The sequence below is a fragment of the Prunus persica genome, chromosome G2 (genome assembly GCF_000346465.2).
Source record: "Prunus persica cultivar Lovell chromosome G2, Prunus_persica_NCBIv2, whole genome shotgun sequence".
Lineage (NCBI taxonomy): Eukaryota > Viridiplantae > Streptophyta > Magnoliopsida > Rosales > Rosaceae > Prunus > Prunus persica.
This window is the reverse complement of record NC_034010.1, coordinates 3,261,933-3,334,021: the sequence shown is the minus strand read 5'-3', so window position 1 is coordinate 3,334,021 and position 72,089 is coordinate 3,261,933. Positions and strand designations below refer to the sequence as shown.

The 72,089-nt window shown below is 37.1% G+C and overlaps 4 protein-coding genes across 4 annotated transcripts; 3 read left to right on the top strand and 1 right to left on the bottom strand.

Annotated features, from left to right (window-relative positions):
• LOC109947072 (repetitive proline-rich cell wall protein-like) lies at positions 15,237-16,274 on the top strand. The gene is made up of 2 exons (XM_020556471.1): positions 15,237-15,453; positions 15,554-16,274. Exons 1-2 carry the CDS (start codon positions 15,399-15,401, stop codon positions 15,910-15,912), a joined length of 414 nt encoding a protein of 137 aa, XP_020412060.1. The 5' UTR covers positions 15,237-15,398; the 3' UTR covers positions 15,913-16,274.
• Positions 20,321-29,458, bottom strand: LOC18786421 (CSC1-like protein At3g54510). Its single transcript, XM_007220307.2, has 10 exons — positions 29,102-29,458; positions 28,564-28,704; positions 26,451-26,514; positions 26,074-26,286; positions 24,174-24,368; positions 23,019-23,317; positions 22,292-22,571; positions 21,713-21,991; positions 20,858-21,091; positions 20,321-20,609 (listed from the first exon to the last, which is right to left on the bottom strand). The coding sequence occupies exons 1-10, from the start codon at positions 29,416-29,418 to the stop codon at positions 20,448-20,450; spliced, it is 2,184 nt and encodes a 727-aa protein (XP_007220369.1). The 5' UTR covers positions 29,419-29,458; the 3' UTR covers positions 20,321-20,447.
• LOC18785318 (U-box domain-containing protein 44) lies at positions 44,118-47,987 on the top strand. Its single transcript, XM_007220195.2, has 4 exons — positions 44,118-44,517; positions 44,650-45,398; positions 45,491-45,791; positions 46,309-47,987. The coding sequence occupies exons 2-4, from the start codon at positions 44,667-44,669 to the stop codon at positions 47,760-47,762; spliced, it is 2,487 nt and encodes an 828-aa protein (XP_007220257.1). The 5' UTR covers positions 44,118-44,517; positions 44,650-44,666; the 3' UTR covers positions 47,763-47,987.
• LOC18785804 (U3 small nucleolar ribonucleoprotein protein IMP4) lies at positions 48,952-54,054 on the top strand. Its single transcript, XM_007218695.2, has 9 exons — positions 48,952-49,205; positions 49,307-49,390; positions 49,589-49,695; positions 49,836-49,886; positions 50,645-50,788; positions 51,394-51,483; positions 51,847-51,953; positions 53,291-53,375; positions 53,598-54,054. Exons 1-9 carry the CDS (start codon positions 49,091-49,093, stop codon positions 53,694-53,696), a joined length of 882 nt encoding a protein of 293 aa, XP_007218757.1. The 5' UTR covers positions 48,952-49,090; the 3' UTR covers positions 53,697-54,054.

The window sequence follows — 72,089 nt, the reverse complement described above, 5'->3', positions numbered from 1 at the left end:
AATTTTAAATCATCAATCAAAGGCTCCAAGTAGACGTCTATATCATTTCCGGGTTGTTTAGGACCGGAAATCAATAAGGTTAACATCATGAACTTTCGTTTCATGCACAGCCATGGAGGGAGATTATATGTAACTAAGATAACCGGCCAACAACTATATCTGCTACTTAGAGAACTGTGGGGATTGAATCCATCAGATGAAAGAGCCAATCTCAAGTTTCTCGGCTCATTACCAAACTCAGGCCATTTATCATCAAGAAGTTTCCAAGACGGGGAATCCGCCGGATGAGACATCTGACCGTCAATTGATTTTCTAGCAACATGCCACCAAGTCAAACTCTTAGCTGTCTCATGTGATTGAAACATCCTTTTAAACCTTGGAATTGGGGGAAAATACCACACCACCTTCGCTGGCACACCCTCTTTCAAGATTGAATCTTTGCCTTCCTTCCACCTTGAGATACCACAAGTAGGACAATTAGTTGAATCCTCATACTCCTTCCTATACAAGATGCAATCATTGAGGCATGCGTGCATTTTCTCATAACTCAGCCCCAATGCACACAAAGTCTTTTTAGCCTCATACATGGAGGTTGGTATTGTATTTCCTTCTGTAAGCAAATCGCCTTGAAGTATCAATAATTCTGTAAAACAGACATCACTCATCCCATGTTTTGCCTTCAAATTATACAACTTCACTAATGCCGATAACTTCGTGTACTTTCTACAACCAGGGTACACTGGTTGATCTCCATCCCCAATCACATTGGCAAACTCATACGGATCCGAACCAAAATCACCAAAATCATTATCATCCATATCAATTTCTTCAGACACAAAACTGTACCTACTATGGCCATCATCTTCTTCAACATTTCTACTAGCATTAGTAGTTGCTTCCCAAGGTTCTCCGTGAAATGTCCAATTCTTATAGCTTTGGTCAATTCCATTAAAGTATAAGTGATCCCTTATAATTCCAACCCCAAACAACTTCAAATTAACACATTTAACACATGGACAACGGATATGTGTTGTAGTTAGAAGATTTTCTACAGCAAAGTTCAAAAATGCTTCCACCCCAAATTCATATGCCTTCGATCTTCTATCCGAGTGCATCCATGACTTATCCATCTCCGACACTATAACCTATTATCTATAATAAAGTGAAAATACAGGCAATGACCATCACTATAGCAGATTATACAATGATCTAATCGCAAGTAATACACAACAGAGACGACGGGTTTTAAACAAAAATAGACGTATTTGGCATATATAGACGACGGATTTTCAACAGACGTCGTCTATTATAAGTAATACAAACGACGGTTTATGAAAAAACCGTCGTGTATAAGTAATACAACGACGGTAGTTTAAAAAAACCGTCGTGTAATCGTCGTCGTATGCCTTAAAATTCGTCGTGTCTCAGTTTATTTTCAAGAACACAAAACCCATTAAGAACACAACATATATATGAAACCAAGCAAGTAAGCACTTTCCCAAAATACTAGCATGAAACATTAATCCATCTCCAGCAAAAGTACACTTTATTTGATCTTGTCATGGACAACGGATATGTGTTGTAGTTAGAAGATTTTCTACAGCAAAGTTCAAAAATGCTTCCACCCCAAACTCATATGCCTTCGATCTTCTATCCGAGTGCATCCATGACTTATCCATCTCCGACACTATAACCTATTATCTATAATAAAGTGAAAATACAGGCAATGACCATCACTATAGCAGATTATACAAAGATAGGGTTTGTACTTACAGGTTGGACGAGCTCACATATTCGACGGAGCCTGGAGAGTGCAACTTTTAATTAGAGCAGAAGTGAGAGAGCGAATGTTATGTTGCGCGAAATCTGAAAATTTTAGGGTTCAGGGTTAGAAGTATAAGAATAAGAGCCAAATATAAAAAAATTTAGGGCGCGCGAAAATTTTTAGAGCGCGCGCTCTTTAAAACGTCGAAAGAAAAATCATGGCGAAAGTTCTACAAGAACCGACGTAAATGTAATATTCCACGACGGAAACACTGAACGTAACGCCGTTTATTTTGACGCTTCATTTTTCGGATTAATTTTAAATTTATTTTGAATATTTTGATATAAAGACGACTGAAAAACCACGTCGAAGTTAAGAAATTGAAAACGTTGTAAATTATAATAGACGACTTACATATTAAAATGACGTCGTTTAAAGCATAAACCATGTCGGATATTTTACTGCACGACGTAACATATGTATTCCACGACTCAACCACCGTCGTTAACAATTAATACCCTAAACCCTTAAAACTAAATTATATAATTTTAAAAATTAAGTTTATAAAAGGGTTTATGGTTTTACAGCCTAATATATACCCTATACTACCCAAAAATTATACTTTAAAAATAAACCCCAATAAATAACAACCCTAATCTCTAAACCCTAGACTCTAAACCCTAAACCATAAAACTAGAAGTGATTTTATGACTCATCAAAACAATTTTGTTTTGGATGGTCATTTTAAATTTTTGTTATTCAAAATGAATTTTTTCAAGGTTTAGGGGGAAGAAAATATATCAATGACTTCATAGGAGTTGACTTTGCATTTTTCTGATTTATTTTAAATTTATTTTGAATATTTTGATATAAAAATAATAAAATATTCTTATCACAACAACAAACCACGTCGGTGTTAATAAATTTTAGACGTTGTAAATTGTAATAGACGACTAAGTTGTTAAAATGACGTCGTTTAAATGAGAAACCATGGCGGATATTTAACTATCCGACGTAAAATATATATTCCACGACTTAACCGCTGTCGTTACAAAGTACCACCCTGAACCCTTAAGAAATTGAAGACGTTGTAAACCATAAACGACTCAATTGTTCAAAGAACGTCGTCTGAATATCCTTTTACGTCGGATTTGGTTAAAACGAAACAACAAAAAACGACGGCTTTTGACTTTATTACGTCGTTGGAAAAGTATTACACGTCGGTTACGCAATTTGTATGTTTGTTTTTTTTTTTTTTAATTTAAGAAAACCTCAACAAATTTTTACATTATATATTATAGACAAAATTTGTACATTATACATAAATATCAAGTGTTCAATAATTCCCCTATTCCAGGTTAAGGCAAACAAACTCTGCCCATTCATTCCGGACTTCATCAATTGCTTCTTGGGGGTATGGCTCTTCCTGTTTTCCCTTGGCATACTGCATAAACAATGACTATTAGGGTTTATAAATAAAAAGAAATTCAATCACAGACGACGATATTTTTCATAACCGACGTACTATATCTATTCAACGACTGTAATTTTACATGACCGTCGTTGATAATACAAAAAACGACGTAAAATGTATGAAGGTAATTTCTTCTTACCTTTCTTCTCAAACCCCAAGGAAGTATCCATGATGATGTCCCTCATGAAGCGCATCACATAATACCCGCATTCGACATTGCTGGGTTGCTTTGGTGTGCCTGACAGAGTTTTCCAAATGACTGCCTTACGGCCTGGTCTGGCTATGTGAGAATAATAAATTTTTATAGCACTGTTCACAATGTTTTTGGCCTCTTCATCGACCACACGATTTCCTGACAGAGGATCCAGAAAATAGACGATTTCTCTCTTTGCTCTTACAATCAGCAAGATCCAATGACTGCTGCACAAAATTAATATAAAAACGACGGTTATTTACAATAACGACGTATTATAATATTTCACACGACGAAATAAAGTAGCAATCAACGACATTTTACATTTATCACGACGATAAATAACTACCGACGTGGTTAGAAGTTTCAAACGACTCAATAAAATAAAACACCGACGTGGTTAGTTTATACGCTGTAATTTATTGAAAATCATAAAATCAAAATCCTGTTAAGGAGACTAACCCTGGATTGTAAGGCATCAGGAAAATCTGTTCACCGTCAGTCTTCTGAAGTCGAGCTGCTAGTAGGCGTGATCTCTCAGCTATTGTGCCAGAGCTGGCACTAACTGTAGCAGGGTCGATAAAGCCAACCATATTGCACATATTTGCTCGCTTCAAAACATTGTGCCAGTGCCTAAATATATAAAATAATATAAACAAGTCAGCACAAAAAAACACACGACGGTTATGTATAACAAAACGACGTATTATAAAATTTCACACGACGTATTGAAATAGACAACGACGTTATAATATATTTATCACGACGGTAAATACTAACGACGTGGTTAGTTAGTTAAGACGACGCAATAAATAAACCAACGACGTATTATTTTAGAATGACAAACCTCATATATACAAAAAAACACGACGGTTATGTATAACAAAACGACGTATTATAAAATTTCACACGACGTACTGAAATAGACAACGACGTTATGATATACTAACGACGTGGTTAGTTGGTTAAGACGACGCAATAAATACACCAACGACGTATTATTTTAGAATGACAAACCTCATATATACAGCAATGACAGTGGCTCCTATTTCTTCCATGCCTGCAAATTGTGTAATATCTTCAGGCAGGAGGAAGGTATCGCGCTCTAGACCAAACACCTCCTTATCAATTGTAAAGTGCAGGGTCTTATCCTGAGGCACGAGTGTCGTTTCCACATAACGACAAAGGGAGTTTAAAGAAGATGGCGCCTCCATATTTGAATAATCAACAACTTTAATAACCTGTTTAAAGAAATAAAAAAAATGACGTGGTAATTCAATAAAAACGACGGTTTAAGGAATAATACGTCGTCTGAAAAGAATTTAAACGTCGTCTGAAGAAACCGTTGTGGTGAATAATTTATTACGTCTTAAAAAAAATTCCGCCGTCTAAGTTGTAAACAAACGACGGTTTAAAGAAAAATATCGACGTCTGGAATTTTGAAAAACAAATAAAAAAGGCAAAGTTATGTGAACATACCTGGTCGTCATCTTCTTTCTCCTTTTCATCATGTTTTTCTTCTGTCTTCCCTTCATCTATTACGTCGAGAATGACTAACTCCGTCGTCTAAAAACCACAAAGTTTTAAAATAACGACGTTTAATGGCGTGTAAAACAAGTAAACTAAATACGACGTGGTATTGAAATACAAACGACGGTTTATGTTTAAAATCGTCGTGGTATGTATTTCAAACGACGGTTTTATTAATAATAACGACGTCTAATGGTTTTTAAAAAAACAGAGAATTCAAAGTTCAGATATGTTACCTTTTCTTCCTGATGTTTCCCATTTTTGGCAGTATCATCCTCAAAATGCTGGGATCTCACATCACCTCCAGAGCAGCTTGCTTTGTCAGACATTGGATTTTTGGGACTTTGGCTAATTCTGGGTTTAAGCATGCTTGGATCAAAATTGGGAATTAATTGGGAAAGCTGACTCAGGAAATGCTCCCTCTCAGCCTCTACCAATTGTTTCGTTCTAGCCTCCATCCTTAAAGCCTCTTCCCTTGCCTTAGCTTCCATCTTTTTAGTCTCTTCTTGAAGGAGAACTCTTAAACTGTCCTTCAAACGGTCGTCAAAGCTCACTCTCTGTGGTTTGGGTAAATTGAAATATTGCCTTGGTGAGATCCCAGCACCTACTCCTCTCACTCTGCCTGGATGCTCGGGGCCCAAAGCCATGGTCAGCACATCATTGCTGCCAGAAACAGTGACTTTGCCTTCCGAGACTTGTTTTTGCAATTCATCCTAAAACAAAGATATATAAAAAAGTAAGAACAAAAACACACGACGGTTATTTATATACAAACGACGTATTATATAATTTCACACGACGCAATAACATATAAATCGACGTGGTTAGTTTTTAAAACGACGAAATGAATAAACCACCGACGTCTTATGCTTTATTTACAGATAACAGAGGGATGATTCAATATTCACACCTTTAACGACCTTGTTTAAAACATTTCGACGTAGTAATTCAATACAAACAACGCGAAAATGAACCACCGACATCTTATGCTATAATTACAGAAAACAGAGTAGTGATTCCTGATTTAGACCTTTAACGACGTGGTAATATCATTCACACGACACAAAATATAACATAAGACGTAATAAGAATTATTCACAGTTTAATAAAAATTTAAAACAGAGTGAGTAGGCTTACAATTAATTTTGCTTTCTCTGCCACCTTTGGATCCGGGATGTTACCATGTTTGTCCTGTCTAGCTCTCTTCCATAAGGTAGATCGATCAATTTCTACCCCAGGCATGGTTTCCTCCAATTGATCCTCCAAACCAGCATATCCTTTTCGAGACAATCGATGATTGTACTCAAGTTTCTCCCTAATCTGTGCATGTTGAGAATGCACAGACTCAAAATCTTTGGATAACCTTGAAGCTACAAAGGCATCCCATTGTGCTTTCTCTATGAATTTATATGTTTCAGGGGGTTGGCTTAATCTCTCCCTGTCATTGGTGTATGGAAGGATATATTGCCTCGTTAGTGTAGACTTGAAATCCTTCCATTTCTTGGCAGCAGAAGCTAACACAGAGCTCTTGCCCCCTTGACCTACCACAAAAGCAATGTCAACTGCTTCCCAAATCTGCTCCTTTATATCCTTGGGGATTTGAGCCCATTTCATGTCCACAAGTGGAACTCTGGAGCGTGCCAACACACCAATGTAGGACTGCATCTCACTATGTGCTTGGCCAATTCCTTTCCCCCTTTTATTGTACTCAACAATTGGCTTCAGTTTCTGAAGTTTTCTCTTCACAACATGAGGCATTGTGCTCATACCTCGACCAGACTTTGAATCATCAGAGATTGTTGTCGTGCTGGTTCGTTTTGTCTCAGCAGATGATGAAGCAAACTTCATCTTCTTCGAAGGCTTCACTTGAGGAGGTAACATTCCAAGGTCCTTACCTCCATTTTTCTTGGAGCCAGAATCCTTACTTTGGTCTTGGTGAGAAACCATTTTTACAGACAAAACTTCAAGTGAAAATATTTCAGGAAAAGATTAAGAACACAAACGACAGTTATTAATAAAATACGACGTATGATATGATTTTAAACGACGCAATGAAATAATCTCAGACGTAATAAATGTTTAAAACCAAGGTAATTAAACAACGACGAAATAATTAACTATAAACGACGTGATAATTAACTATAAACGACGAAATATTTATATAACGTCGTGGTATTGATGTTCACACGACGTCAGTCGTAATATACCGTCGTCTATATAAGGATCCAAAACCCTTCTTTCTTTCTCTGTGAATGTTTGATTGCAGATTTGATTTTTCTGAACCATGGTTTTTGTTTTCTAATTTGATAAAATATAAGGCCAAGAAAGAAAGTTTTGGAATCTTATATAGACGACGGTATTTTAATATGACGTCGTGGTATTAACATTCACACGACGTAAAACAATAAGATACTGTCGTCTATATTAGATACCAACCCTACTTTCTTTTTCTTTATATTTTATCAAATTAGGGAAAAACAAAAACCATTGTTCAGAGAAATCAAACCTGCAATTAAACAAGCAAATAAAAAAAAGACTATAATTTTAAAAACAACTTTGTCAATTTTCAGACGACGCTAGAACGACTGACGAACCGTCGTGGTCTACATATTTAACCACGTACATAAGAAGCTACCGTCGTCTTATTTAGTTGAGGTAGTTGTCTTCAAAGTTGGAAACTTTCCCTCTTTGTCTGTATATTTTATCGAACTTGAAAAGAAGTAAAATGATTTTGGCCAGAAAAAAGGTAAAAAGATTTTTCAAACAAAAAACGTATGAGCATGCAAAACAGCAAACAAAATAGTGAAAATGAAAGCTTACCTTTTGCGTGCAATGAAAGCAAGAGGAAGATTATGTTTATGTTCAGAGACGATGAAGAAGAAGAGAGGAAGACGATGAGATACTCTGACAGTGCTCTGACAAGAAAAAAAAGTCTACAAGTTTTCTCTGGGAGATTGAACTTTTTAATCGGGTTTGGAAACAGCGCATGTGTATGTCAGGTAGACGAAAAGTTGCTTACATATAAAACCATTTCAAAAAAATAATACGGCGGTTACATATAACTACGACGTATAAATTACAAACTACGACGGTACATTTAACTTCGAACGTGGTAAATAAATACGACAGTAGTGTTGTAGGTACCGTCGTAGTAAACTCAAAAATTAAAGTACATAAGTAATAACTCGCGTCATGGTAGATTATTTAACACGTCGTTTTTATTAATTTACCGACATGGATTTCTGTAATATACGTCGATAATACCAACGTTGATTTTACAATTTAAACGGCGGTTTTTTTGTAAGGACCGCCGTTGGTTTTAAAAATTTATTCTATAAATTTGTCGCTTTCATTCATTTTCGGTTTACATTTAAGGTTCCAAGTTCTTCCTCTCTCAGTCTCTCACGTCTCAAAGACAATAATTTGGATGTCTTTCTCAAAGAGAAATTGAGCTTACTCGCATCAAATATATGTCCACAAGAAGAAGCTTGTCAACTAGCCTTCTCACTTCCTTGATCAAGCCTGATAGGACACTTAGTGCTTCTGAATACTCCTTGCTTTCCATCAAAAGAGATGCAAGCCTGGCCTCCACTCGCTGTCGAAGGAAAGATCACTTCTCAGGGAAATCTGAAGATCAGATGTGCCTGATCCTCTGCTTGATTTTCTTGCCTAAGAAGATCCGTCGGATTTGTGATAGCCTCTTCCTTTATCCGTAGAGCTTCAGAAGAAGAAGATGGGTTTCAAGAATGCGATAAAGAATAGAAATGGCTTCAGATGGCCTCTAAAGCATGAGCAATTGAATCAGTAGTTTCTGGGAGATATGATGAAGACATTGTCAATGCTTTGAACTATACAAGTCCTGCAGAAAGAAAAGGACCAAACTGTCAAAGAAACTGAAACAACGGCGGTTTTCTGTTCTACCGTCGTCTTTTCTCGTCGTCTATATTAAGTTAAGATGGCGGTAGATTTATAATTACCGACGTAGATTATTTTGTTAAACGTCGTTAAGTGTACTACAACCGACGTGGATTTTATTTTTAAATTATAAATAGAGTTTTTTTTCCCGTATTCTTTCAGTTTTAGTTTTCAATTACAAAGCGTGATAAATAGATTTTTCTTTCCCGAGGAAATTTAAATGAGGGAAATTAATGTTCTAGAATTTGTAAACTAACACGACGCAATATTTGCAAATCTGTGTCATCTGTTAAGATTATGATGTGGAACAGAGTTCCATCTGGTAAGATTTCGTAACCCTTGGGATCTCAGACAAATCTGATTATGTCGGCGGTGTTCTATATAAACCGTCGTGGTTATTTCAATTCTTGTCATTAAGTAGATCTACCGACGTAGGATAAGAAAATCAAAGAAAAAAATTGTTAACAAAAATTCTTATTAAGACGACCGTTAAAATTAAAGGTACGACGTATAAAATGAATAAATACGACGTTAAATTTTATTGTACGATTTAAAGATAACGTCGTAGAACTATACGAGAATGACGTCGATATATTTATATTTTCCGTCGTTGTAAATTAATTTAATACGGCGATATTTTGTATTTTAAAGCCGTGGATTTGTTTGTAATTATACGGCGTCTTATACGAAAACCTCGTCGTGTTATTTTATGAGTAAAAACGGCAGTTTTTATTGAAATCGTCGTCTTTACTTTCTACGTCGGTCGATTCATAACTTCTGCCGTTCTTTGTTGGCATTGATTTTACACTGCGGAAATCTGTTTCAAATAGACGTCGGTTGTTTAATTATGTACGTCGTTGTTTTTGAACAGCCATTTGAATCTCCATTTTTTAGTTGTCTAAGGTTGTATTACACGACGGTGTTTTTAGAACCGTCGTCTTTTTATAAACCACGACGGTTTTCACTTAGACCGTCGTTGTTTTCTGGTCGTCTTTTTCACTTTTTGTAGTAGTGTTTGTAGATCAGTGGCCTCAAGTTCGAACCCTAAACCAAATGGCACCTCCCCCTTCCAAACTTTGACAACAAAAAAATGGTGAATTGTCAAAGGAAAAGAACCACACTAAATGTACTTAATTAAGGACCAGTTTAATCATTACCCTAATTCTAAGTCCTTAGTGAAGCGGTGCTCTGAATCTTGGCATCTGACAACCATTTGTACTTTGCCCTTCATTATGGAAAAGAATGATATCATTTCATGTGGGAATATGAAAACTTTGTTATGTTTCCTATTTAGATCGGTGCACTAGATACTAAGTTATATCAGGTTTTGATAAGAATTTAAATTAGGTTATACCTTGAGGCCCAAAACCTTGTGGAATAAGAAAATGTTTTGAAGCCTATTAAGGGGTCCTATTTATTTCCTTTTGCATGAACCGTTGCTTGATGGGCTTAGAAGATTAGTCAAGTCGACCCTTGGTAATGAGCAGAGACGACTTGACCTAGCCTATATAAGCTTAAGGCCCTGCTCTCGTCTGATACGTTCTCTAACCCTAATCTCATTATAAAGAGAGAGCTGAAACAGATTCTGAGAGAGAGCAGAAGTCTTGAGCCGTTTCTATTCTTACTAGGATTGTTGCTGTTGCGGTTGAATGAGTTTAGAGGTCATGTACTCATGAAAGATGGTGCCAGGTATGCCTTTATGTATTTCAGATAAAGAAATCTAACAGTTGGTATTAGAGCTTTGAAGGACATGGTTTTTAGGAAGATTTCCAAAGCTGATTTGCCTACGCTTTTAAGAGAGGCGATCAAAACAAGAAACTATAGAGTGCCTAATAACGTCGTACCTAAGACATTTTTTTGAAATTTCGACTTCCAGAAAGCCTAACCTGCAGCACCTTCATGTATGGGGTTGCAAAGTTAAAGTTAGAATCTATAACCCTCAAGAGAAGAAGCTTGATCCTGAAATGATTTGCTGTCATTTTATTGGTTATCCTACAAGGTCAAATGGTTCTAGATTTTACCATCCAAATTATGGTACCTGAATTAGATTTTAAGTTTTTTTTAAAAAATTTATAATTATACTGTCCAAATTATAATACTCGGATTATTGGGACTGGTTGTTCAGTATGAAGAACTAGTTGATCAACAACAAGAAGAACAAACTGCAAAAAACCCACAACAAGAAAATTCACATGAACCAATGCAATTAAGGAGATCTGATAGAACAAGAAAATCCACAACAATTTCGGATTATGTGTACTTACAGGAAGCAGATTTTGACATTGGAGATGAGGCTGATCCAACAAGTTTTAAAGAAGCTATGGAGAGTCTGAATGCAGACAAATGGAGAAAAGCAATGTTGAATGAACTCGAATGAATGCAGACAAATGGAGAAAAGCAATGTTGAATGAACTCGAAAGCATGAAGAATAATCAAGTATGGGAATTAGTTGAACCTCACAAGAGCCAGAAATTGGTAGGCTCGAAATGGGTATTCAAAACAAAGAAGGATAAGGATGGAAGAATCGAAGGATTTTAGGCTAGATTGGTAGCAAAAGGACTCACCAAAGGGGGGGAATTGACTACACTGAGACATTTTCTCTAGTTTCCACCAAAGATTCTTTCCGCATCATTATGGCTTTGGTGGTGCATTGTGACCTACTTTTACATCAAATGGATGTAAAAACTGCTTTCCTGAATAGTGAACTCAAAGAAGAAAATTTTATAAGGCAACCTGAAGAGTTTGCAAAGGAGAGAAAAGAACATATGGTTTGCAAACTTGACAAGGCAATTTAAGGACTGAAGCAAGCAAGCAGGATGTGGTATTTCAAATTCCATCAAACTGTTTCATCTTATGGTTTTGAAGATAACATAGCCGATCAATGGATTGATCTGAAGAAGTGTGGGAGCCGATTTATTTTTATAATGCTGTATGTTGACGATATACTTTTGGCTACAAATGACCACAATTTACTGAAACACACTAAGGAGCTACTTTCAAACAATTTTGAGAAGCCGCTTTTGTGTTAGGCATTGAAATTCAGAGAGACCGAGCTTAAGGCCTACTAGGCGTGTCACAGAAAACATACATTGAAAGGATAGTTTTGACATGAGAATGTGTTCTGGACAGAAAGTTCCTTTAGCTAAAGGAGATTTAAAGAAGGAGTATTGCCCCAAGAATAAAGAAGAAGAAGAAGATGAGATGAGGAACAAGCAGTACGCTTCTCTAGTTGGAAGCATTTTGTACGCAAAAGTGTGTACAATGCCAAACCTAGCCTTGTGCATTAGCAAAATGGGGATATTTCAGTCAAATCCGGGAATGCAATATTGGATAGCTGGAAAGAAGATTTTGAGGTACATGCATAAAACAAAGGTTTATATGTTGATTTACAAATGCACGAAGAATTTAGAGCTTGTTGGTTATGCTGATGCGAATCTTAGAAAAGCATAGGATGATTACATCTCTACTTCAGGTTTTCTTTTCAAGATAGCAGGAGCAGCTATTGCTTGGAAGAGTGCTAAACAATATGGTTTTCGAGTTCAACCATGTTTTCAGAATACGTAGCTTGCTATGAAGCCACTTCTCATGCAGTATGGCTAAGGAATTTTATTAAAGACATTAAGGTCGGGGACTCGATTTCTAGACCAATACTGATATATAATGACAACACTATGGCTGTTTTTCACTGCATGAACAATAAGATGTCGTCTGGACTTCAACATATTGATAGAAAATATTTAACAGTGAAGGAGGAGGTAGTAGACAAACTAGTCATATTTGATCGTATCAGAACTCAAGATATGATTGCAGATCTGTTCACAAAGTTTTTGCCTTCAGAAACTTTTCCAAGACATGTTGAGAGCATGGGATTATTTCCTAGCTTTGATGCTACAATTTAGTTGGAGTCTTGTTTCCATTCTGATATTTTACTAGTATGTTTATTTTTGCTGTTTTCTGGATTAAGGGATTTGCATTTAAGAATGTTAATTTGGTTGACAATTTTATTTATTATTGAATAAATTCTACCATTTTGACTATTTAGCTGTTTAAACTTAATACGTAATTTTGTTTATGCATGTGAGTTTATGGTCTCTTTTGAGATACTATTGTTTTAATAACATTGCAGGTTGACTATTGCTAAGTCGTAAAGGGGTACATGTACTGAAAGCATAAAGATTCACATTACGGATCAGTACATATTAAGGTTCGCGTTGGTAGCTGCTTCATGTGTTTTGAGATTGCATTATGTGATTATAGATGGCCTGTTTTCAATAAAGAGAGCAGTGCATGTCTATAGTTCGTTTTGTCTAATCACTTTTCACTGTAGCTTGAAGGAAATGACTTAACTAATTTAAACTCATGGCCAATAAAAATTATCAAGCCTTTTGGAATACAGAAGCGTAGTGCTCTAGTGCTTGATCTAGTGGGAGAATGTTATGTTTCCTATTTAGATCGGTACACTAGATACTAAGTTATATCAAGTTTTGATAAGAGTTTAAATTAGGTTATATCTTAAGGCCCAAAACCTTGTGGAATAAGGAAAGGTTTTGAAGCCTATTAAGGGGTCCTATTTATTTCCTTTTGCGTGAACCGTTGCTTGGTGGGCTTGGAAGATTAGTTAAGCCGGCCCTTGGTGATGAGTAGAGACGACTTGACCTAGTCTATATAAGCTTAAGGCCCTGCTCTCGTCAGACACGTTCTCTAACCCTAATTTCATCATAAAGAGATAGTTGAAACAGATTCTGAGAGAGAGCAGAAGTCTTGAGCCGTTCCTGTTCTTGCTGGGATTGTTGCTGCTACGGTTGAATGAGTTCAGAGGTTGTGTACTCAAGAATGATGGCGCCAGGTATGTCTTTACGTATTTCAAATTGTGTGAAAGATCCTGAGCACGCATATAAAAAAATCTAACAAACTTTACAAATTGAATATGACTTGAAGATTTAATCTTGCAACCCAAAATTCGTCAAGACCAGGCTCAATGACGTTACTATTTCTCAAGCTCAACTGGTAATTATGCACCGGTTTTCCTAGTTCCAAGAAGAGGACAGGCCTCAATAATAGAACTTGGGGACCATATGGTTCCAAGAAGAGGACAGAGGACATGCCTCAATAATAGAACTTGTGGACCATATGGTTCCAAGAAGAGGACATGCCTCAATTAGGGACCATATGATTCCAAGAAGAGGACATGCCTCAATAATAGAACTTGGGGACCATATGGTTCCAAGAAGAGGACAGAGGAGATGCCTCAATAATAGAACTTGTGGACCATATGGTTCCAAGAAGAGGACATGCCTCAATTGGGGACCATATAGTTCCAAGAAGAGGACGTGCCTCAATAATAGAACTTGGGGACCATATAGTTCCAAGAAGAGGACGTGCCTCAATAATGTCACCGGTTACTAATGCAGTTCACTTTCAATTTGATTAGTCAAAGTCTGATGTCTAACTAAACCAACTTCCAATTGATATTTCCATGCTCACAAGTCAAACTTAATACAAATTTGCCTTGCCATAATTTGTAGTTATGCATAAGTAATTTTATTTGCCTGATATTTAATTACTAAACTCATTCTTATGTGTGAGGAAAAGAGTAAGGGGTTATGTACATAAAAGTGTCCAAAACATATTTCTATCAATCTTCATTGATTAGTTTCCCTTCCAATTCACAATCATTTGATTTTAAGTCAGTTTCTTAGTGCGTAATATACTTAATTCTTTCAAGTTTATTAGGATTTTTACACTACTAATAGTGGCACGTTTGCAACTCATTCATTCTCAAGCCCATCTCTAAAGCTTGGATATTTTAGAGTAAACATAAATAATAATAAAAATAATATTTATTCCCAACAGTATACTAGGTGAAGAAAAATTGGAAACAAATAATGGTGACTCTAGTGGGAATGACTGATTCCGACTCCTCACTCTCGTTCCGATTACAAATTAGTAAAAATGTCATTTCTCACATGGAGTACGTAAGAGCTTGGATTTTATGATTCTAAAGGATCACCAAATATACCCCCAAAAGCATGACATGACAAATTAAGCTTTGGTTAGTATCCAAATGACAAAATGTGTGACTTCATAGTTAGTGATGGCATCCTTTGATACTTCTTAGTCAGCATTGATGCCATTTGACAAACTTGAACTATCAGAACAGCTGTGCTGGTACGTAGCAGTTGTCATTGGATGAAATAAATACCATTTGAGCTGCAAAGCCAGTGACATGTTTGCCTCTATGTACTAAAATCCTTTTCAATCTTAATGACCTTGATATCAACCCCTTAATTAATAATTAAGTGCAAGCAGACCTAAGCCTCCTAAACTTACTATTTATAGCATGCCTGCTGCAACTGATAAAAAGCACCAAAGCTAGCTTAACCAAATTTTAAAAGTTGGATTAAGCACTTCTATAAGTGGCAGCTTATTAAGAAGGGTTTCAATGCAGACCCGTCCTGCTTTCCAAGGAGCTCTTCTGGGGCTCTGGTTCTGCTTGTTTGCAGTAAGCTTCTGCTACAGCAATGGAGAGACTGTTGAGGTCGCTGGAGAAAGTAGTACCAGACAAAGCTTTTTCAGGTGAGATATATATTTATATGTGTGTTATTATATATTAGTCTTGAGATCACATAATGACATTCTTCTGCATCTCTTGTGCACCTGCATGTCCAAATTGAAGAGCTCCAAACAGAGGCTGCAGAGCTCAATGAAGAAAGGAAGTTTGCAGTGCTTCCACCAAAACCCTTCTTCAAGAAACCACCTGTACATAAGATTCCCTTTGTAAAGAAGCCATTTCCACCGAAGCCCTCCTTCAAGAAACCACCTCTACGTAAGATTCCCACTGTAAAGAAGCCATTTCCACCCCCAGTTCCAATCTTCAAGAAGCCACTCGCTCCACCAGTTCCAATCTTCAAGATTCCACCCTTTAAGAAGCTGGGTCATCCGCCGGTGCCAGTTGTGGAACGAAAAAATGGGGATCCAGGATATCGGATTCCAGAATATCCGACGAGACCATTTCCCCCTCCTGTTTTCAAGTAGGTCTCTTCCTCCACCCATTCCGACATTCAAGAAGCCTTTTCCTCCACATCCTTTCCTTTGTAAGCTACTCCTTCCTCTGGTTCCCTAAAGCTAGCCTAGTGTTCTTTCAACTATAACAATATTGTTAAGGGATGAAAGCATAGAAGTTATGTATTGGTATAGAATAAATTTCTGCATGGAGAGAGAGAGAGAGAGAGAGAGAGAGAGAGAGAGAGAGAGAGAGAAGAAAAAAAGGATATGACTACGAAAGAAGAAACTGTTCTTGAAACTTTATTATATATTTCTGCTTGTTCTTGCTGTTATATGGCTACTGTGTAATACCAACTTTGCATTTATCAGTTCAAGGAAATATTTTTCAATAATTCAATAGAATCAACCTTAACCCTCAGCACATGAGACTTTTTCTGGATTAATTAGTTCTCAAATGGTGAATTATCAAAAGGAAAAGAACCACTAAACCTACTTAATTAAGGACCAGTTTAATCTGAATCTTGGAATGACCCTAATGCTAAGTCCTTCCTGAAACTGTGCTCTCAATCTTGGCATTTGACAGCCATTTGTACTTTGCCCTCCATTATGGCAAAGAATGATCAGATTTCATAGACAATATGAATACTTGAAAATTCGAATATAGCTTGAAGATATAATTAATCACACAACCCAAAACACTCTGGCGCTATCCGAATCAATCACTTATTGTTATGTGGTTTAACTTTCCCACATGACAATGCAACTTTCCAAGCACAACGGTGGCATCCATGTTACATCTAAGTTCTTCTCCTAGACTAGGCTCCATGACATTACTACTTTTCAAGCTCAAGTGGCAATTATGTCACCGATTCTTCCGGTTCTGAGAAGAGCAAATGCGTTAATCAAACTTTAAGGGGACTCATGGAGGCTATTAATGCAGTTCCCTTAGCACTCTATTCAAGCCTTGGGGACCAAACTTTCAATTTGATTATACAAGTCAAAGTCTAATGTCTAAAGTAAACCTACTTCCAATTGTTATTTCAATGCTGACAAATCAACTATATACAAATTTAGAGCATTCACAATCATGCTTCCTATTTTTTAGTTAAAATTTAGCTAAAAACACATAAGTTATTTTAAGAGCTCTCTAAATAAAATTTGAACTCCAATCATACTCTCTAGTTTAGGGAGTCATAAATACTATAGTTATTTTTTTAATTCAATTGATTGGTTCATCTCTATAAAAAAAATAATATAAAAAAATAGTTAGCATTAATTAAAAGTTTATACAATAGTACGGTACTACCACGTGGCAGTACGCACATGTCACGTGGCTGTCTTTTAAGAGAGAGAATGTTCACATCCAGATTTATGGTAACGCTGTTAGTAACCAACTCTCTTTTTTGTTTTTTGTTTTGTTTTAAGAAATAGAAAAGAAACCCTAAGACATAATTACTTTTATCGAAATCCGCACCACTGTTATGAAAAGAAGGAAGACTTTTGCAGCCATAAAGCTATGGATAGTCATAGAGGTAAACAAATATCCTCGACTTGCGTTATGCAATAGGACAAATCATTGTACTATTGCATAACACAAGTCGAGGATATTTGTTTACCTCCTGGCACTGCCACGTGGTAGTACTGTACTATTGTATAATTTCTCTACTATGAGTCCTTTCTCTCTTTTCAAATTTAGGAACTCATAGTGGTCTCCCTATTTTAGAAGGTGGATAAGAAATATAGTTGGAATTGTATTTTTCAATTCCTCCCTAAAATTTGTCTAAGGAGGTGGTTTAGGAAATCCATTGTGGATTCTCTTACCTTGCCAGAATTTGTAATTAGCATCAGTAATTTTATTTGCCTGATATTTAAATTTTAATTAATAAACTCATTCTTGTGTTTGAGGAAAAGAATATAGGAGGGGTTATGTACATGAAAGTGTCCAAAACATATTTCTATATTTCTATAGACCTTACAAATTTCTTCATGGACAAAATAATAACACATTTATGTGAATCATGAAAGGCCAGAAGACACTTCATAAGCCGGAAACATGACCAGCATGGATTTTACCAACAAAAGCCTATCTGAACAGTGCTTATTTCACTTGTAAATCAAGGAAAAGATTATTATTTAAGTATAACAAAAAGTTTGTTCACATCATAAATGCTGCTGCCATGCTTCGGAAGATTCGATTTCATCAAAATAAGGTTCACTATATGTATCCACCTAAAAATGGGATACTGTAGAATCAATCTGAATGTAGCTACATATTCCTTCACTAGCACTTGCTATATATGTAACAACCCGATCCTAAATTAATATTTTATTATTATTATTTTATTCTAATAAAAGACCATTATGCCCCCAGAATAATTTAATGGTATAAAATTGACTTTTTGACTGGGAAGGAATTTGGGAATTTGAATTGTACCAACACGTAGAGTACGTTGATACGAGTTCGTAGACACGTAGTGGGCCCAAATCGGAGTTATAACGAAGAAAACATGGTTAAGATACGGTGAGGGGCAAAATGGTAATTTTCCAGATCAGATTTTAAAACCTCTCCTTCTCCTTCGTGCGACAGACTCTCTCTCCTCCATGTGACAGACTCTCTCTCCTCTCCCTCTCGCTCACCCCGACGGCTCTCCCTCTCTCTTCAAACTCCGGCCAAGGCAGCATGCAAGACTGGTACCAAAAGGACCGGCCTAGCTCCGTCGTCCAGTCTCAGCCAATCCCGGCCGCCAGCCGCCGCTTGTGCCGCCGGAGAACTTGAAGAAACAGCCGGGTTTTGACAGAATTTCCATTGGCTCGATCTCTCTCTTCCGGCCGCCATTTTCAGTGATCAAGGTATGGAATCTCATCTACTCTTCGAGTTCTAGCTGCCTATTGGGTAGGAATTGGTTGATTTTGAGTGTAGGAGAACAATTTGGGGAACTAGGTTTTGGCCAGATTTCGGGTTGAGATTCCAGCCATTTCAAGCCATTTTTCGGGGCAGGTCCCAGAACAAAAGTGGTTCCAAATAGGGTGTTACACCTAGGATAGGAGTCTTGAGCCGTGATTTTGAGATTTTCCGGCGAAGCGTTATCTCTTTGGGCACCACGCGCTGCCGGTGCGTGTGGTGGCACGTAGACACTGGCAAAAAGGGGCAGTGTGTTCCAATGTGATTCCCTAATTTTCACGAGCACGTAGGCGTGCCTAGATTCCAGTTTGGATACTGTTTAAGCCTTGAACGGATTTTGCCTATTGTGCGATTTTCGGATTCGATATTTTGAACCGTTGGATCGTAGTCAATTGGATATATGTTGATCTAGGTAAGTCCAGGATCGTATGAGATTCAACAGATTGTAAAACGGAGTCCCGAAAACTCCGAAAATGCCAACCCTAGGGCTGGGTTTATAGTAATTGTCCGATCGTACGATCAAGGGTAATCTGACCGTCCGATCGAGACCAAACTCTCGGGACATGTGTCATAGGCATATTGGAACCTCTAGGAATTGTCGGATTGGAATTTGGAGGTTGTGGACTCCACGGGGTCCCTGGTTGACTTTTGGGACTTTTATCACTTTTTGAGTCCCGATGCACTTCTAGACTGTTCCAAAGATGAGAAAAGCTTTGTGGGAAAAGTTGTGATAATTCTGGAAGATGAGTTTCAAACCCACCGTAGGAGTACTGATGCTTACGAGGATTGCGACTCAAGTTGACTTGGTGTCTCTAAGGCCTGCTAGGAATGCGGCTGATGCCTACTAGGATTGCAGCTCATGTTGACTTGGTGTCTCTGAGGCCTGCAAGGATTACGGCCTCCGAGGCCTACGAGGATGGAATTGACGGTATTGATAGAATTGACAGATCGGAATTAGGAGTACGCCTAGGTGGAGAGAATTTCAGTTATGAGATATTCTTAAACTAAAATAAAGGGAGTTTAATGTATGGCATATTTATATTCAGTGTGACATATATGAGTAGTAGAAAGAACTACGTGTGGCTTGATCCCTCAATAAGGATATGTAGGCAGCCTAGTGTTACAAGGTGCAGCCACGAGTTGGGGTCTTTGAGATTGCTAATGTTCTATTGTTATTCTGAAAGTTGGGATAAACTTTATTAGCTGAATGATTTACTTGATTTATTGAGGCCTGAGGCCAAAATATTATGATGCTTGATTTTTGGATATAATTCGTTACATGCTAGTAGTTGGATTATATATAAACATATATTCTTGTTTTACAGGTGGGAATTTTTGGAAAATATTCAATTTACAGGGAGACTCTTTCGGATTTTCGGCAAAAATCATACTCGAATTTCATTGAATTTTGGTTAGAAGGGCATTTTGGCCAAATGTGTCCGGCAACCGCCAGGTATCGGACATGCACAGGATTCGACTCAGATTCCAAAGTGGAATTTAGGTTGGGTTATGTCAATATATGTCAATGCCTTACTATGCATGAAGCTTCTTACTTGGTGATGATGATGAAACATGTAAAAAGTAGTTACACCATGGATAGGAAAGGAGTTTTCTTGCCATTGATTTTCCACATGAAAATATGGGTATTGGGGGTAGCTCGAGTTTAAAACGAAGAAGAGGAAACTAACGGCGCCGTGCAGCTTGACCCTGATTCCATGCAGTTCAGAGGGCGCAAACAAGGTGGGCAATAAGCAGTGCTAGCATTCTCATAGTTAAACTCCACCTGATTGCACTTCTCATCAAGTTCATCAAATTCCTTGGCATTCTGAAAGAAAGTGTCAAAATCAAATAAGTTCAAAACTTGGCCATATCATCATAGATGTACTAGCAAACAGCTAACTTATCACTAAGAAGCTCTACAACTCCTTGGGCAATCTAGTTAGTCAAAAGAATGCACCATAGGAAATGTTTGCATAACTCTATTCAATATAATTTACCAGATTCATTCAACGATACTATATTTATATATTCTCATAACCCTCTAAATATACAAAATATTCATAAGAGAGATACCTGAATAGATAAAAGGTTGAATGTAGGAAGAAAACGCATCTTGCAGTACTCATTAAACATCAAAGTCAGCACGAGAAGTGGAATTGTGGAAATGGACGCTGCTGGCTTTGATTTCAGTCCAAAAATACCAATCATAGTGATTTGCATGAGAATGATTGCAATGAGAATATAATGATGGATGCAAGGCCAAAACTGTCCACACGTCTCATAAACGGTTTCATACACATCTTCAATCTGCAACATAGGAACGGTTTATAACACTTGTACTTGAGATCAAAGTGCATAAAATAAAATGCTGCTCAAATGTAAAATAATTTTAAGCAATTCACTATTTGAGGTTAGAGTCAGACCAAGTAGGCCACATATCAGATCGTGACATCCATATTCAGAAAAGTGTTAACTCTCAACTCTATGTGAGACAAATGATTTTCAGATCATTCAGCCAGAACAAACATACTTCTAAGGAAGACCTATAAAATTTGTACACAAATTATGACAGTTAGACATCAGTTTCCAGAGAATAACTACTGTAACGTTGATAGATATTCTTGGCCACTTAAAAAGGTCTGATTATGCAGTGGATCAATGTAGCTCTTATTTAAATCAGACTTCTAATTATAGGAAAAATAAAAGAAACAAATATGCTTCTCAACCCCGTGTCAAAGAAATAAAGTTACAGACAAAACAAGCAAAAGATGGAAAGAAAATGAAAATCTTGGTCTCATTATTTTTCTCTCTTATTTCTTTTAGGTCATGCATGTTTAACGTATGAGAAAAAAGGGGCCAAAAGAATGTCATACTATAGTAACAATAATAATAAACTTGGATAATAAATGCAAAGTTGAAAAGATCAACCTGATTTATAAACACAGCATAGCCAAGCAAGAAGTAACCAATCAGAAAGGGGAGCAGAAGAGGTGCGACAACAGCATACACTATACCAATCAGCACAGACAGTGAGACCAAAGGAATGATTCTGTAGTAAGGTAACGAGTAAAGATACGGGGTTTTCTCTTTTCCACGGCCATATGTACAGGACTTTATAGCATCCCAACAAAGTAATCCTGGTTGGAGGATCTCCAAAGAAAACCCTGACAGCCCATCTGTCAAAATATATGTCAAAAAGAAATCTGCCTGAAACATTAATAGATAAAACAAGTATTAGAAGAAAGGACAAAACTTACAGACAATAAAGATGAGAAAAAAGAACTACGCAACAATTTATCTCAAAATCTACAACTATTTGAAATACATGCAACAATAATTAAAGAAAATAAGGTTAACAAAATATTGCGCAACCATGTTTGGTCTCTCATCTAGTAATTTTCTAATAAAAAAGAGACACTAAAATCCTTTATAAGTTATGACGAGTGTGAGTTAAAACAGTTTATCAACAGAATATGCCAAAAGTATAAATACATGAGACGAACTCACTTGAGCAGAGACAGCACTTGCAAGGTGACTAGGAAAATCTTTTGGATGAGTAAAAGATTCCCCAATTTCATCTATTAAGGATCCAGATAACAAGCTCCAAAAGAACACATTTCCCACTAGAAAATAAAAAACCATGTTGCAAGCTTTTATTTCCTCCTTGCTCTTTGAGATACAGCCTGCTAGTTTTGCCATTCCAAGCATTGCAAATGGAACAATGTATATGAACCCTTTCAGAACGGCACTTGGAAGATACCCTGTTATAATAGAGCTTAACCCTGGTCTGTACATGTGAAAAATAACAGAAGATTACACATTAATTATCTATGATGTAAAAAAACATAAACACTACGCCGAGAGAGAGTTAAGATGCAGTGACAGAAGTTCCAATCTACATTGACTTATGTCTATCTGGATCTTGTGGTTTGCGAATAAACATTGCCGAATTAATACAATTGATATCAAGTACAAGATGAATAAATGAAAGACAATTGCAACAAGTCAAAATAGACATCAACAAAAAAGCATGAATATAGCTTTTGTGCATTTCTTTGAATCATCACACAGCAGCAAACTTCCTACTATTAACCCTTGGGGTTAGCCCAAGTGGTGAGGGAGGGTGGGGAATTAATAGTCAGATGAGTGCGATTCAGGCCTAAATTCCAAACCTCAATGATACAACTAGCACTCATGATAATCAAGATAAAAATAACAATAGAATAAGTCTTACATCAACTGTACAGCCATGGCTGGAGGAAACCATTTCTTTAGTTTCTCAAATTTGGCTATCCCTTGGACTGCAGTGACTGGGATGGCAAAGAAAATTGTAAGAAGAGAGGCTGCAACAATAACTCCAAAATTGCAAAGTGGCAAAACTCTGTGTGGAATTGCCAAATTTCTCCATGATACATCCCTGGGTTCTGGAGCTGCGTCAGTGATCCAAAGAACTGGATTTGAGTGCTGCTGAGATTGGGCAACTAGCGCTGCACCCAACCGAGACTTGAATGTAACAAAAGCAACAGGCAATTCCTACAAATATAAATGTATGTTGCGTAAATCATGGTGAATTATTTGATTTTACCAAAGAAGTTTCTTTATAAAAAGTATTGATATAGAAATTTGATAGTTCAACAAGCGAAATGGTATAAAATTATATAAATGAGCATACAATTAATGGATATGGGATGGTGGGAGACTTTTCTTTTAATAAGGGAATAACAATAGACTGATGACCTGTGACATTTATTTATATTTGTTCTGTTTTCTAAAGAAAAAAAAACTAAGAACGTGATGGGATGGTTATAATTGGATTGTGTGTGTCTGTGACAGAGAGAGACAGAGAGTGGAACTTATTTTTAAAAGGAGGTAGTTTTATAAAAATGAATAGTTTTTGAGTGCTGAACCTCTTCTTTTTTAATTTATTCAGATAAATTTTTGAGTTACACTGTAAAAGATAATCCTCCCTCCCGCCATACAGGGAGCAAAGTCTCGTTCATGAGACTTGAACTTGAAGAAGACAAAGTCTCATTCATGTGAGGCCTGAATGCCACTAGAAAGTGGAGACAAATGCCACTAGACCATATTGTGCAGCTGATATATATAGAAAGTATTGGTCAGAGAATAATCTTCAGACAAAATCTACAACAAGACAATATAGAATTCTGTAATATGATGCATAACACATACATATGCTGGGAGAGGGGGGATTCATGGATTTTTAGAATATTTTAGGGCTTTGATTTCTAATCCTCTTCAAACATGCTGAAGAAGAATCTTCCACAACTCTTATATATGAATTACAAATACTAACCAGATAATTTCAGTTCCAGAATACCCGATATGCTTTGTATGATGTATAGTAAGGCTATTATCATATGATAATTACCTTTTCTTTGAGCATATCTTCACACTGTAATTGGTGTATCTTGTGATGAAGTTCTTCAAGATTTTCCTCGTACAAGGATAATTTCACAGAATCTTCTTTAGACGGATTCAAAAGCAAAGGTGTTTGGTTATGCTTCTTGACCACAGACCGCCTTCTCAAGTCCTCTATCCTTTTTTCAATGGATTTTGCCTGATTCTACACATACGATTATCTGGATCAGACGTCGATAAAAAATATAAAATACAGTAAAAGTAAAAGAAGGATGAGAAACCATAGCAACTATAAGTGTTAACAACAAATCATAGTCCCACATTAACATCCAACAATTATCCTGTCACCAAGAATATGCACCAGTGTTGAGATAATACAAGACACATATGTAATCATTAAAAAGTGGATAATGTCTTGTGCTAATATTGATTGATATCAATACTTCAATCCATTTCTTACATATAAACTATGGGAAAAAACAAACATAAGCTGTACCTGCAATAGGATATTACCAAAATATAAGCACAAAGCCAAACACATTGCATTAAGCCAGAGCTAGGTGGAACTTGTGTGAATGCCCATGAGCAAATTCACTCAAAGCACCTCTCTCGTCCCAAAAATCATTGTTTGACTATTAACATCAACTCATGAACTCTTAATTTGGGTTTTCCTTACAACCCATCTTATGCATCTCGTGTTAGTGTTAAAATTTGTGCATCAAATAAAACTGTTCCACATCAAATAAGTGACTATCCAACATTAGGTTTATTAACTGGGAAATCTCCTTAATGTGCATTGAGGGCTTTGAGATAAAACCTACATTTAAACTCCACAAGATGGTTAAGTGAGGGACAATATTGCTACAATCTAGGGGCAGCGTCATATGTGTCCCAAGTGGTATCAGAGCCAGTGGTTTGACTGCGACACATGGCACATGATTACCATTACGTGGGGCAGACGCATGGTAAATAGCGACTCAATTGCCCGGTTGAAGTGGCACATGGTCAATAGCAACTCAATATCCCGTTAAGTGGGGTAGCTCAAATAAAATCCAAGATGTGGTTACAATTCTTTTCTAGGTGGAGCAAGCTCAAGAAAATCCTAATTGGGAGGTGAAGTGGGTTCTTGAAGATGATAGACAGTCACAAATTGATCCAAGGTGGCATTTGATAGGAATGGTGATTTGAACCAAGTTCGTGATCGTTAGGAATTGGGGACCAAAGACAGTTCTCCTATATCATATAAGTAGTTGTCCAGCATTGAGAATATAAAGTGGGATATCTCATTGCACCAGGGCCTTTTGAGATAAAACACCATAACTGATCTCATTAAGGTGGTCAAGTTAGGGACAACACTGGTGCAAGTCAGGAGGCAAGCTGCATGGCTCCTCATAATTAGTAAGAGTTCATAACCTGCGAGTAGATACAGAAAAAAATTTCTACTTATTGGTTGGTGACATAAAAACACCAATTATTTTACTATTAAAATCATGTTAAGAGAAAAAAATTCATAATAGAAAGCAAAATGTGTGCAGTAAATTACAATCATAAGAAAACTATACTAATTCACAAAAGCAAATCTATGACCTATGAGACTCAAAGAAGACTTAAGGAAATAACTAAAACATCCAGAATAGGCCATGATATGTGAAAATGAATCCACTCCAACTTTCATTCTTTTATTAAATAGAAAAAATTAGTAGAAAGAAAAAGGGACACTCAGAAAACGAAGCAAATAATCACCCCAAATTGTCCTCTAGCCTTCTTACTCTTTGTTTAACGAAATCTAAAACAATCCCATGATATAAGTCATAGTATCTAAGGAATGCATAAAACATACAGAGTGCTAGGCATGGAAACATAGTGGCCTGATGCATAGAGTAGGTGATCTGAAATAATTCAAACCTTACCAACAACTCCTTAAATTCTTTTCCATCATACAAAATCTGATAAGAATGATAAGCACATGGATGATGCTTAGAGAAGAATTTTTCAACACAACACCCACGAGACTTGTGTTGGCTGCAGAAGGGAATTTCCCGAACCAGAACAGTAAACTGATTAGGCTGATGCCTAATGTTCAGAAGTTGTTGAATCCTTTTAGCCAAAATCTCATTATATTCCTGAAGAAGAAATGATGCAGGATGTCACCTGTTACGTAAACTTATCTGAGTGTTAAGGTCCAAGAAGCAACATTATAAATTCCAATAACCTCTATTACATACAACTTTGATTCTTGTGAGTAACTAATTCTTGGATATATGGATTGTGAGAGTGTAACGTTCACCTTGTACAGTAGGTATACCCCATAGAGAGATATAAACCATAGACATGAAAAATGCACCCAAAGCCTGTGGAATTGGAGAAACTCAGTAAGCAAAGTAAGTTAGAAACTCAATACGACAAAGATCAGCTTCTAGCAATCAGGCAATCATGTCTACTCAATGGAAAAATCTACTGGAGAACGACAAGCTTTTTTTAAAACTTTGTTTGTTTGCTTCAACAACATTTTACAGTTAAAAGAATAGATAATCCGCAACCTAAAGAATAGATAATCTGCAACCTTGAAATCACATCAGATGTACCAGAGGGGTTGGGTTCATATCTTCGCCTATGTGGAGTGGGAGATCCAAGTGTCTCCAGCCCTTTCACTAAGAGAGTGCTAGTATAGCTAAAATCGCCTGGATAGTTTGGGATGTGCGGCAGATAAACATAATACTTTCCTTGCAAGCTGATTTTCAAGGGCAAGTTATACTCATAGGTCTAACATGGTATCAGAGTGGGTGTACTGCAGGGATGGCTTGGGTTCATGTTTCCTTCCCTGTGTGATGAGGAAGAGTCAAGTGGTGTCTACAGCCAGCCCTGAGGGGGAGTGTCGGCATAGTCACACGTTGCTGAGTACATTTGGGATTGCAATATATAAACACACAGGCACCCTTTCACTGTAAGCTTCTTTTCAAGGAGTTCTACCAGTAGGTTTAACACTTTGGTGGCTTATTAAGGAATTTTAATGGGTGATCACCCATTAACAAGTACACACCTCCATAACAAACCTCATCTACCAATCACAAAATGTTAAATGGAAGATGACAAAGGATTATTACCTAACAAATAATGCACATTATATATACTTAAGAATAATTAAGTTCTTATTTCTTTTATCACTGAGGAGCCACACGAGATGAAAGTCTAATGCATGGTTTTGAATGAGAGAAAGAAGTGAGGAATCCTCTTTTCGACTCTAACTCTCCCTCTCCAGTTGTTGCTTTTCTTGCTGTTACTTTGAAAGTAGCTGCTTCAGCTTCAGCCACTCGAATTTTTGATAATCCTTTTTATTTCTCATCAAACGAATGGCATCTTCTTCTGGAAATCCTAGCTATTCTTAGCATGATATTGGGGAATCTCATTGCTATTACTCAAACAAGCATGAAACGTATGCTTGCGTATTCGTCCATAGGTCAAATTGGATATGTAATTAATGGAATAATTGTTGGAGACTCAAATGTTAACTATTCAAACATGCAATCTGCATATCCAACAGTAATTTGACTAGTTTGCTCTAATAGCATGGAAGTAGTCCTGTAAGTTCAGCATGTCGAAGTGAGCTTAGAAGGGATGAAAAGCAGAAATGTTCAAACAGATTTCTAAGTGATCCAGTATTATAATTCTTCATATGTATCATTGCACAACTTAAATATATGAACTACACGAAAAGTAGGTGCATGCCTGTGTTTCCATTCTTGATATTTGATTCCTAATGTTTCTAGGGACTACACAGCCAGCCTTTTGATTAGTACATCTACAAAAATGACACCACAAATTTCTATGTCGAAGGGTTCGCTAATATGATTTTCATAAGATGACTCTTTCTTAAAAAAGTAAGCCAACTAGTGGACTATGAAAAAATGTATTTGTTGAGGAAAACAAGGGGCACAAAAACTTCAATACCATAATTCTACAAGTCTAATAGACTAATACACATGACACTCACCTCTCTTCTCACAGGGGGCTCTCCTCTTTCCCACATCTCAAAATATCTTTTTCTCCATCTCCTACACAACACAGGTGGCCATATTCCCTTTTATAGATGGTGCAATTCAGTTATTTAACCAAAAAAATTCTACAGTCTTCAACGATTTCTCTAGAAAGCAGGCTAGGGAGTCAGTGTTTATATCAACAGTCCAGATAATGTTCAAGAAGCAACAAAATCGAAAACATTTCAAGAACAAAAATGAAGAAAAAAAAAGTCACATCACAACAATTTCAATTCTCTTGGTTGGAGAAAGAACTGGAATCAACAACTATAGCCACAAATTTGCATCACACACTACTTTTATTTCTATTTTTTATAATACATATCACACAATGGACTAATTTGCAAAGTTAAGACGGTCTCTCACCTGTTGGAACCTGGACTAATGTTAGATATTGTGAAAGAATCCAAGGAATGGTGGCTTATAGCGGTAAGACCGTCGCCGCTATAATTTACTGGCAGAAGTATCAGCAATCCAACAAGAGAGCATACCACAAAGAATTTTATACTGCAAAGCAAGAGAATGCATGTTTAATACCTTTTAAACAGCAGAATTGTCAACAAAACATTGAAAAGAAAAAGCATACTTCAAAGATGCCCAGAAAGCAGAGAAGATATATGACCCAATCAAGCTCAAATTATCATGGGTTTGAATTCTCAAACTCCCCAGCTCTATTTTTCCCTACAGGTCCTCAATCTATGTTTCTATGTTTCTTCTCACGTTGTGCGTTCATTGGAACATGTTCCTCGTAAATTAAACAAATCTGTTACATTTTTTTCTATATTCCATAGACAACATTTTTGAGGGACTACTTTATTACCAAGGAAGAATAAGGAGTGCATGGGCAAATAAGTAATTATCTCGTAGACACAACAAATAGAAAAAAATAAAAGTAATTAATTACCCGAACTTGAAGAGGCGGATGATTATAAGAGCGTCGAGGCCGTTGGTTTGGAGAATTTCGTCCTCAGAGACGCGAAAAGCGCGGGAAATCCAAGAGACGGAAGGGAGGAAGCGGCGGAGAGAGAGAGCGGAGCGATTTTCGTCGCGGCGGTGGCTAGGGCTCTGGCTTTGGCTTTGGCGTTGAGATTCAGAGAGGCGGCGAGGAAAGTAGATGGGGTCGTTGGAGGGCTGCTTCTTGAGGATGGAGAAGAGGGTGAGGATGAAAATGGCCAGCCCTATGTTTATGGCCGCTGAAGCTATCAGGCTTTCAGGGTTCATCTCAAAATATTAAGCTTGGAAAAAGGAGGAAGAGTGAGAAGAACTAGAGAGAGAGGGAGACGCAATGTACTCTAACAACATGCAGAGATGAGAAGGGAAAGAGATGAAGAGGCAGGCTGTGGTGGTACACGTGGCGGAGTTTCATGCGAAAGATGACGTTATGGTCGTGGTAGTATAGAATAACTGTTTGGACGTATGTTGTGTGAAGGCACCGATCGAGTTTGCTGCTTTTAAGGGGCTGAAGTTTGAACCTTCAAAATGAATCAAAATTCTATTAATACCTATTATAAATTACCTTCCTCTACGCATGGACATATTAATTCGAATTTGAAATCTCTTTCAATATTACGAAAAAGAAAAATTTGTTAATTTGCATGATCATGAATAAAATGAATTGAATGGTAAAACTGAAAAAGAAACAAATAATGAATTACACAAAATCATTATAATCAGAAGCAATTAATTAAAAAAATTAATACCTTAAAATCATATTATTTCCTGTTTTCAACCCAAAGGGTAGGAAGGAAACAAAGAAAAAATAATTTTTAGTCAGCTTCCTAAAAAAAGAATGTAATTTTATGTGGCAAAGTAGTCAAGGAATTTAACTATTAGGTAAATCTCATTATGAAGAAAACCTCATCGTGTATCCCATAGGATGATGAAATGGAGAAAAAAAAAGGAAATTGCAACCAAATATCGAGTCAAAAGAAAAAAGTTACAGCTACGCGCATGCCTCATTAGATTTTTACATTTGATTTGTTAAGTTAACAGGTTATCGAATTTGAATCTCAATAATCTCCCATTAATTATAATTTGGATCAAAATTCGATTCATTAACAAGTCTAATTGTGAAGAAGTGTAAGAAAATGAGTTAAGAATTTGGGAAAATTCTATGGTATATTGGTGGTACCGGTGCAGTCACTCATCCAATGGCTCATATTTCATTTTAAAAATGAAGAGCTGAGATTAAATAACTTGATGACTTGTTTAGTCTTTTATTAATTAAGAAGCACGTGAGTGAGGGACAAAACTAACCCAGTCTCACAGGCGACGTGTGAAGTCTTCTTTGAAGGGAGGAGTTGCCATCTAAAAAACGAGGTCTGAGAAAAATGACCGAGCATCTAAAAAACGAGGGAGCAGTGGGCTTTCCTTCATAGAGGCGTTGATTCATCACTAAGGAGGAAGCATATCGTGGGTGTGGCTCCTCTACTTGTCCAAAAAAATGAAATAGGCCGTGAATCGTGTTGGGCGAAGAATCAGTTGGTTGAGGTGTGCTCCGGCGCAGATTGGTCGCCATAGCGTTGTTCGAAGTGTCGTAGCGTTGTCATAAAGATTTTGAAGATTTACACCCTTCTTGGCTTTGAACGACGACATTGCTTCCTCGTATGAGTTGTTGGTGAAAGGAAGTTGAAGGAGGAGGCGTTGAACGTTTTGAAGCATCAAGTAAGAGTTCAAATGACCCTATTTTTCTTGTTTAGGAGTTGAATGTATTTTGGGTCAAGAGTTCATGCAATTGCATGTTTTTTTGTTGTGAAACAATTATCTCTATGTGCAATATTATTATCGTGACTATGTGCAATTACATGTTAAGATTATTCATTTGTCTGAATTGAGGGCCAAGTATGTTAGCACTTTCATTATAATGTAATTTTAGTTTTTTTTTTTATTTTTATCAAAATGTAATTTTAGTTTGAATTTATGTTTCTCAAGCATGGAATGGTCTGCTAAGATGGGTAGGGGTGTAGAGACATCAAAGGGTGGTTGTAGTGATTCTGGGGTATCTCAGTGGTTGTGAAAGGTCGAGTCACGAGGCACCAATAACAGAGAGTGGCATATGTCAACCGAACATTCGGTTAGTCAAAGTAGTGATTATAATGGAGAATTTATCAAAAATAACCAAAATATGACCCCTAATTTCAAAAATGTCAATTTTTGTAAAAAATTTCAAATATAGCAGAAAACTCATCTAAATAGACACAAACGCCCTCAAATTTAAAACCCACATAAACCTATATAAATAAAACCTTATTAAATAAAACTTTGGAATATTTCCTTCAAACACTTTTCCAATCACCTCTCCATTTCTTTTTCATTTCTTTTTTCTTTCTTCTTCCGTTTGTCTCCAGCATCACTCCCTCTCTTTTCCTTTCATTTTTTTTTTCTTTCTTCTTCTCTCCATCTCTCTTTCCCTTTTCTTCTTCTTCTTCAAAAAAAAAAAAAATTTATTTAGAACCAAAATTCAGAAAATGATTGAATCAGTACACAAGTATAATTTCCTCCTCTCACTCAAAAATAAAATAAAATAAAATTATTTCACATAACTTTAATTCTTCAAAAATTGTCACACATTTAGAGGTAGTCTGCAGAACAAAAAATTCAATAAAACGATCTACATTAAAATAAAATTAAAATTAAAAATAAAACTTAAATATTCATTTATTACAATTCATAAAGTTAAAAAGAAAAATATAACACCACTCTATCTATGAGGTAGGATGAAGTGCAATCGGATTCTTGCAAGTTTGTCGATAATGGCCAGTTGAACCACATCATGAACACTTACGTGTTGATGGTTCTTCTCCTCATGATGGGATTCTCTTTTCCTTACGCCTGCCGTCCCTTCTTCGTGTAATTGGTGGTAGCACAATTCTATCTCATACATCATTAGGCACCACCCAATTTGTTTGATCCCCAACTGGCCATATAGGTTATGCATACACAATTACCAATGAGTTTATATTATAATATTTTAAACACACTGGGTAGCACGAAATTTGTCGATGCCTACATGCAGCACAAGCATGTGCACATGGTAGTTGGTCAAGATCAAATTCTCGACATGTGCAACACTTCCCCTCTAATTTTACAACTTCAACACAACTTCCATCGTATACATGAAATGAGTATGCCTCAATAGGAGAAACCTATATATTCAAGAAAAATGAAATACATTATAAATACTCCCCAACCATTTTATTGGAAATCTTTTCAACAAATTTGTTCCTTAAACAAAAGAACAAACGAATTCAATAAAAAAATTTTAATTGAATGATATGCCCATTAATATTACTAACTTTTCTTTCTCATTTGGTAGCCTTGTTTGTAGCCAAGGATACCAAGGACATGTTCCCAGTATATTTATTTCTTTAAAATTAAATACTTGCAACAATGAAAAAAAGAAGATAATGAATTCAAAATACCGGCAATGATAATCCTTTTTTGTTATTTTCTCGCACCAACTTGTCAGCCCATTCCGTCAAATGTGAATCCATTTTGGCTGCCTCAGTTTGACGCTTATGAAAACAATTTTGAAGTATATTCATTCTTAAATACTCCATAAAATTGGTGATAGGCAACTTACGAGCATCTCTGGTGATTGAATTGAGACATTCAGCAATATTTGTTGTCATTAGGTTGTACCGTTTCCCATTAAAGTACGCACGAGCCCACTTTTCATATCCAGCTGCATGAAGATATTTGTTGGAAGTCTTTACTTTTGCAATTTTTATACATCGAGTTAGCCTACCTCCCACCATAGTTAATCAAAATTGTTAAACTAGACATTTGCCTGAAAAGGTAAGCCAAAAATATTAATTAAAAAATAACCCTACAGACCAAAAATTCACAATGAAACCAAAAACATTAACTATGAAACAAAGTAGAAATTAATAAAGCTTTTAAACTATGGAACAAAAATGAAATTAGAAATAGCATAGATATCAAATATCAACTATCAACTTTTATGCAATCTGCAGCATACAAAATCTAGCCTTACCAAACTCGCAATTGAATTGTTGCAAATATTAAGATTTAACAAGAAAAAGAAAAGGCAAACACCAACCAAAGATGTTAAATCATAATTGAAGTGGGAGGAAAGTCGGTTATTCCTATTATTGATCCATTAATTCTGTTAACCACCCTTGCCTTTTAAGGGGGGTACTGAGTTAATCAACTGTTATTACTGAACAGAATGCAATGGTGCCAAAATAATTTATATTTAGCTGTCAGTCCCAACTACAAATCAACTCTTGGCTAAGCTACCTACTAGATATACTAGCCTCTCTTCCACTTGCATGTAGTCATTTACTCAAAGCATCCCTTTTGGCAGATTAACACATAATTGACTAAAGGACCAAAGCATCTCAACAATCATATGCTTTGGCTAAATCACTACAACATTTCTTTCACTTCCATAACTACGGCTTACATTTTTATCTAGAAGGGCCTGCCAGATTATTCATCTCATATAACACAGATGAACTCACGGAAGACCAAAATTTGTTTACATGCAAATTCTTGAAGGGTAAAAGACAATTTTTCTATATAGCTATGTGAACAGGAACGCAATTGGTAAGTACCTGATTAAGCACAAATCCCTTTGATGTAGTGCCTCATCGCAATTGAATCATCATATTACCGAACTCAATAATTTTCCAAGCCTATATGCACTAACCTTTGATGTAGGCTCAAAGTGAATTGATGATATTAAATCATAGCACTTTGGATAGGGCTCAAGAGTTAAGTCAGCAAAACCAGAATTGAAATTTTATAAATATAGATGAAGAATAAACAAAGAAACGAATAAGAAATTGACGAAGAACCAAGGAAGCAAAACCATAATTGAAATTTTATAAATATAGATGAAGAATAAACGAAGAACCAAGGAAGAACTGCACTCACCGTTTGACTATGGCAGCAATACATCTGCGAACAAACTCTACGTACAAAGATTCCCAATCTAATAGGGTTTTCTTTTTTAGGTTTATGTGGGTTTTAAAATTTGAGGGTATTTGTGTCTATTTATGTGAGTTTTCTACTATATTTGAAATTTTTTACAAAAACTGACATTTTTGAAATTAGGGGTCAAGTTTTGGCTATCTTTGATAAATTCTCATTGTAATGGTGTTGACATTAATGTACCGAGGAGATAAGATGTTATGGGGAAAGAGTTTAAAATAATAGAATTAGCGGAAGAATATTATATGAGTTATGCAAAAGCCATTGGATTTAGCATGAGAAAAGATATATTGGTTCGTAACACGGAAGGGAAAGAAAGTAGGAGACGGTGGTGCTGTTCGAAAGAAGGCTTGAGAAATGAAAATTTTAATGAACTACCCGATAGGATTCGCCCAACAAAGCCAATTACAACAGAGAATTGTTCGGCCTATTTTTGGGTAGGTTATGAGAAGAAACGTGATATTTACGTTGCGACGAATTTTGAACCACATCACAATCATGAACTAGTTACTCCACTTCAATCGCCATATCTCCGATGTAACCGTGTTGTTCGAAATTTCGATTTAGCCCAAGCAGTGGGAATGCGATGTGCATTGGTCAGAACATGTCATACATATGAGTACATGGTCGACCAATGTGGTGGGTATTTAAATGTTGGTTTTCAAATCAATGATCTATACAATAATGTAGATGCATCAAGTAGGGAAATCTTATTAGACGGTGACACAGAAGCTGCACTCTCCTACTTGAAAGCGAAAGGAGAAGTCGATCCTAAATTCTTTTGTAAGTTTGGGGTTGACAAAGAAAATAGTCTTACTAATTTGTTTTGGAGGGACTCCATTTCACTTTTGGATTACATTGCCTCTGGAGACGTCATCATATTTGACAATACGTAAAAAAACAAATATATATGACAAGCCCTTAGTGTTGTTTGTTGGTACGAACAACCACTAATCCACTGTGAGGTTTGTTTGCGCATTATTGTTTCACGAGACATTTGAAACTTACAAATGGGTATTGGAGTCATTCATGACGTCCATGAAAATAAGAAGCCAATATCAATATTGACGGATGGTGATGAAGCGATGCATGAAGCCATTGATGATGTGTTTTCCATGTCGAACCCTCAGTTTTGCTCATGGCATGTGTCAAGAGATGCACATAATAACTTGAAGGATGATGAACTACTAAGAGATTTTCACGCATGTCTTTGGGAACCATTTGTGCTAGACTAGTTTGAGAAGAAATGAGAGGTTTTGAGAGAAAGAGCCCGTACTTCGAAACAGAGCGAATGGTTGGAAATGATGTATGCAAAAAACACTCATGGACCGAATCATGTCTTAGAGGAAAGTTTTTCGATGGTATAAGCACCACTTAACGCGTGAAGTCTTTGAACAAGTATTTGAAGGATTACATGAGGAAAGGCGTTAAGCTGTTTGAATGCATTCTGGCAATTCATAAGGTCATGTTACGTCTTAGGAATACCACGACAAATGATGGTTTCAACGCAAAGTACTCAACACAAGTCCTTAAAACTGCATTGACAAAACTCGAGCATCAAACTTCTTAGATTTACTCGCATAGGTGCTTTGTTTTGGTACATCATGAGAACGAAGCTTGTTTGACATTTACCCATGATAAGGTGATGCATAATTCGATCATTCTCTAATTCAATACTCTATGTCATATTCTCGGAATATAGTAAACTTGTGTCAAAATTCCTAATATGACATCTCTAGATTATATGATTCAATTTGATGAAATTGCAAACGTTCTTATTTCAATTTCCATCCAATACTTTGGCCAAAGATTCACGAATCATATCTTTAGAGTATTCTCTCTTCTTATTAAGAACAAAGATTTCTTGTTGTACATTCACTTGTCTCTGCGTACACGCTGAGAATCCTGAGGAACACTTTTAAGTCACATCATTTTGATACGACCGTATAGTGCTCTCGAAGAGAAACAACATATACACAAGACAACTATGATGTCTCAGGTCTAAGGATTAATGTGCATTATCACAACTTAGAATTCTTTGTTTGACACTTGTGAGTAAGACTTCCATACTAGAATTCTAGAGTTGATCTCGTTCAATGAACTCCATCTTCTATAAAGACTCACCACAACAAGTTTCACTTGTTCTAAAAAAAACGACCGATTGCACCAGTGCAATCACTGTACCACATAAGTTCTCAAGAATTTGATTCCTAACAACGCAACCCAAAAAAGAAAAGTCATCTACTCCATATCTGAAAATTTCAATTTTCCTCGTACTTCTATCAATTCACCACTTACTTAGACCCTATAATAAATATAAATAAATAAACTAAAAAGTAAAACTAAAAAATTAGGACCGACGCCTTATGGTTTGTGTACGTTCTCTATCTTTTTTCTTTTCAGGTCGTACTTACAGTTATAAGTTACTACACCATATAAACTGTTTACAATATGATTCTTTCATGTAACAATATTTTATTTGGTTATATTCTTAAGTAGATCATGATGCCATGATCGTATAAATTGTGTTAAGTTGAGGGGAACCAAAAAGAAAAGCAGAAAAAGTTACTCCATTCTCACATGGAGCAAAGCAAAACGAGAAGGAAAGAATCTATATGTTTCATAAAGGTTTTTTTTTTTTTAATAAAGTTTTACTAAATAAATTTGCCCATGTTTTTGCTCAGAAAAAAATAAATTGCATATGTTTAAAAGTTCAACTTTAATAGAAGCTTCAAAGATGCATTGCGTGCAGCTCGCCACAAAAAGAAACACAGGGATGGTTGGAAATGAACTCAACTGAAGAGTCACCCCAAACCCTATACACACATCATCATAGAGTTCTTCTACCAAGGGGTCCTATAATTTCGTTATAGACAGAGAAATATCGTTTATAACCCATAAGTCATATAGACACGTCCTATTGGCAAAAAAATTCTCACATCACATTATGCGTTTTGTCTTTTATTTTTTTGTTTTTTGTTTTTAAATTTAACAACTGTCGGTCATGAGAATATTGAACTCACGATCGTTGGTCAATAACTAGTACACCATGATACATCACTAATTATAAATTGGACGCTATAATAAATATACACAACAACCTGTATTGATTGACCCCCTTTATGGTTTGTTATATGCTCTATTTTTTTTCCTAATGAAACCTGCAAATGCCATACACTAATTAATAATATGAACAAGTCCAATAATTGAGAAACTTCTATTTTCAAACTCAAGACTTCAATGGAATGAGCTGTGGTTTGTCCAAAATAGAATTTACGTATGTTATTTGTGTTTATAGTATGTGGCATATGTGCCAATCGGGTATAGCTCAGTTGGTTGAGCTTTTCCGCCTTCACCTATGTGGGCAGAAATTCGAAGCACCCAATGAATATTTGTTTGTAAACCCCCTCCTCAAATCGCTTGTACTAAAAAAAAATATTATGCAGCTTATCCTAAAAAACAAGGCAATGACTTCTATCCTTGGCTCGTGCGAAGATATATAGGTTAGTTGTGGGTATTTTTATTTATTGAAGATTGCAGGGTGTGTTATCAAATTTGAGTAACACTTCTATTGTTTTTGTTTTTAGAGAGATGTCAATTTGGTGGCTTATAGACAAGCTTGCTTTGTTTTATTTTTAAATGACGCATTTTTATGGTATAGAGATCCTCTTGATATCATTCAAGATGTTTTAACTAAAGATCTCTTGTAACGTTTCTTTGCTTCAATTATGTTGGCGTGACTTGTGGATATTGACTTACTTTCCTTACACACTAAGAATTCCTATTATAATTGTAATTGATTTACTTTAATTCCTGATTTCCTACTGTAAATAGATTTAGGAATTTATTATTTACTTACCCATTCAGGTTTTGTTGTATTATAAATATGACCTCCTACAAGGAGAAGAATACACAGAAAATTCCCACAAACAAATATTCTCTCATAGTTTTCATATTTTAGCATGGTATCAGAGCGGCAATCTTGGGATTGCTGACTCTAGTTTCTAAACCCTAGCCGCCACCATGGGGGAGGATGACTCTTCTAATCCTCATGGCTGTAGCACCACTGCTTCCTCCTCTCCTTCTCAACCAACCATAGCCGAGTTGAGTGCCCAGGTGGCTCAACTAATGCAGATGCAGACTCAGACCTCGAAATTGATCCTAAATCAGGATCCTACCAAGACGACCCCGACTTTGACTCAGACGACGACCCCGACCTCGAATCAGACGACGACCTTGAACCCGAATCAGACAACGATTCCGACGACAATTACCTATGAAGCTTCCGCTGCACAGATTGGCATAAAGTTGGATGACACCAACTATGCCCTATGGTCCCAAGTTGTAGAGTTGTATATCTCCGGCAAAGACAAATTGGGATATATTAATGGCGATCTTCCGCAACCTCCTTCGACTGCTCCAACGTTTCCTCGCTGGCGCACCGAGAACTCTATTGTGAAGGGATGGCTTATCAATTCTCTGGAGCAGAGCTTGATTGGCAATTTCATTCGATTTTCAACGGCAAAAGCAGTGTGGGATGCAATTGCCACAACTTACTATGATGGCACTGACACTTCTCAGGTTTATAATCTGAAACGACGAGTCTCTCATATGCGACAAGCTGGTGGCTCCATTGAAACCTATTACAATACTCTCCAAAGCTTATGGAGAGAAATTGATTTTCGTCGTCCAAATATGATGGAGTATGAAAGTGATATCAAGCGCTATAATGATATTCTGCAGGAAGATCGAGTTTACATATTTTTGGATGGCCTTGATGATCGTCTTGATAAGGCCCGAAGTGATGTTCTTCACATGACTCCATTCCCTACTGTTGACCAAGCTTATGCCTATGTTCGCCGTGAAGAAGTTCGACAAGCAGTGATGATGGGTTCATCCGATCGAGCCACTGGTGCTGGCTTAGCGGCCAAGAGTGCGCCTCGATCAGGTCCCCCTACTCGTGCCGGCCAGCCCCATAATTCCTCTACTGCAGCCCACCTTCAGATCCAGTCATATGCTACTGCTGCTGGTGCGCCACTTCCTAAAACTATCCCACCTTCCCGTCCCAAGGCTCCGACTGATGGAAGTGGTTGCACGCACTGTGGCAACCTCAAACATACCCGTGACACCTGTTTTAAGCTAAATGGTTATCCTGATTGGTGGGAGGACCTCCGCGCTCGCAAGCTCAGAGAAACTGCTAGTAATTCTGGCCGTGCTGCTCTTGTCTCTACCGAACCCCCATTAGCCTTGTTCCCGCAGGTAGATCCTCCTGATCGTCCCGCGCTTCCGGATGTCTCAGGTAACTGTGGTTATGCATTTCATACTTCTGATCTACGAGATACTACTGGTTGGATAATTGATTCTGGCGCCACTGATCATATGACCTTTGATCCGAATGATTTTTTGCACACCACTACACCCCGCCGCACAAGTATTGCCAATGCAAATGGAGTTACCTATCCTGTGACAGGGTCCGGTACTGTTGCCCTTTCACCTTCTCTGTCCCTTTCTAATACTCTACTCGTTCCATCTTTGTCCAATAAATTAATGTCTGTGAGTCAGGCAACTGAACAACTAAATTGTTGTGCACTAATTTATCCCAATTTTTGTTTACTACAGGATATTCTCACCAAGGAGATCATTGGGCGTGGTACTAAAAGAGGGGGGCTGTACTATGTGGATGACTTCAGTATGGGACGTGCCAATAGTGTGACGCATCCGTCTGATGACAAGCACCGACAAATTTGGCTCTGGCATCGACGTTTGGGGCATCCATCTTTTGGTTATATGAGACACTTATTGCCTGAATTGTTTTCTGTATTTAAGGACTCAGATTTTAAATGTGACACTTGCATTCTAGCCAAGAGTCATAGAGCATCCTATCCTTTAAGTATGAATAAAAGTACTATTCCTTTTGCTTTAATTCATTCTGATGTTTGGGGACCCTCACCTATTTCTACTCATTCCGGTATTCGTTGGTTTGTCACATTCATAGATGATTGTACACGGATGACATGGCTTTATTTGATGAAAAATAAGAATGAAGTATTTTCCGTGTTCCAATCTTTTTACAAACAGATGGAAACACAGTTCAATGCTCGAATTCAGATTCTTCGCTCTGACAACGGTGGAGAATTTGTTAATCATGATTTTCAGACTTACTTCCAGACACATGGCATTATTCATGAGACAACTTGCCCCCAGACACCACAACAAAATGGTGTTGCCGAACGGAAGAATCGTCATCTCCTTGAAACAGCCCGTGCTCTTCTCATTGGTAGCCATGTTCCTCGTCATCACTGGGATGATGCTGTTGTCACTGCTGTCCACCTTATCAACCACATGCCATCTGGGGTCTTGAACTTCAAAACTCCATTACAAGTGCTCGCGCAACACGGGCCTCTGCCCTCTGTTTTGGTGCTTACCCCTCGCATTTTTGGCTGTGTGGCTTTCGTTCATCTCCACAAAAATCAACGAAGCAAACTTGATCCATGTGCGCTTCGTTGTGTTTTTTTGGGTTATGCCACTCATCAGAAAGGCTACCGATGTTATCACCCTCCTACCCCGCGAACCTATGTCACTTTGGATGTCACCTTTCTAGAATCAGATATGTTCTTCTATGACCCAGTATCCAATTCTACTCTTCAGGGGGAGATACCGAGTGAAGAGCTCAATTGGAGCAGCTTGGAACATGAGAATATTCATCTATGCACGAAGATTGCTCTCGGCCAAGAAACAATAACAATCGATCGTCCCGAGTTTGGCACGTGCGAATGCTCTCTGCCAAACAAAGATCGATCGCCTGACCCTTGCGAAGATGTTTTTGATGCGAGTCATACTCTTACAGATAACTCAGAACAACAAGATGAAGACCCCCCCTCTCATTCAACAGTACCAACGAACCAATCTCCTGAGAATATCTTTGAGGTAAATACTCCTACTAGACTTGTGCATTTAGAGGATAAAACTATTGGATATCAATTACCTTTCAGGCAAAATCGTGGGAAGCCACCAAACCGTTATTCACCTGATATTGGCAAGACATCCAAGTATCCAATTGCAAATCATGTATCCACTGAGAAGCTGTCTGAACCACTTAAGGCTTTTGTGCATCAGTTGTCTGCTATCCATATTCCAACCAAGGTCTCTGAAGCATTGAAAGATCCTAAGTGGGTCCAAGCTATAAAAGAGGAGATGAAAGCTCTTGAGAAAAATCAGACTTGGACAGTGGAGACTATACCACGAGGAAAAAAGACTATCGGATGTAGATGGGTGTTCATCGAGCGATACAAGGCAAGACTTGTGGCAAAAGGGTACACACAGACCTATGGTATAGACTATGAAGAAACTTTTGCACCAGTTGCAAAGTTAAACACCGTCAGAGTCTTATTGTCCCTTGCAGCTAATTTGGATTGGCCACTACACCAGTTTGATGTAAAGAATGCTTTTCTACATGGCGAACTCACGGAGGAGGTGTACATGGACATTCCTCCTGGATATAATACTACTTAGAGTGGAACAGTTTGCAGGTTACGAAAAGCATTGTATGGATTGAAACAGTCACCACGTGCATGGTTTGGACGGTTCACCATGGCAATGAAGAACAATGGTTTTAAACAGTGCAACTCAGATCATACTCTGTTCTTGAAACATCGAAAAGGGAAGGTAACAACATTAATAATCTATGTTGATGATATGATTATTACTGGGAATGATAAACAGGAAATATCACAGCTACAAGACTATTTGGCTACTGAGTTTGAGATGAAGGATCTAGGTGGACTCAAGTATTTCTTGGGAATTGAGGTGGCTCGATCGCAGCAAGGCATATTTCTCTCTCAAAGGAAATATGTCTTGGACTTGTTGACGGACATAGGAATGCTAGATTGCAAACCTGCGGACACTCCTATTGTTCAGAATCATCATCTTGGAGAATATCCGGATCAAGTTCCAACTAACAAAGAAAGATACCAAAGGTTAGTGGGAAGATTGATCTATTTGTCACATACTCGACCAGACATTGCTTATGCAGTGAGTGTTGTCAGTCAATTTATGCACTCTCCAAGTGAAGACCACATGAATGCAGTTCTTCGGATACTTAGATATTTGAAGTCTGCACCTGGAAAAGGACTTATGTTCTCAAAGCATGGTCATCTAAATATTGATGGTTATTCAGATGCAGATTGGGCAGGTAATGTAACAGATAGAAAATCCACATCGGGTTACTTCACATTCGTGGGAGGTAATTTGGTGACATGGAGGAGTAAGAAACAGAATGTAGTAGCTTTATCCAGTGCAGAAGCCGAGTTCAGAGGCATGACTAAAGGGATTTGTGAACTTCTTTGGTTAAGAAAGCTGCTTACTGAACTTGGGTATAAACCTACATCCACAATGAATCTCTTTTGTGACAACAAGGCTGCTATAGCCATTGCACAAAATCCGGTTCAACATGATCGTACTAAACATGTTGAGGTGGATCGACACTTCATCAAACAGAAGCTTGAGGCTAAAGTGTTTCAGTTTCCTTTTGTGAAATCCGAGGATCAATTGGCGGATATTTTGACAAAGGCAATTTCCAGTAAAGCATTCCACAATTCACTGGATCAGTTGGGCATTGGCGCATCTATGCACCAACGTGAGGGGGAGTGTTGGCGTGACTTGTGGATATTGACTTACTTTCCTTACACACTAAGAATTCCTATTATAATTGTAATTGATTTACTTTAATTCCTGATTTCCTACTGTAAATAGATTTAGGAATTTATTATTTACTTACCCATTCAGGTTTTGTTGTATTATAAATATGACCTCCTACAAGGAGAAGAATACACAGAAAATTCCCACAAACAAATATTCTCTCATAGTTTTCATATTTTAGCAAATTATTATATCTTTCTTTTTTTCCAACAAACAAAAACAATGCCATTTTAAGGTTTAGAATTACAGAATTTGGTTTTAGAGATTATATTAAAAGATAACTAAAAGCAATGAGAAATAACTTACTTTTGTGGTTATAACACAAGGACAGCATACAAAACATACCTAAAGAGGATACAAGCTTGGATAATAATATTCACAAGTGATGCATATGAACGCTATATCTGTAAACAACTTAAACATATAGTATGGAAAACGTTGAGTGCTCCTTAAAAGTACTACTTCCAGAATCTGGGCAACCAAAGCAATTTGTCAAAACTCAGAAGTGACTTCATGGTCCCCAGAACTTTGGTGCTTACACTGTACCAATGCTTTACATGCTTGATACTAAACTTATTTGAAGGACTAGGGTTAACCCTTTTGATATTAAGATTTTATATTTCATAAATAATTAAATAAAAACCTCTCTAATGATGTAATTTTGAACACAAGATACATTTTCAACTCATAAAAAATATCCAAGAGTCTCGCTCGGTGGTCTTAACTTGCAGACTATAGTGGTCTCACGTTCGAACCGCTATTAGTTTTTGTGATATTTGAATCTCACACAGCTATTAGTTTGAATCATATTTCTTTCCACAAAGGTCACAACTTTGAATTCCCTTGCTTTATATATATATATAAAATGCCAAAAAATCTCAGTTGGGGTTATCATACATTTTTTGGGTCAAGGGGTGATCATATTCACGAGTGACCTATTGTGAATGCTATGCAGGCAATTTAAAATTCTTCAAAACTTTGAAAAATAAGCACGCAAATCACAATAGCATAGAAAATGCAGTGAGTTTTCCTAAGTACACACTTTCTAGAAACTTGGACAATCAAACCAATTTGTCCAAACTCAAAAGTTAACTCTCAAATCCCCTCCAGATTTTTTTATTTTTTTTACCAACAAGATATTTGGAACCAACGCAGCCACACCCACACATGCGGCAGTTGACCAAGGAAGCCAAAATTCTGTTCAAAGCCACTTAAAATATAAAGCTCCGGCAGTTTGAAAACATAAAAAAAAGTCAACAAAACTAAGAAAACAAGCAAATGGGAAAGAAAGAAAGAGAGTAAAGAACAAACAACAGGCTGATAATTTATTGCTAGTGTTTGACTGGTTCTCCTGACTTTCATTTTTGTTTCAATGGAAGACGAAGAACCAGAACAAGAGGAAGATATTATAATTATTATAATAATCAATAGCAAACCGAGTCAGAGCAGTTTGACAAAGACCCCTTTGATACCTCTTCACAACATTCCAAACTGCAAACTTCCAACCCTTCTTTCACTCACCAATTTTCTCTTCAAGACGGCCAAAGAATATAGAAGAAACAGCAGTTTTGGTTTTCTTTTAAATTATTTTTTTGCTTTGGCTTTTTGATCATCACGTTTTCAGAACCCACAAGTGGATCGATAACTTTGATTTTTGCCCAACAGGTTACCAATACTTTAATTTCTTATTCTTTTCCTTGTACTTTCTCCTTTGTTCTCTTATATATATATATATATATATAGATACATCTCTCTTTCTGACATACATCTTTCTTAATCTGCTCTGTTTCTTTACAGAGAGAGCAAAGACAACTATGGAGAAGAGAAGCTTTTCAGAGCTTTTGATAGAGATAAAAGAATTGGTCACTGAGGTCAGTTGTTTGGCTCAATACTCAGAAACCCAAAGAGAAATCCTGGCTGAATTTGAAATATTGGTTGAGAAATTAGTTCCAATTCTTGATGGTTTAATGGACAACATCATTAAGTTTAAGGACCACCCACCAGTGAGAAAGGCTGTGGAGTCTCTTGGGTCAGAGCTTAAGCGAGCCAAGGCTTTACTCAAAACCCAAGAGACAAAATCATTTATCAAACAAGTGGAGGATGTGGTTCACGATCTTGGGAGGTCATTGGGCCTAGTGCTCTTGGCCAGTCTAGAAGTGTCCACAGATTTGAAGGACAAGATTGGAATGTTACACAAAGATTTGATGAACACCAGGTTTGATATGAGCTCATTTGCAAGTACTAGTTTTGATTCTTGGGTTGTTAGTGAGATTGAAGTGGAAGAGGAAATCCAAGAGGAGAAGAGGGTTTGTTTTGGTATTGATGAAGTTTCTTTGCAAATAAAGTGTGGTGATGATGAACAGCTCAAATTTGCTCTTTTGGAATTGAATGAGTTGATTGGAGACAAAAGGGTTAGCAGTGAATGGATTACTGATGAAGGTGTTATTCCGATTCTGTTTAATCGGTTAAGTTCAAGTAATTCAGAAAACCGGCTATGTATAGTTCAATTATTGAGAAGGCTTGCTTCTGATAATGCTGATAACAAGGTAATTTGTTCTTCTTCTTCATATCAATCTTGAATTTAGAATTTGGGATTTTCATGGTAATTGGTTATCTCACAATGTAAAATAGTGTGCAGGAGAAGATGGCAGATGTTGGGTTTTTGTCTGCGGTTGTGAAATCTTTGGTACGGGATGAAGAAGAAAGAAAAGAAGCTGTGGGGCTGTTGCTGGATCTCTCAGATATTCAGTCAGTCAGGCGGCGGCTTGGGCGGATTCAAGGGTGTATAGTTATGTTGGTTGCCTTGCTAAATGGGGATGACCTTGTTGCTTCACGTCACGCAGGGAAGTTGTTGAATGCATTGTCTAACAGCACTCAAAATGCGCTTCATATGGCAGAGGCTGGTTACTTTAAGCCACTAGTGCAGTACCTGAACGAAGGTGATCAAAAAGCTTCCTCTCACTTTTGCAACTCTTTTCGCTTTGATGATTATGCGGTTTTCATGTTCATAATATTAACTTCACATTGGATCATGAGCTTTCTAGAATTATTTAATAGCATGAATTTATCTAACCGCAGTTAATTATCAATATAAAACTTACAAAACTTCCATATAGATGGAAATGACTGATATGTTATCTGTGGTTCATATAGCAAAATGATGATCCCTAATTCACATTTAACTTGAATTTGACCTTAAGTTTGTGGTCTTAACAACATAGTTAAAGCTGAACTGAAAAATTCAGTAAGATACACTGTCCTTCGATTCTGTGGATATCATACTGCTGAGCCATTTAGCACGTCAGTAAGTATCTGCATATAGACCAACTTTATTTTGTCAATGATACATAGAACATGATCTTTTAACCTCCCTTTTCGTTTTGGTAAGGTTTCAACCTCCCTCGGTCCTGAAAATTCCAGGGTACTTAATAAACTATGCATTCTATGTGTTTGCAGGTTCTGACATGAGTAAGATTCTGATGGCAACAGCACTCTCAAGGATGGAGCTCACAGATCAAAGTAGAGCTTCCCTTGGAGAAGATGGTGCAATCGAACCCCTTGTCAGAATGTTTAGCATAGGGAAGCTCGAAGCCAAGTTATCTGCTTTAAGTGCCTTGCAAAATCTGTCAAACCTGACAGAAAATGTCCACCGGTTGATCAGTTCGGGCATCGTAGCATCTCTGCTTCAGCTCCTCTTCTCTGTGACATCAGTGCTTATGACTCTTCGCGAGCCTGCATCAGTGATTCTTGCAAAGATCGCTGAATCCGAATCTATTCTTGTTAACTCAGATGTGGCTCAGCAGATGCTCTCACTTTTAAATCTCACAAGTCCAGTAATTCAAAATCACCTATTACAAGCACTTAATAGTATTGCCTCCCATTCCAGAGCAGGCAAAGTTAGAAGAAAGATGAAAGAACATGGTGCAATTCAGCTTCTCCTGCCGTTCCTGATGGAAACTAACATTAAAATCAGGAGCGGTGCCTTGAATCTGCTTTACACTCTCTCTAAAGATTTGCCTGAAGAGTTGACAGAACAACTAGGAGAAACCTATATCAAAACAATCATCAATATTATTTCATCATCAACATTTGACAGCGAGAAAGCTGCTGCAGTTGGCATACTTGGCCATCTTCCCATTAGTGACAAAAAACTCACAGATATGTTAAAGAAAGCAAATTTGGTGCCCATTATGGTATCCATTTTGACTTCAAGATCTGAAGTTTCAAAAGAGACGACATGCTGGTTAGAAGAAAGCGTTACAGGCCTGTTGATTCGGTTCACGAATCCTTCTGATAAGAAATTACAGCTTTATTCAGCAGAACAAGGGGTAATTCCTTTGCTTGTTAAGTTACTCTCGAGTGGATCACCGGTTACTAAATGCAGGGCTGCAACTTCGCTAGCTCAATTATCACAGAATTCGTCATCTCTAAGTAAGTCAAGGAAATCAAGGTGGTCATGTGTTCCTCCTTCTGCAGATGGTTTTTGTGAAGTTCATAATGGCTACTGCTTTGTGAAAAGCACATTTTGTTTGGTTAAGGCAGGTGCTGTGTCTCCAATAATCCAAATACTGGAAGGTAAGGAGAGGGAAGCAGATGAAGCTGCGCTAAGCGCCCTTGCGACACTCTTGGGCGATGAAATGTGGGAAAACGGAAGCAATTGCATAGCCAAAATGTCAGGAATTCCAGCCATCATAAAGGTTATAGAATCAGGGAGCATCAAGGCTCAAAAGAAAGCACTGTGGATATTGGAGAAGATATTTGGAGCTGAGGAACACAGAGTAAACTATGGAGAATCTGCTCAGGTGGTGCTCATTGATCTAGCCCAGAAGGGCGACTCCAGTTTGAAATCAACGACTGCGAAATTACTGGCGCAACTAGAACTATTGCAAGTTCAATCTAGTTACTTCTAAGGCAAAATAATGCCATGTAAGGAATTTTGTGCATGTGATTTTTCTTGTACACAATCATCAAATACTTGTTAATTGGTGTACATTTTCCTCTTCTGCACATTATATTGAACCCTGTTTCTATGAGCCATGTTGAAATGTAAATTATTTCCTGGTTTAATCCTTAGCTGGACAAGTGCAAGGCTTAGATGCCATCACACATTGTAGGACTTATATGTCCTAGTTTTATGCCAAGTGTACAGCTCAGTAGATTTGGTTTTCATTCCTTGTAAAAGGTGCATTTCCGTTGGAATGAAATCAGTGTGTGCGCGAGTGCATTCCAATGATGGGTGCCCAGTAACTCTCTCTCTCTCTCTCACACAACGTCTCTCTTCCCCTCTGAGACTTTTCTTCCCCAAGCTAAACTCTGCTATTGAAATCTCAACAAGTCATCCATACCCCAAGTTATAACATGAATGAAGTGAAAATGCACGTATACAAGTCTTGTTTTTTGTTTTAAGAACCTCAAATGGTAGAAGAAAATTTAAGAAAATCGTATTCAACAGACATGATTTTGAACATTTGGTGAAAAATATTTACAAATTTAAACCCTTTTAGTTGTGATTTGAAGTGAATTAGAGAAAATTTTCAAAATTATTGTTAAATTGCTTACAAGATTAAACACAATCATCAAAATATGAAAAACAAAAAACACAGTGAACAAAATTAAAATCGAGTTTATAAGTGCATTTCGCAGCTGATCACTTGGCCTTTTGTATATTTTTACAGAACAAAAACAAAATGCATTTTACCCGTAAAAAAAATTATAAAATATTACGGTAATACGGCTACGTCATATAATTGGTACATGTATTAGAATATGGATAGACCACATGGTTGATATTTCCGTTTTAAAAGAATTGTATCAATAAAATTCTACAGTAATACGGCTACGTCATATAGCAGTGTGACATATATGCAGAAATTTTTTCTTTTTGTGATCTTAATGAATTACTTTTACAAATATATCAAATTGTAATTTGCAGGAAAAATGAATATCTCCTTACAGGGAAGGAAAGTAGGCAAGTATCCATTCTACCGTTACCGTACTACTTTCCTATCGTTTCTCCCAAAAAAAAAAAAAAAACGTGAGTTCTTTTGTGTAATTACATGTTTACCCAAGCGGTAAACCCCTACTCTCTCTCCCTCTTGTTCTCTCTCGTTGCTTTGTGGGTTCCCTTCTCACAGTCACAGGCTCACACGAAGAGGCAAGAGACTATCTCACTACGCATCATCTAATCTGCTGCTCTTGCTAAACGGCATCGTATAAGGTTCTGTTACAGAGAGCAAGTATGCTGCCCCAAAAAACTAAGAGGTTAACGAGGGAGTACTTGTACAGAAAGAACTTAGAGGGCAAACAACGGTTGCTCTATGAGAAGAAGCGCAAGATCAGAGAAGCTCTAGAAGGTTCTCTCTCTTTTGTACTTGTTTTCTTCATTTCTAAGTTGGAGTTTTGTGTTGGGGTCAGTGAATTGCTAACAATTTTGGGATATTTTGTTTTTTTACAGAGGGAAAACCAATACCCACTGAGCTTCGGAATGAGGAAGCCGCCCTTCGTCAAGATATCGATTTGGAGGACGAAAACACTGCCGGTATGGGTCTATGGAAATTCTTTGATATATGATAATTTATATGTGAAAGTTCATGTTTATATATCGAAGTGTTGAAGTTCTTGTGTATTTGGTAATTTATCATATTCTGTACAGTAATTTGAAGCTCGAACATGTGATTTTTGTTTTTTCATTTGAGTATGCTGTTGATTCTTCATGATTTTTATTTCTGAATCCTAGTCCCAATGCCACATATTGATGATGAGTACGTAAACACACAAAGAGACCCCAAAATTTTGCTAACTACCTCCAGGGATCCGAGTGCTTCACTGATACAATTTGCAAAGGTTGGCCTAGCCTCTTTCTTTTCACATCATATAATTTTATTCTTCTAGCTGCAGTTCTTGGGTTCATTTTGGTGGGTATCATGCAAGGCTGGTTTTGATTATTGATTATTGATTATTGTTCAATGACACTGTTGTTGCAGGAACTGAAACTTGTTTTTCTCAATGCACAACAAATGAATCGCGGTGGCCAGGTTGGTGGACCGTTCTGCCTATCTTTTTCTGCTTAATTTTTTCCTCTCTTTTTGGTTGTAACTTGTACTTAAATCTGTAGTTGCTTGATGATGCATTCGGACTGCATGGTTGTTTCCAAGTTTTGTTTTTGGTGTTCTTACCTGGAGATCTGAGATATAAGAGATCAAATTAAATCCAGAAATATGCAGTACAGCCTTTGAATGATAAGGAAAATAGAAAATCTGAAAGAGGATAAAAGATAGAGATAATTTTTTCCCTCTCAAAGAATACTTGACTCATCAAAAGCTCTGTCATTTAAATTTAACTGCTGACACAAGAAATTAGACGGAGCTCTGCTCTGAACTTATTTGAATATATATATATATATATATATATTTGATCACTTCTTATGAACCAACCATGCGTTGCCCAATATTGAGTTATTGGAAGATGTTTTCTGTGTAGTCACTATGTTAATTATTGTGTGTGATTTTTTGTGTGTTTTCTATTGTTTATCATTTGTTGTGCTACAATTTATTTCTAGTTTGACCCCTTTACTCCAGAATATGGTGAGATTTATCTCCTTTTTGAGGTGTAACTGCTATAGTTCTTTTTGATATTGTCGTGTTTTTCTTATTCTTGCAATGTGTTAATCGAAAGAGTTGGTACCTGTTGACAACCTTTCAAATTTAAGGACATACGTGCCTGGCTCTGAAGCTTTGCTCCTTTTCCATAGTAGAGCATACATTAATTTTTTTTCTTCTTTCAAATCCTGCAGGTTATTTCTGAAATCATTGAAACTTGCCGTGCACACGATTTTACAGATGTTGTGTTGGTTCATGAGCATCGTGGTGTACCAGATGGCTTGATTATAAGCCACCTTCCTTTTGGTCCAACAGCTTATTTTCAACTACTCAATGTGGTAAGTAGTATGATAACCTTTACATTAATGTAGGACAAGTATCTTGGTATTTTGACTGATGTAGAACAGCAGAATAGAAATCCAGACAACAGCAAATTTCTATCTTCAGCAGTAAAACTTGGGAAAAAGTGAGGACGACATACAATTATAAAAAGTGAGAGGCACACAGGGTCTAAAGTTTTAAATTGGGCCAGAAAGGGTTTAGTTTTATTGCTGTCAGGAATCAGAGGTTTTTTGGTTACTGGAAACAGATTTTGAGAAAGTGATGAGTTTCGGTTTTCAAATTTGTGCTTTTCAAGGTAGATTATGCTTATACAAAGTCTGGTTGATGACAGAACATGATATAGTTTTAAACAAAATAAAAAATAAAAAAAACAGGTAGCTTCCTTGTGCAAAGAAACATAGAAGGAAGAGTTGATAGTGATGATTGTAGAATGCCAATCATGATGAACATTGAAATTAAACCATATATTATGAACTAATTAAGTTTAAGATTGCTTTTTTTTTTTTTTTTTTTTTTTTTCTGACTTGCTTTTGTGAATTGGTCATGCCGGTACTGGATCTATGCTTTGACTGGCATTCAGCTAATAGTATTTCACTTGTAGGTTACAAGACATGACATTAAAGATAAGAAAACCGTGGGAACGATGCCTCAGGTTTATCCACATTTGATTCTCAACAATTTCAGGACTAAGGTATCATATCTCAATTAAATATTTCAACGTCTTGTTTGCTCACACTGCTCCGTATATCATGCCAATATATATTAGACCCAATTGATCTAATAAAAAATATGACTCCTGAGACATGGTTGATAGAATGGTTTAAAGATCAGGATTATTGATTATAACTATTTTCCAAATAAACAGCTCCAGTTATTTATGACTTACCTACCATCTATGAAAATCATGGAGGACTTTTTCTGATTCCTATACTCCTGCTACCCATCTTAATCTTATGTAAAAGTTTATCACTCCATATTTTTGAGTTTCCCTTCTTAATTACTGGCTTATTCAGTATTTTATTATATATAGTATTCTTTTCTTGATTGTTAATAGTTGGGTGAGAGGACAGCAAATATTTTAAAGCATCTCTTTCCAGTGTCAAAGCCGGACACGAAACGCATAATCACTTTTGCCAATCAGTCTGACTACATTTCTTTCAGGTTGGTTGTTTGTCGCATATCTGTAGCCATATTTTTAGGCTTTGACTCCTAAGACTTGTAGGAAAGCTAAAAGACTCGTTAACTTTGAAAGGGCATGTTATTGTTATTATTATTTATTGACCAACTCTTACATTACCGTGGACATTTGTGTTTAGAAAAATAAGGTTTATTGTTAGATTGTGGCTGATGGGCAGCTGATGGGCTTTGCTTGTGCTTCCAAAGAGGATACATTTTTTTTAATCTAGCTGTAGTTATTGCATCTTTGAGTCTTTTGCACCAAATTTCTAGGGGGCATTACCACTCTGAAAGTCAAAACCAGATCAGTGTATAATAATAGTCATGCATTCCCATTTACGTTTAGTTGCACGTTGTTCATCTCATTACACATATCCAGCCTTTTCTGGTGCTGGGATTTGCTTGTGAGAAATTTGGGACTGAGGCTCATGTAGTTAATGTATGTTGACAAACAAGTTGGAGATGTTATGTATGGTATTATCATAAGATTTTTATTGTAGGGATTCATTTTTGTAAACTATATTCCTGAGAAGATTCAAATTGAGCTTGAGTTCAAGATAAAGCTTGGGTTCAGTTGAGCTTGTGAAGCTAGTTGAACCGAGTCCAGCTTGAGTTGGACTTACTTTGCCTGAGTCAAGTTCAGGTCACAAGGTTCCCAACTCAACCTCAAACAAGCCACAGAGTTTGGCTTCCGGGTAGTTTTCAATTTTCTATGTGTAGTGACAGCTTTATAATATGGTGAGAAAAGACCCATTGCAGAGCTCCTGACATAGTGGCTGCCTCCATGTTGGAGATGCTGCCGACCATGTCAGTGGCAGCCATTATCTAGAACTGATAAAAAAATAAAAATAAATAATTAGGGTTACGATTAGAGGTACTTTGGTAATATTGGTGGTTGAGTTGTGTGACCAGTTTTTTTCAATTTTTGTGGGTGGGTAGGAATTTTGGTTTTCAATAGGCATTGCTCTTATATGAGTGGAGAAAAAAAGTTTGACCTTTGAAGTTCTGAGCATTCTAACCTTAGATGGATGATTGGTTTGGATTTTGTACATGGTTGTGCTCTACTGCTCTCCTAGCACATTTGCGATAAGTTCTATTATATTCACGTATTGGTACATAGAGGGCTGTTCTTGAATAATAATTAGTACTCTTTTTCTCTTTCTTTTTTTTTCAGTTTTTCTTTTTCTTTTCACTTTTTTCCTATCGGGGATTTAAGCATTTCTTCAGTTAGCTGCTCTAGCAATTTTATTAATTATATTTCTTATAGAGTGAGATTTATCCTGTTGCTTTCATTTCCCATTAACAATTTGAAGAACATATAGGCATCATACCTATGAGAAGCATGGAGGCCCTAAATCCGTTGAGCTGAAGGAGATTGGTCCTCGGTTTGAATTGAGGCTTTATAAGGTCAGTACTTCGCCCTTCACTTTATCTTCATTCTGAGAAATTTGTGCTTCTTGCAGTGATATCACTTGCGCTTCATTGCATTCACATGGTGGACGCGGTTGATGTTCTCTGGATAACAGTTAAAAAATTATGTTTAATTACTTGATATATGTTTTGTGTCAATGACGAGTAGACTGTTAATATTTCATACTTGTTTACACTTTCTTTGCTTTGGTGTTGTAGATTAAGTTAGGAACAGTGGATCAGAATGAAGCCCAGACTGAATGGGTCTTTAGACCATACATGAACACAGCCAAGAAACAGAAGTTTATGGGGGAATGATAAATTAGAATTTTCAGTTACAATTTTGGTAACTAGTCCCTTGTATGATTCAACCAGCTGACCTCTTTTGGGTTGATTGATACAAGCGACTATTTTCCCGATTTCTCTGAAATTTAGGGTCTGTTTAGTAAAGTTTTTGCTTTTCTCAAAATTTATTCTTTCAAATTAAAGAAAGAGATGAGAGCAGTGAAGTAGAAACAACACATGGTTTTTTTTAAAACTAAAAACTGTAAACAGTTGTAAATAGTTTTTTTGTTTTAACTTTATCTGCATTCACTCTTTTCTTCATCTCTTAACAATCTTGTTGCATTTCTTATTTCTTTGATTAACACGAAAGCTATGAAATTATGTGACGGGCTGTAAATGTTTTACAATAAGACTACTTTTCATTTTCGTAAGTAATATTTGCTTTCAATTCGTTACCAAATGTATTTTGACAATTTGTTACTGATATACCGTTCGGCTCCCAGAGGGACATAATGGAAACTGGACTCCGGCAAACTCTGTAAGAGCAAGCGTGCATTGTCCAGGATACTGCCCTCCACATAAAAATGCTCCATATCAGTGCCAATAGCATTGGCAATACCGGCAAAGAATCACCCTAAAAAACACACCCCTGCAATTGAAGTCTCACAGAAAACCGTATCCCCTCCAAAGCAGCTATAGCCTGTGTCGGCAGCCTCCACCACGGTGAGCCATCGACAGAAAAAAAACACCCATCCAATTAACTTTTAGAAAACCACTGTGCAACTGATGAGAGATGTTATTTGGATTCATGTGAACTCTTTTTTCGTTGAGGAAAAGCGATAGTATTTAGTGATGAAACATGATAAAGTACAAAGCAATCATAATGCCGAATAAGCAATTATCCACATTAACTTTGAAACACACGCAATTAGTAGAATTGTAATTAATTTATTGCATATATAGAGGAAGTACAAGATACAATTTGATTAAGGCTAAAGCCGTCCTCATTATTGAAACTGAAAGAAATTGTCTACTTCAACTAAGAACAAAGCTTGGATCTTTGACTAGTCTCAGGACCAACTTCATGGTGGCCTATTAATAACATCATTACATGTGGAATTTATTTTATTCTGATTAAATTTATTGAACACACAACAAATACACACTAATGCTCCTCTAGCATTTATCAGCCCTAACACAGAATCATGACGAAGAAGACTTGGAAGAAAGTAAAGACGCAGCCACGGAAAGAAGAGAAGTCTTGGAAGTAGCTGTGGATGGAGTACCTCTGCTGGTGGATGCATCCAAAATAGCCATTGCCTTGGCAACCTGCTCGCTCACGCAAGGGCAGAACCAGGAATTTTTCAATGGGTGGACTAGCTAAAGTTATTAGCTTAAAATTTAATAATTATTTTTTTTGCTACTTACAATTTTTGTAGTCTTTCTAGAAATAAAAGTAAATATTAAAATCATATAAACCAAGTTAGTTCATAGCTCCACTAACTAATTTTAAATAAGTTTTAACATAAACAAAATAGGGTTTAACACCATAGTGGATTGAACATCTAAGGTTTTTTACCTAGATTGACCTCAGGTTCCTTCATGCATTCATATCATACATGAAAAGTTGTTTTATGTAAAAATATTGACTAAGTATGACAAATGGGTTTTCGAAATGAGTAATGCTACACTTACCACATTTTTATCTCACATTTCTATACCACATGATGTGGCATGTCTATATTATATGCCACATCAATTAAATCAATAAAGTGTATTTTAATTAAGACAATTAGAAAAACAAATACTTGAATAAATCATAAAAGAAAAGAAAATATTAATTTTAATTGATGTGGTTGTCCATCTCAGCATTCACATAAGATGATATAAGTATGTGGTATACAAATGTGGTAAGAGTAGTATTATTCTTTCGGAATAATCATTTTCTTAAGATAATTTTTGGCGGTTTTTATTCCTCACACATCAAATAAGAAAACTTGATTTTATGGGATTTTAGTATAAAGTATATGTTGACTTAATGAGCTATCATTTTTAGCCTAAATCGTATTTTGCACTAAAACCGATTTTTCTTGTTTTGATTTGGTAGGAATTTGATTTTCTTGTATTTTTATTTGAATCCAAATGGGGGGTACTTCCTTATTTACATTGTAAACTTAAGTAAATGTTTTTGTCATTTTACTTTTATTTATAAAATATTACTCCATTTACTTAAATGTTAAAAATAAAAATAAGGTAATCTATACAGCACCATTGACTAGGCTAATATTGAAAATAAGTTAAATATATAGATTTTATATATTTTTGTTCTTAAAAAACCACACTGGCTACAGCCCACTGTAGCTCTTAGTGTGGTTCCGCCCTTGCACTCACGCGCTTACCTGTTTTGCAGTAACTTGCAAAGTTTTCGCAGTTTATTGAACAAATTGTATTCACCAAACCCCGTCCCATCAACCTCATCTTTCTTGAAAATCTCAGTGGCAAGACGTACAGTTTTGTCACTTGGATAGCAACTCTCGGTACTGCAAGTGCCTTTCTGTTTGAGAATGAAGCGGCTGAGAGAGACATTGTATTCGAAGCAAAGAAGGCCGTGGCCTTTCAAGAAGCAATCAACGCAGGTTTTCAGCACTCCCCGTTTTGTGTTTGGGTCGTGTCCGCAGCTTCTGCATCGTGGCTCTGTCGAACTAGTAGTTATTGGTTCATCTGTTGCAGTGAAATGAATCACCCAACCTTCCCCAACATATATACCTGCGTGCATGCATGCAATATTATTATCATAAAATATATAGTAAATTTGGCTTTTCCATAAATTTTTTCTCACATGTAACCCATCGCCTTATTTTCTCTAGCTATAAATAAAACCCGATAACTAAAATCCAACTCAACAATTACTTAATTAAACTTAAAATCTTATTTATTTTCTTGAGATAACGATATCATGGATCTGATCACTAACGTATCAACTTATCTTTCAAAAAACAAATACATATATACTCACCATGGTGGGAGTATTTATGCCCTTTTCTGTAATAATAGATGTGATCTCCTGGCTGGAGCTCCTCCCCAGAAGTCCTGTTTGACAAGAGTCTCATCATCTCTCTCTCTCTCTCTCTCTCTCTCTCTCTCTCTCTCAAAACGTTAATTCAGTAGCATTCGATCGAATTCTTCTCTTTGAATGTATGCATGGGATTCATCATACTCTCCCTCGAGTTCACATATATATACTTAGTATTGAATATCATGTGGCGACTCATTGTGAAGTTTGTTTGCTTGTTTTATTTTTATAAATAAAAAAAATTGCATGCCAACCTCTTTGAAGTTTCTTACAGCTTGACACAATCATTTTCTTATTAATTAAATTCATTTTTGTTTGCTTTTGTGTTTTGTTGGGATCTTTGTTTTGTCCATGTTGTTACTGATTTGGCTAATTACATTGATCCTTATGTTTTAATAATCCTTCAACTATCTTAATTGTTATTCCTTTAAATCGCCACCATGCTCTCGAGTTTCTAATTAATTAAGTTGGTGGATCAATTGGCCAAGTTCATTGCATTTTAAATTGCGTATTTAGTGAGAAAGAGTCAACGAGCCAGTACTATTGGACAAGAGTCTCACTTGGTTGAAATATTCAACTAAATAATCATAAAAACTGTTGTAAAGTAGAATGGGTGAAGCCCATATATTCAAAAGGTGAACAGTGATGATTGGGTAGAAACATCATTATATCTTCTCTTTTATTCACGGGTGCCATTTAACATGCCTATAAATAGGCAACCCTCCTGCCTGCAAAGGGATAGAGAGAAATAGAACAAAAGTCTTAATGGAAATATCAGATTTCTTTCTCTATACCTCAATTCTCTCTACAATTCTTCTAGATTTATAACACGTTATCAGCACGAATTCGCTCAAACAATACCAGCTGAATTCTCTGATGAAATCCAAAGCCTCTCTCTTCGTCATTTATCTCTCAACTTCTCCTTTGCAGATAAAAACAAAAAACAAAAAACAAAAAAAAAAAAAAAGCCAAAGTCTCTCTCTTGGATTTCCTTTCTGGGTTCTCTGTTTTCTATATGCAGCAGCAGTAACAGCAAAAACAAAGAGAGACAAAACCATGTGTCCAAACAACCAAGCAAAAGCATCGGAGCTTCGTCGCCGATCACGTCGGAAAATGCTCCAGATCCGAACGTGACCACCACCGCGGAGCAGCCCAGCAACGAAGCCAGACTGGGCATACTGGAGCTGGCCAACATGATCAGCGTCCCCATGTCCCTAAACATCGTCGTTCGCCTCAACGTCCCCCATGCCATCTGGCAAGGCGGCTCAAACACGCCCCTCTCCGCCTCCGCCATCCTCTCACATGTACTCCCCGACGGAAGCGGCGACGCCAAGAACCTCCAGCGCATCCTCCGCATGCTCACCAGCTACGGTGTGTTTTGCGGAGCACCTGGTCAACGCCGACGACGACGGCGGCTCCCATCAAAGAAAGTTCTCCCTCACCGAGTTTGCTTTTGTTACTGTTAGTAGCAGTAAGTAAGAGGGCTTCGCAGTTGCGGCAGCAGCAACAGCAGACGGAGGCTGAGGGCTGACGGAGAGTCTGGCCTTTCACCCACTCAGATTTGTCGAGGCTCCGGTGCCCTCAGTGTCAAGTTGACCTCGCCGTCGACGTGTCGAAGCTCCAACAGTTCTTCTCTCCCCGCCTGCCCCTGCTGCCTCCTCCCGAGGAGGTCCATGAGGTAGCCATTGAAGTGGAACGAGAAGAAGATGAAGGTGGCACGGCAGGAGAATTCTAAGGCTTATGATCTAAAAATCAAAGATGATCTGAAAAAAAAAAAAAAATTTCTAAGGCTTTATCATGTTTACAGATTGAGACATTGGTCTATGCTTGTTAGAGACACCTCCAGCATCTTCCAAGTGAAGAGAGGACAGGATTCTTTGTTGGGGACGGAGCTGTTATCACTTTCTTTATTCTCAGTGCTCAACAAAAGGAATATCACGCAGCAATGATGAAAGCAAAAGAAGATCCAACAGCAAACCCACCGAAAGAAAGAAAAATAAATAATAATAATAATAAATTTTGCTTTCTATTACTTTATTATTTCTCTACAGTATTTAATAAACCAATTGGTGCAGGTGTGCAGATTACAGGTGGAAAGCATTTGATTTGAGAGACAAGCATGATGCCTTCCACAAACGATAATAATATTATCTACTATATTATTTAATTGTGGTGTTGATAAGAACCCACCAATAATTGCCTTTACTTTACCGCAGATTTACTTTTACTTAAAGTATGATGTGGAATTAACCCTCATACTTTATGAAATTACTTTACTGCATATTATTTACTGTATGGTGTAGGTTTATTACCCATACAACAGTATCTATTTAAAAGGGTGGTGCGGATTTATCGTCCACGCCTTTACTTTTATTTAAATGTATGGAGCAGAATTAGTGCCCATACAAGCACGTTTACTTTATCGCAAATTTACTTTTAATTAAAGTATGATGTGGAATTAACCCTCATACTTTATGAATTTACTTTACTGCACATTTATTTTATTTACTGTATGGTGTAGGTTTATTACCCATACGACAGTATTTATTTAAAAGGGTGGCGCGGGTTTATCGCCCATGCCTTTACTTTTAAAAGTATGGAGCAGAATTAGTGCCCATACAAGCACTTTTACTTTATGAATTTAATTTACCGCACATTTAATTTTATTTAAGGTATGGTGCGGGATTAACGTCCATACAGCAAGCAATTTAATTTATGAATTTATTTTACCGCATATTTACATTTATTTAAAGTATGGTGTGGGTTTATCGTCCATACCAGTAATTTATTTACCAGCAATTTATTTTATGGATTAATTGTGCTGTATGATGAGTTTTTACAGTAAGCAGATCAGGACCAGAAGTTCCTTGATCCTCATCATACAATTACATCAGGACTTGAAGATCCTTGATGATGATATTAATATGAGAGCTGGCAGTCTCTCCGGTACTATTTTTGTAAACATGTGATTGGACTTGAGGGTCCTTGATCCCTGACATGTAAATAAGGACCTGGGGTTCCTTAATGATGTAACAGTACCGTACTGGTTCATAATGCCATACACATGGATGATAACTGTACTGGCAAATGTACTGTACACATGAATAGATACGTATTCATGACTTGATGAATAGTACCGGATATATGAATAGTGACGTATACATAAATATTAATCATTTTGGGTAACCATCACTATTCAAAAAGGAACCTGCAGTTCCTTAAACTCATGGGTGAGCAATTAAATGAGATGCCAGAAGTTCCTCAAGATATGGACAATTATGTAAGGGCTTGAAGTCCAGAAATATGTACAGAAAATTGTAAAAATGTCCATACCATTAGAATATGTGATTTTGGCTTGAGGTTCAAAATCTAACAGTGTTGAGAACCTGAAGTTCCAACAATTAAATGGACAACCCTTGAGGTATTATTACAAATTATGGTACGCCACATATTTCTTTGGCATAAGAGAATGATGAATTTAATAAAGTTCGATTCTGTTATAATCGACACCTCAAGGAAGAAATATATTTTGTGAATTCTGGTTGTTAAGAATACACCGTGAAATGGATAATATCAATATAAACCTCAAATGATGAATTGAGACTCCCCACATATTTTGATATATCTGGGCCGGAATCACATGGATTCAAATATATGAGAAATCCCAAATTTGAGGTTGTGGGTATATAGTAGTTAATGCTCTTCACTACTATATTGCGATATTATCGTAGTTTTTACTCAATCCATATTTCATGTCCATTTGAAAAGGGCGAATAAATTCTGAGTTTTGTGTTTAGCCCAGGCCAAAAGTTCCGGGCTCCCATACGTTGAAATATGAAATTTGGGAGAGTCGATGTGGTTATTTGAACCTATAAGGCACAAGGTTCCAAACCGTCATTTTGAAAAGACGTAAAAACCACAGGTGCAAATTTTAAGAATGTGTGCAATTATTATAACAGGAAAGGAGCAAGTTGAAACGCAGTTGCTCCAATCAAGTTTTGCAAAGGCCATATCTATAGGAGGAAATATGGCTACAGTTTTTCAGGATCCCATTATCTTCTCGGATCCCCATATTCTCTTTTTCTTTCCCAGATTCCAAAACTTCACGCGGCCTCCATTAATGTTTGTCGGCACTTTCGGCGTTTTCAAGTATTATTTTCGTCAAAAGCCGATCTTGCTTTGCGGATTTCACGAAGCTATTTTTTCAAAAGTACCTCGAGAATCTCGCAATTTTCCTATGGATAATTTGAAATTCACCGGTTCTACCTATTCCTCTTATTTATGTATAAAAGTGTTACTAACGAAATTTTCTTTGTAGAAGACATCCAGTTTTCTCCATACCTAGTGATGCGATATCTACTTGTTTTTCTTATCAATGAGCACTCAATATGCCTGAGAAGCAAGACTATCTCTGATCATCCATTCAGGAAGCGAGACTATCCCTGATCACGTTTCCGCCACATCAGGGAACTGTGAAGGCGACCTTATGCTCTAATCTCCGGAAGTTCTTCTAGACTAGGAGAAATGAGAGCTTATTGTTTGCTCCCACCAGCTTCCTTCTTTGATTGCTGAGCTTGTTATCTGCTCCCACCAGCTTCCTTCCTTGATTGCTTGCCTTATCTTGCAATCATATCACATTTTTTTTGCATTTTTTCTCTTTTTATAACTCTCTGTTCATAAGAGATTTTATTTCTTTAGAATGAACATCTGAAGAAAAAATACATGAAGTGATCCTAACTCTGAGGGTTATTTGTTTTGACAGAGGCAAAAGAGTTGTGATTTTGCTCTTGCAGGATATAACTAGATCATCAAGCGCTACATTATATTTACTGGGCCGATACGAGCCTGAATGATACTTGAGAAAAGTTTCTCCCACCTAAGGATGTAAGCAATACTTGTGTTATTTTATGCTTATATACTTATTTGATATTTTATCTTGAAATGTAACTAAATGGGGAGATAAGTCTGTTCCAAAAGAATGGCTTGTATGTATCCATGAATTATTAATGCAAATTTTACAGATTGCAAGTTGGATACATTGATAATACACTGCACAGATTAAAGTATCATAAGAACAGAATATGGGTATAGCAGTGATCAATATGATGCACGCCTGTTGCGTAGCAAATGATGTGGATTGAAGTCCCGAAAGGACAATCCTTTGACATGTCAATATTGATATTGTGCACGCCTAATGCGTAGCAAATTATATGGGTTAAAGTCTCATAATATGGGTTAAGGTCCCAAAAATTAATTGACATGTATGTATTAATCTATGGCATGCCTGCAGCATGACAGATATATGGGTTCTAAATGTTCCAACTCCCTAAATAGAGATTATTCACGCCCTACTGTAAAATAACGCTCCATTGGAGGTTATAATCCACATTCTCACATAATAAAAGCCCCATGAAGTGGCTTGGGTACCCAAAAGCAAAGAAATGCTTATAATTGATGCATGCACGTGCAAATGAGAATGATGGGATCATGAATTGATGAATGACAAATTTTGATTTTGGAGTAGCTACTCAAATCATCAATGGGCTGTGTTGATTGGAACCACGTTCAATTATTAAATGTCGACAATATCATTGGCCAAAATGGAACGAGGTAATTCCATTATAGATGAGAATGAACGTGAAAGAACAAACCCACAATACGAACCCCAAAATTTGTTAATACTGAAAGTTATACTTGGGTGTTCGGAATAAAAGGGAATATATCTACTTTGTATGACACAATGTTTCTGGCAGAAACAAGGAATGTTGGGTCTTTTCCATATTTACATATTCAATTGTGCCCCTCCCCTTACTGCACAATTACGGAGACCAACATATTATCTTTAAGGGTTATTAAATGCACGGAGCATATCGCCAGAAGCGATTTCCTAAAGATGTATAAATAGCTGGGTTAAAGCTATATAATGTGTCATAAAGTTTAATCCCTTTTTCAACAAAATCCGTTGAGAGGATTGACATTGCATAAAGCAAGTCCCTAAAGGACATGTGCTTGAAGCACAAAATCTGTACTCAATATTAATATGCATAAATTACCTCAGTGAGTATATTGATTATAATGTGTTTGCAACACATTAAAGCTTCTGCAGAATTCACGAAATATTTGTCTCGACTTAAAAATCGAGCATTATGCCAACGAGATTCTTGCTTATACTAAGAAAGTCTTATCCGTTGGTCCTTAAATGTTTTTCCGGAAGTATACTAGACCAGATAGAGCTCAGCTCCATTACCACCACTTTGGGATGATACTATGAAAACTTTTATGGTCGCTTACTAGACAAAAGCTAGTCATAAAGTTTTCAGGGGGAGATGTTCATAAAGGGGAGCGTGGTTTTAATAAAGACCTTCATACACTGTACTCTTTTTCCTTCATCCAGGTTTTTATCCCACTGGGTTTTTCCTGGTAAGGTTTTAACGAGGCAGTGTCGCTCAAGATTGACTCACAGAAGCAGTGTCAACTATGATGTTCAGAAAGATGATCAACAGTATGGCTTAAAGATATTTTGCCAAGCATCAGGGGGAGCGTGCTATCAATAAAGATCTTCAAACACTGTACCCTTTTTCCTTCGTCCAGGTTTTTATCCCACTGGGTTTTTCCTGGCAAGGTTTTAACGAGGCAGTGTCGCACGCATGTCAATATACACAGAATTTTATGTTACACATGGTTATGTACTCTTTTTTCCTTTGACCAGTTTTTGTCCCACTGGGTTTTTACTGGCAAGGTTTTTCTATACTCATATCAAGGGTGACAGGACTAAGCACATATCACCAAAGTTTTTCTATACACACGAGCTCCAGAAGAGTCAAGAAATCAAAGTCAGACAAATCCGCTCAAGCGATAACCTGGCAGATCTCTTCACTAAATCATTGCCGAAATGTACATTCCAAAAGTTAGTGCATGGCATCGGATTACGACAACTTTGCAAGAAATCAAGTTGGAGCATGCAAAATCAGGGGGAGCATTCAAGAGTCCTCTAACACAGGACATATGCGCGTTGTACTCTTTTTCCTTCGACTAGGGTTTTTTCCCACCGGGTTTTTCCAAGCAAGGTTTTAATGAGGCAACCAATCTAGGGACATGTGGTCTCCAAGGGGGAGTGTTGCAAAGGGATAGAGAGAAATAGAACAAAAGTCTTAATGAAAATATCAGATTTCTTTCTCTATACCTCAATTCTCTCTACAATTCTTCTAGATTTATATCAAAAACATCTAATAATGTTGCTTTCTTTCAATATTTTGTAAGATGTCTGAAGATTAAGGCCCTGTTTGGGATTGCTTTTTTTGGCCAAAAACCTATTTCACTTTAAAGTTAAGCAGTTTAAGATCTTTAGTAAAAATTAAACAGACTATGTTTCTTATATCATCATCTCTTTGCCCTCCTTGTGGAAGTCTTTTCCCTAAGTTTATTGCAACTTGTTTTATCTGATTTCTTTTATTTGGGTTGAGTTTTGAGTCACGTCGTTACTTATGATATTAATTAAAATATTTAAATACGAATTCTTTATTACATAAATAACAGGCTTAAGTGCTACAGTGTCCCTGAAACATTGGTCAATTCCCACTAAACCCCCCTTAAAGTTAAAGTGACCTACTTTGCTCCCTTTACAGATGTTTTGTGTCTCACTTTGCCCATCACCATTAAGTTTGTTAAAAAGGCTAATGTGGCACCAATATGACCCACTGTTTTGCTAAACTAAAGGCCTGTTTGGGCGGGCTTCTAGAAGGGCCAAAAGCGTATCTGACAATGTTTGGCAGAAAAGTTTAGAAGAGCTTCTGGGTCATAGAAGCTCTTCCTGGAGAAGCACCTGCTATGTGCTTCTTCAGGAGCTAGGGATGGCAAAATTACCCGTAGGGGCGGGTCCCCGTCGGGTCCCCGACCCTAACGGGGGGAGATTTCGGGTCTAAATGGGTATCGGGTATGGGGATCCCTGAACTTGAAAAATCCCCGACGGGTATGGGGAGGGGATGGTATTGGCGTCTCCATCCCCGAACCCGACCCGAAAATATATATGTTTATATTTAAATAAATAAATAAATATTTATAATATTTATGTTTAACCCTAAGTTAACTTCCCTATCTTAATTCTTCCTAATTTTCTATGGAATCTCATATTGATGTGATTTTAAATAGTTGAGTTGAACTTTATAGTTAATTTGGATGTGTTGAATGATAATTTAATATGAAACTTAATCTTAAAATCTATGATAAATATTTTTTTATGCAAAAAAATCGGGGATTCGGGGCGAGTATGGGGGATAGTCCCCCGACGGGGGCGGGGACGGGGATTCCCTGAAACCTAATAAACGAGGATGGGGGACGGGGGCGGGGATGGAGAGCGGGGATGGGGATGGTATTGTCATACCCGGCCCCTACTCGACCCGTTGCCATCCCTATCAGGAGCACTCCCAAGTGCTTTTCCATGAAGCACTTTAATTTTTTATGAAAATTCAAGATTTTTATAATAAAAGTGCTTTTTGTTAGAAGCACTTATGAGCAAAAGTACTTCCTAGAGAAGCAGTCCCAAACGAGCCATAAGTGCCATGTGTGAAGAAAAAAATTAAAAATTAAAAATTGTCTTTTAAAAAACTTATTTAACTTAATTTCGGTCTTTTTTTTTTTAACTTCTGTTAGTTGTGAAGGGATAATTCCGTCAATAACTTATTTAAAAAATTCATTCATTTTAGAAATAAAATCTTCAAATTGAAAAAATAAAAATAAAAAACAAACCCAGCCAAAACCAATTCCATTCCATTGCAACCTCCCAATGACCTAGAAATTTAAAACAAAAAAACAATAACAATAACAAATATATCTTAAAGAATAAATAACAAAAAATTGAAAAAAGTAAAAACAAGAACAAGATCTTTTTTTTTTTTTTTTTTAACAAACTCCTTGTTTGGCATGAAGGCTTGGTTTTGTCTCATTGCACAGATCAGAATCCGCTGGGTTTTAGGCAAAGTCGGTTTTACATAACAAAAACTCTAGATTCCACCTCTTCCCATCCTTGGCAACGGTGGTATGCCGCTTGGCTTTCAGGTTGTGTTGAGCTTGGATCTAAAGAGCTTTGACATATTTATGAAGACATGGGGCAGATGCGCTTCTGGTAAAAAACAAGAACAAGATCAAACCAAGCCCAAAAAAAGCCACCCCTATCACGTCTTCCCCAACCCCAACCCAACCTCCCCCCATACCCACCACCTAGATCAACCAGTGTAGGGCAGTGGGTGGATGTCAGATCCAAACTGAGTACATCAAGGCCAAGTAGTTATCTCCTCACACGATCTCTGTGACTGAGACTGAGTTGGACGAGTCGGAATTTGAACTGTAGGAGAGTTTGGGTGAGGAAAAGAAGCCAATAGTGGCGAAGGAATGAAAACCGCTGGAGTTGAAGCCCAAGAGATCTCAAACTGGGTTTAAGATGGTGACTGGTTTAGCTTCTGCCATGGAAAATGAGCCATAACAATAATATTTTTATGGATTAACTACACTTTAGTCCTGGAGGTTTAGCGTCACTATCGAAATGGGCCCCAAGGTTTCATTTTACTCAATTCCGTACCTAACATTTCAAAATATTACCAATTTACGATAGCCGTTACATTGACCGTCAAAGTCAGACGTTAAATGCTGACGTGGCAGTCGTAGGACCCACCTCATAACCAAACAGCAGTTAGAGAGCGACGAGACGATGGGCAATTTTAAAAAAAAGGGTCACCTTCGCACGCGTTCCAAGGCGTGCTTCGATTACCAGGCTTGGAAAAATCGAAGAAACTTAGATGGATTGGATTGGATTCGTGTTTTGGAGAGCAAAGGAGCGAGGAAAAAAGTGGAGGGAAACTAACGAAGAAGATCCGATTGGCTGGGCGAAATGGCTGAAGAGGCACCGATGTGTTGGTGCGGAAAGGCTGCTACAATTCGAACCTCTTGGACATATTAGAATCCTAGGAGGCGATTTTTCGTGTGTGCAGCAAAAGTACCTAAGACTAAGAAGGGTTTTAAAGGCTGTCAATTCTGGGCATGGTTTGATCAGGCCATGTGTGAACGGTCCAAGGCAGTGATTTCTGGGCTTCTAAAATCGCGAAATAAGCTGGAGAAGTCAGTGGCAAAGGCAAGACAAAGAGAAAAGGTCGTTTGGGTGTTGTTGGTGGCTTCGTGGGTTCTATTTGTAAGCATCATTTTGGGAGGGATGTGTGGATGTGGAGTGAACAAAAAGAGGAGCTTGGAATTAGCTTCTGCCATTGAATGAATGTATTGTTTGTGGGTTGTTTTGTTGATTCTGTGATTCTGTAAGTGTTGGGTTGTTAGTAGCACTTTGTAATGGTTTAATTTTAAGGGTTTAGGGTTTTAGGGTTAAGGGTTATGGGGTAAGGCTTAAGGGCTTAATTGCTGACTTTTTGTAACTTGATGAAGTGAATGGAATGGCAAAATATGTAGAAAATAGAATGGCAAAAATAATGTAGCAGGGAAGTTAGAAAATGGATGCACCTGGAAGAATGAAGTGAATGACCAAAATAATGAAGCAAAGTGGCAACCCAAAAACTCAGAAAATTCTGCATTCAAAATGGGCTCAAAATAACTAGATAATAACATTGCATATCGTACATATTTCATGTCCATTCAAATTCATTCCAAAATGGCAGTTTCCGTGGATGTATTTTGCATTCATAGTGGTTGAGGCTTATGTGGATGTCATTACATCCATAAAAAAAAAAAAAAAAAGTCAGCACTTAAGTTATACAGGAACAATTTATCAAAAATAAAAACCTCCTAATCACAAACTGCCAGTCTAACAAAAAAAGGTGAATCATCAAATAGTTTTTTCAGTGAGCTTTAATCTACAACATTTGATCCTGCAGTTGAAACAAAAGTTGATGCATGAGGACATGAAGTTGAGGTTGGTTGTGCTTCAAAAGTGGCATGTCCTTTCTTACTTGGTTTTGGCTGCAAAATGATTAGGATGTTAACCTTTTATTTGGAAATTGAAGAAAATTGATAATAACCATGATGAAGAGAAGTTACTTACCAAAGGCTTCTCTTTTTGCACACGCCTTGGAGGCTTGGATCTTTGCTTTAGAGTGCTTGGACCACCAGCTAGAGTGGATGCGTCAGAGTGGTCTACAACATAAAAACTTCATCAGTTTGCAACAAAAGCTTAGGGTTATTAAGGGATAGAATTGAACAAGATTGAGTTGCTATACCTGGGTATTTTCAGTACCCCTCTTCCTCTTAGTTGTAGGTTTGGCTTTTAGGGGGAGATTCCTATGGCAAGTCCTCTTAATGTGCCCTTTTTTACCACATTGCCCACATTTGAGAAAGTCCTATGTGTTGGGAATGCGAGACAATGCAGTTTCACCTTGATTGCTCGATGCTCTCATCTTCATCTTGCCCTTGTGCTCTTCCTGTTCTTTGTTTCTACATTTTCTTGGCCTTCCAGGCTGTTTAGAGTAAGATGGAGAAAGACATGGCGGAAAGTCACTTTTATCCCACATATCCATCCCATTCATAGGCAGTATGAGCTTCTCATATGTCTTCAAGTAAGTTGTTGTCAAATAGCAGTCATCCACAAAATCCATGACATTAAGACCCCCTTTATAATTTATGGCTGCAATAGCATGAACACAAGGCCATCCCTGCAAATCCCAAGCTCTACAAGAACAAGTTCTCAATTCCAAGTCCACAATATATTGTGCATGGCCACCAGCTGACACTTGGAATTTCCCTCCACCTGACCACATTGCCACACAAGTACCTGCCTTGGCTTTATTTCCCTCCACCTTCTTAAATATCCTTGTGCAGATAGGCCTGTTCCATGTCAGCATTTTGTCCCTTCTTCCTTATATTCTCCTCATCAGCTTACATCTAATATACTCAAACATTGACAGAATTGGTCTATCTTTACATTCCAATATAGTAGCATTGAAAAACTCGCAAAGGTTATTCCATAACATGTTACACTTCAAATGAGTGTTGAAGTGTGACTTGGACCAATGCCTTGGAGGTTTATCTGGAGTGGTTAGCCATTCATATGCATCATTTGACAGTTTTTTCAGGTCTTCCATGGCCCTTGTAAAGTGGGGGACAGTGATTGCATATGATGCTTCCCAAAACTTGTCTCTAAGGCTTTTTGCTTTGAAAAGCACCCTATAGTTGGAAAACAGGTGTCTTGCACAGAACCTGTGGTCACAATTAGGGACCACTTGCTCAAAAGCAAGCAGTAAACCTTTTTGTTTGTCGGATATAAAGGTGAAGCCAAATTGATTAACAATCTGACAATCCTTAACCAATAGCTCAAGAAACCAAATCTAAGATTCCTTGCACTCTGATTCCACAACTACATAAGCAATTACCCAGGTTTCATTGTTGGCGTCTATACCCACAGCACACTACTACAAAAAAGCAAAAAGACGACGGTAAATCACCGTCGTGTATTTGGTTTTTCAATGGTCGTGGAATCCACCGTCATCTTTTCCCTCATAAACCACGACGCTAAATAACCGTCGTTGTTAAACAATACAACGTCATCAAAAAATACAAAACGACGTCTTTGTACTGCAAAAAGATCTAAAAAAAGCAATCGATGATGATAATAGACGACCAATTCTCTAAAAAGACCGTCGTTAAAAAGGGAAAATATGACACATATTAAGAGAACAAGGCCGCAAGATAGACATACAACGACGACAATAAAAATACGCCGACGTTAAATATAATTTTCACGACAATAAAAAATATGACGTCTTTAAATACATTAGAAGACGACGTTATTGATACCTACTACGTCGCACATATAAACACAACCGTCGTACAATTAATTTTCCACTTCGATTTTTTGATAAAAGATGACGTGGAAATAGTTGTCAGTGTCATTATTTACGACGTATGTGTTTCTATAGTAGACGTTGAAAAACTAAACAACGTCAGTTACAAATATATGAGAGTCGTATTAAAAAATTTATACGTCCTATTTTCAGAAACAAACAACGACCATAAATATTAGACGTTGTTAAATACAACAACGTCGGAAAACAATAAAAACAGACGTGTTTAGTCTGCTAAAGTTCTACAACGTCTCTTATTTACAAAAAACCGTCGTGAAATAAATTTTCCACTTCGATTTTATCTAAAAAAGATGACGTGGAAATAGTTGTCAGTGTCATTATTTACGACGTATACATTTATATAGTCGACGTTGTATTTATATGTATTCATTACTCACGACGCACTTAATAATATAGACGACGTTGAACGTCTAAACAACGTCGGTTCCAAATAAATGAGAGCCGTATTACAGAACATATAGACGGCGTAGATTATGATGGGAGCCGTATTACAAATAACGTCGTTTAATTGTTATTAGACGGCGGTTATAATGAATTTCCGTCGGAATTAATTTCGTTCCTCTTCGTTTATAAAAGAACTTGCGACGTGGAAAATGTATGATGACGTCGTATTTTTTAACGTTCAGATTACATATCTCGTTTTTTAGACGTCGGTATTATGGGATTGGAGTCGTGTTATTTTGAATTACATGGCGGTTCTTTATCCTTCACCGACGTGATATCCTGAATAATTGCTTCACAATAGCGTCGTGGTTCTTCATTGTTACGTTGCTTTAAGACGTCGGTAAATATGCTGAATAACTGATTCACAATAACGTCGTGTTTTATTTGAACGTAGAAAGTGAAGAAATCACATTACAATATATTACAAAATTAATGTCATACACTGCCAATTACATAAGCATCATTCAATCCATATATCTTCACACCCATCTCGAATATTTTGACCGCCTAACTCACCTACCAGTTCATCAAATGTGTCAACATTTGGCATCCCTCTAGTAAATGGCTCACACTCAATTATCACATCACCTAATACTTCATCACCAATAACATCATTATATTCTCTACTAGGCATTGATAACACTACCGACCAACCACGATGCATCGGGTCGTCAACAAAAAATATTTGTTTGACTTGAGAAGCCAAAACAAATTGGTCATTCCTATGTCCAATTTTACTCAAATCTACAAGGGTAAATCCAAGTTCGTCGACTACAAGACCAGAACTATCTATCCAATCACACCTAAAGACTGGGATTGTAAACTTTTGGTAGTCAAGGTCCCAAATTTCTTGAATGACACCATAGAAACCCATATTTGAGAGAATTGGGTTTTTATCCTTGGCACTAGCAACTTGCATGGTATGTGCAAGTAAATAAACTCCACTATTTTGAGTTGTCCGCACATCATCTTGTGCCTTGATATTGAATTTAATACCTTTAATAAGATAGCTCCTATATAATGGCACTGACATGTTTGGACCAGCTGCTAGCCACCTTAAATTTTCTGATACGCCATGATTGTCTTCCTCAACTTCACTTTGAACCTGCAAATTAATCATATCTTAATTCATCCTAACATATAAATAAGAAGAAAATTAAAAGAGAAATACGTTATTCAACAACATATACCTTGAAGCGTAGCCATTGAATGAAAGTGCTATTGTGCTTATCCTGCAGCCACTTTGTTCTCTTTCTAAATTTTGGATAAGCAGTCTTGATGTGGATCATATGTTGCCTACATGACACGAAAAATTCAAGCATTACGGTCCCAAATATATAAGATAAACATAAGAAATAATTTTAAATGGAAACTTAAAGAATAAAACTCATACGTACTCGATATAAGGTAGGACTTCCTCCGTATTCTCCAAGACATATAGATGTGCTTGATTCAACAGGTCCTGATCAACTACGCTCACTGTGCAACCTGATAATGGCTTTGAAACTCCCATCTTTTGGCTTGAAGGCACTCCAACTGTACTAACATCAGATAAATGCTGAGTACAAAACTCTACCGCTTCTTCAGCTATATACCGCTCAGCAATGCAACCTTCGGGACGAGTACGATTCTGAACATACCCCTTCAGCACTTTCATATATCTTTCAAACGGATACATCCACCTAAAATATACTGGCCCACATAGACGAACTTCTCTGACAAGATGTACTACTAGATGAACCATGATATCAAAGAATGAAGGGGGAAAGTACTTCTCAAGCAAACACAGAGTAACTACTACATCTTCTTCCAACTTATCTAGCTTGGAAACATCAACAGTCTTTGCACATATAGCATTGAAGAAGAAGCACAAACGAGTTATTGCATACCTTGCAGGCTTCTCCAAAACAGAACGAATTGCCACAGGGAGCAATTGTTGCATTAAGGTATGACAATCATGTGATTTAAGGCCAAGAAGTCTTGAATCTTGTACAGATACAAGATTTTTAATATTTGAAGAATAACCTTCAGGGACCTTCATACCATAGAAAGAAT

Bases quoted from the DNA above. Each gene is read 5' to 3' on its own strand.
- LOC18785804 (XM_007218695.2), top strand. From the start codon at position 49,091: ATGCTGCCCCAAAAAACTAAGAGGTTAACGAGGGAGTACTTGTACAGA. The intron at 49,696-49,835 runs GTTGGCCTAGCC...CTGTTGTTGCAG, and splicing joins CACTGATACAATTTGCAAAG to GAACTGAAACTTGTTTTTCT. The intron at 51,954-53,290 runs GTTGGTTGTTTG...AAGAACATATAG, and splicing joins TCTGACTACATTTCTTTCAG to GCATCATACCTATGAGAAGC.
- LOC109947072 (XM_020556471.1), top strand. From the start codon at position 15,399: ATGGAGAGACTGTTGAGGTCGCTGGAGAAAGTAGTACCAGACAAAGCT. The intron at 15,454-15,553 runs GTGAGATATATA...TCCAAATTGAAG, and splicing joins ACCAGACAAAGCTTTTTCAG to AGCTCCAAACAGAGGCTGCA.
- LOC18785318 (XM_007220195.2), top strand. From the start codon at position 44,667: ATGGAGAAGAGAAGCTTTTCAGAGCTTTTGATAGAGATAAAAGAATTG. The intron at 45,399-45,490 runs GTAATTTGTTCT...AATAGTGTGCAG, and splicing joins CTGATAATGCTGATAACAAG to GAGAAGATGGCAGATGTTGG. The intron at 45,792-46,308 runs GTGATCAAAAAG...ATGTGTTTGCAG, and splicing joins AGTGCAGTACCTGAACGAAG to GTTCTGACATGAGTAAGATT.
- LOC18786421 (XM_007220307.2), bottom strand. From the start codon at position 29,418: ATGAACCCTGAAAGCCTGATAGCTTCAGCGGCCATAAACATAGGGCTG. The intron at 23,318-24,173 runs GTAATTATCATA...TTATATTTGTAG, and splicing joins AAGATATGCTCAAAGAAAAG to GAATTGCCTGTTGCTTTTGT. The intron at 20,610-20,857 runs GTATCTCTCTTA...ACTTTCTTTCAG, and splicing joins TCAACCTTTTATCTATTCAG to AATGCCAAGGAATTTGATGA.